Below are 64,757 nucleotides of genomic sequence, written 5' to 3'. Positions count from 1 at the left end.
TTATACTCATTATGCCACTTTGTTGTTTTGTCGGCGCCTATAAGCCTTAGGGTACCTTGTGCGCGGTATAAATCAATAAACATAAACATAAGGCTGCGAACGCCAGCTGGAAACTGTGATCACTGCCTGTGTTCTTTCTGGAACTCCAGCGCCTCTCTATCCCAGCCTCAATATTTTTTCCGCCACCACCCTCCCAATGCCAGCCCGCCACCCCTCTTCGTAGGTCCCATGCAACCCCATTTACCCCCTCTCCTCCTGGCCTCGTCATCTCCATCACCTGCCTACTGCCGTGGCAAAGGGACGTTTTCCCTTTTCTGTTTTTATGGTGGTGGCCTTTGGGAGATTTGGCACGTGCAATTGGTGCAGAGCACTTTTCCTGTGAAAAAAAATTAACTATTAGCACCCAGGAGGGAGCCCCTGCGGTTCTTATAGGGATAAAACTCTGCAATGGAAGGGGACAGGGTCAATAACAGCTGTAAACTCTCACAAGACCATCACTGCTCTCACACTTTCCTGCTCTCAGGCTGGCGGGCCATTATCGGCCCTGGCTGCCGCACCATTGCCAGGTTTGTGTAACTATATTATTTCTAATTGGCTCCACTTTGATGACTTTCATTGGGATTCTGACTTGATTATTGAGATCTTAAATAAGTGACTAGGGATCAGGTGTCCACTTATTCGCATGGATGACAACACAACCAACCTGTAATTCAAACATGAGTCATGACATCACGGATGGAGTACAGCTTATGATAGAGGTGGAACAAGGCGCTCTAGCAGCCCAAGTAGCTCGCCGTGATCGTATAGTGGTTAGTACTCTGCGTTGTGGCCGCAGCAACCTCGGTTCGAATCCGAGTCACGGCATTGCGGTGAGGCAATGTCACGGCAGTTGGGCAGATATTTTAGAATTTCCATTAATACATTGGCAATCTCTGTGGAGGACTGAAACAATTCGATATATCCTGGTACTGTACCTTTTGTTTCTTTAATGCTCTTTGCACACTTTTTCATCGGGTGACTGTAATGTATTTCAACCAAATCTAATTAAGAGCGCATTATGTGGTGACATTTGCAGTACATGAAACATTATAACACTGCCATTTACGTCAATAACCACTAGCTTGATTAAGACATATGTATTGCAGCGACAGTATTTCCCAGTTACAAATGGGAATAAAAACAACATCCGCGAGGGATTGAACCAACGACATTTAACTGATGTTGCCAATGGAGCGCGTTACAGAGAGCGCGAGGTCCCGCCTTTACAGTCACACGCTGATGATAATACAGATGTTTAAATAAACAGGCATATCTGTGGACTTGTGGTCTTTCTACATTGGGACTCATAGTCTAGTCCTAGGCTATTGTAGGCACTGGAGTATCTTTGAGTGGAATGAGAGGCGTTCTGTAGTCGCGTGAAAGGACCTTTCAAGTCAATCTGATATGTATTGTCCTGTGAAAAAAAGCGTTCTTAGACACAGTGAGGAGTTTTTGGGGATAATGGGAAAATCATTTGCAACTATATGACAGGAATTTCTTAGTCCAATCATGAGGTGTGCTAGGCTTTTTTATACTGTGGCGGAAAGAGAGAGAGTATAACAGTCATTATAAATAAAGGGCCAAGGAAGTGACAGTTTATGGAAGGAACAATTTGCACATAGTATTAGAATGTGGTCAGGAGGAGGACAATGTGCTTACACATATGAAACATTAGAAGGTAGACATTATGGAAGCACATATATTTCTTTATTTTTATTGTATTTGGGGAGAGGGGGTTAATATAGCACGTCCAATGTGGAAAAGTGCTTCCCATAGCACCTTGCAGGTGGGCGACATCTAGAGCTGTGCAGTAGCCACCCATGCCCCAGAGGTCAAAGAGAAGAAGAAGTTACACATGTTGGAGGTGAGGGTGAGACAGGGAGGAGATATGATCCTCGTATGAAGCCGAGAGAAGGAGGAGGCGTGAACGTGCATCCATGTATGCAGGCGAGAAAGGGAGGAGTCAGGGTCATGCATCCCTTCCTGAGGGTGAGACAGGGAGGAGATATGATCCCCGTATGAAGCCTAGAGAAGGAAGAGGCGTGAACGTGCATCCATGTATGCAGCCGAGAAGGGAAGGAGCATTGGTCATGCATCCCTGCATGAGGGTGAGACAGGGAGGAGATATGATCCCCGTATGAAGCCGAGAGAACGAGGAGGCGTGAACGTGCATCCATGTATGCAGGCGAGAAGGGAGGGAGCATTGGTCATGCATCCCTGCATGAGGGTGAGACAGGGAGGAGATATGATCCACGTATGAAGCTGAGAGAAGGAGGAGGCGTGAACGTGCATCCATGTATGCAGGCGAGAAGGGAAGGAGCATTGGTCATGCATCCCTTCCTGAGGGTGAGACAGGGAGGAGATAAAATCCCTTTATGAAAGCAAGAGAACGAGGTGGCATGAACATGCATCTCTGTACGCAGGTGTGACAAGGAGGAGACATTAACATGCATCCCTTTTTGAGGGAGTGATAAGGAGTCATCATGAACATGCATCCCTTTATAAGGACATAACGTGGAGGACGCATGAACATGAATGCCTGAATGAGGGCTAAACAAGGAGTCATCAGGAATATGCATGCCTGTATGACAACAATACAGGGAGGAGACATACACATTGCATCCCTGTATGAGAGTGTGACAGGAAGGAGACATTACATTGCATCCCTGAATTAGGACGTGAGAAGGAGGAGACATTAACATGCATGCCTGAATGAGGGCTAGACAAAGACTTATCATGAAGATGCATGTCTTCATGAAGACCACACAGGGAGGAGATATAAACATGCATATCTTTATGGAGGAGAGACAGGGAGCAGATATGAACATGCACCCCTGGCGAGGCAAGGAGAAGATATAAACATGCAACCCTTTATGAAGGCGAGACGGGAGGAGACATCAACATGCCTCGCTGTATGAGGGGATAAAGGAATGAGCCATGACCATGCATCCCGGAATGCGGATGAAAAAGGGAGGAGCCATGACCAGTCCTCCCTCTATGAGGTCGAAACGGTGAGGAGACATCAACATGATTTGATTTGATTTGAAGTACTTGCAACGTGGCACACCGAGCAGGGACAACTGCATCTGGGAGCAGATGTTTCCAGGTTCCATATTCCACTCCATATTCCAACACAAAATCTTAGAGAGCTCCTACCAAAAGATCTGATTCTATCATTTATTTGAATAAGAATGCCTTTAGTGATTTTCCGAACTGTATTAGCTCTGTCATGTTTCTAAGTTCCCAAGGCAAGGTTTTCCATAGCCTGGGTCCATAGACTGCAAAACGTCGGTCTCCTCTGGAGATACAGAGAGAGGGAGGAATTACTAATAGCAGCTGATCTGCCGAATGCAGTGGTCATTTAGGTTGATACCAAGTCACCTTTTCCACAAGATAAGTAGGAGCAAGATTATGTAGACATCTAAAAATCAAACACACTATTGAACCGGGACAGCCCACACAGCCCTTTAAGACGAGGTAGCAATACTTTGAGATGAATGGGGATGCAGAAGATACTCAAACATCAATAATCAAAACAACTCAGGAAGTTGTTTTAATGTCAATAATCTAAAGCAGGGAGTACAACGGACATCAACGGACGTCTCACAGCATGATCTCAACGAAATTCATAAAAAACATTCTAAAACCCATCATTGCTGACGTTAACCAACGTATTGCTAACGTCATCCTACGTGGCAAACTACAAAGACCTAGTGGCAAATGTGATAGGCTTAGAGGGAACATCTAGGCATACGTTCCATACTAGTCGAAGAAAGTGATAGGCTCTTCAACATCGGGTGGGACTACTAAGCCCACCCTTCAAACAGGTCACTATGAACGTCACTAAATACAAGACTTGCCATTGGTTACACAAACTATTGGGCACTTATTTATTTATTTATTTCTATAGCGCCGAAGCTCGCAGGCATCAGGGCGCATTACATGAAGACAAGTACAACAGAAAAGTAACCGGACAGTAGAGTAAGATTACTGGTTCTGAGTAGATTACATTACATGTACATTAGTATTTATGCAGGTCCTTTATTTGAACAACAGTGTCTTCAGTTTTTTCCTAAAGGATAGGTAATTAGATCCTAGCCTTAGGCTGTTTGGGAGCTCGTTCCACTTAGTTGCCGCTTTGGTAGGGAAGGCTCGTCCAAGTCCATTATCTTTTTCGGAGTGACTTACTTTCACAAACCCTTGCGCCTTGGATCTTAAGGTGTGGCAAGGTTCGTATGTGGTTATTTGTTTTTTTAGGTATACGGGTGCGGATCCATATATACAGTGATGGACAATGGTCATTGCTTTAAAAGTGATCCGGTCTTCCAGGGCTAACCAATGAAGGGCCTTTCTGTCTTCTGTAATATGTTCCTCCTTTTTTTCTTGGTAATTGTCCTTACTGCATTGTTCTGTAGGACCTGACATTGTTTGATGCATTTTTTATTGGCCCCCCCCTTAAGTAGTGCATTCCCGTAGTCCAGTCTAGATGAGATGGTGGCTCTGGCGATAATGGTGCTGTTTTGTTTACTCACTAATGGCCTGATGCGGCTGAGCAGTTTTTGGTGGTATCAGCAACTGTTTTTCAGGTATGTTACGTGGGCTTCCGCTTCCAAGGATGCTTGCAGGTGGACACCTAGTGTCTTGACCTTATCAGAGACCCTTACATTTGTGTCTTTGATCTTAAAGGTGGTGTATTCTGTGTCTAGTTTAGCGCTTGCCTGGTGTGATCCAAAGATCATGAGCTCAGTTTTGCTTCCGTTGAGGCAAAGCCAATTTGTCAACATCCAGGCTTCGATGGTGCTGTAATTGCAAGCAAGCTTATTATTGTCAGTGGTATGACAGCTAGATATTTTGATGACAAGTTGTGTAACATCGGCGAAATGTGTAAAGAAGACCCCTAGGTTGGTTAATAGGGTACATAGACGCTGCAGATAGAGATGGAACAAAAGGGGCAATAGGATGGCCCCCTGGGGTACTCCATGATTTATAGGTCGGGTATGGAGAAGTGGTCACCACAGTGGATCTTGGAGCTCTGCTCTTTGAGGAAGGATGTTACCCAGTCTATGGCTCCTCGAGAACGATTACCTGATTTGTCTAAAGCCTTGTGGAGTTTTTGATGGTCGAGCAAATCAAATGCTGCTGAGAGGTCTAATAATATCAGCATCCCTGTTTTTCCCTCGTCTAATATATTAAGCATTTTAGTCTGAAGGTCCAGCAGGGCCGTCGCTGTACTATGTGCTCCTCTAAAGCCCAATTGTTGGGTGTCTGTGTGTAGGAGGCTGTTCCTGTCGACATAATTTTGGAGTTGGGTGGTAGCGACTTTGTCCAAGATTTTTAGGAGAAAGTTACAGTTAGTTATTGGACGGAGATTGGAAGGGACGTGTAGGTCTAATCCAGGTTTTTGGACTAGGAGTGTACCAGTAACTGTTTTAATTGTGGTAGGGACTTTGTTGTCTCTAAACAAAGCATTCACCATTCTACGAAGATAGGGGGCAAAAGTCCTGGCATTGTCCAGTATAAGCTAGGGGGGGGGGTAGTATGTTTTCGGAGCAGGCTGTGCATCTAATGGTAGAAAGTATAGAGTTCATGTCCTCTAGAGAGATTGGGAGAACTTGAATGTACTCCTCTCGTGGGGGGTATGCTCTAAGTTATCCAGGAGAAGGTGTGGTTGGACGTCCAACTTACAGGATTTTATGACTTAGCAAGCTTTTTGAATTTTATTGTAAAAGTCTGTTTGGTCCTTCTCACAGTCTTCTTGTGATGGCTGAAATGTATTTATTCATTTGTATTTGTAGAGCACACTACAGCCCGCAGGCATCGAGGTGCTATAACAGTGCTCTAGTTGGCTTGATTAAGGGTTCACTGTGAACCCGTCCAAGTAGATAAACTTAGAGGAAGGTACAATGCATGGTACAAGGTTACACACAGACTTAGACCATGCTACATTGCATGGCATGTGGTTGCAGAATACAGAGAAGGGGGAACAACAAGTTGTTAGGTAACAGGTACAGCAGGGGTATTTAAGGCTAGGCTAGTTCATAGAAAGAGACTAGTTTTGATGGCCTTGCGGAAGGCCGCATGGGAGTCAATTGTCCTAATAGGAGGGCGTTCCAGTGGGTGGCTGACAGAGTTGGGAAACTGGCGCCGCCGGCGCGGGCTTTGCGTGTCCTGGGAACAGTAATCACGTTTGAGTAGGGAGTTCTGGAAGGTCTGGAGGCAGGGGGTTTGGAGATCCTTTGGACCAGTTAGGGGGAGCTGCCTGGCCGTGAAGACACTTGTGTGTAAGGACAAGGGTTTTAAAGATCATCCTTTCTTTGACAAGGCACATGCACAAGGCACACCTGGGAGGGAGTGCTGGTAAACCCTGAGGGCAGCTTGTGGGAGAGATACACTTGCCTGATTTTGCTAGGAGGGTGCAGCTGATATTCAGGGAGGTGGGTGACACATCAATCAGTGTCTGTCTCCTAAAGTGAGTGGACGAGAGACATGTCGTCGGATGAGAACTGTGAGCAAGACCAGGTGGAGATGGGAATCCCTGGGGACAGCTTTTGTGAGAGAGACATGCTTGCCTGGTTTCACTGAGAGGGTGCAATGGAGATTTGAGTGGCTGGTTCACAGACCAGTCAGTGTTAGTCTCGTAAAGCGAATAGACAAGAACAGTGATCTCCCAACATTGCACCGTTTGGAGTACCGCAGGGCGATTTTATCTCCATCTCTTTTTAATCTTTATATGGAGCCCTTAGGAAACATTGGGACTCATTACGAGTTTGCTGGTATGTGGTAAAAGTGCCAGTGATTCTGGTGAACAGGACTTTTTAGCGTTCTGGTCAATTACGAGTTGGCAGTAACACCGTTGCCGGTATTACCGGCCCCGGCACAACCACCTCTGTAAATACCGGAGCTGGTAATATCACAAGGGACTGATTGCAGACAGTGCGCGGCCTCGAGCAATATGGCTGCTCCCATACAGGTAATACATCAGGCTCCCCAAAGGAGGGATAATAGATTTTCAGAGGTTTTAGCCTTAAGTGCCGCGAGGAGACTGAAATTGCAGCAAGAACATCTTCTGCTCACTAATATACTACATAGCAATGAGGTTCCCAGGAGCACCGATAGCTTCACCTGCTCCCCTACGGGCTCCTCCATACAACCTCGGCCAATGGTCTATTCACCTTACAATGCACATCTGGGGGTTAAGGGGGAGTTGTTCAAAGATAGTGGAGCTACACCAGAAAGCTCGGGCCCCTTAGGACATCATTTTCCTCGAGATCAGCCGGCTGAGTTAGCAGCAGCCAGAGCTGTGAAGGAGTTGGTTGAGCCCAAAGCCATAGCCAATTGGCTATGCTTTAAGGATAACATGTTACGGGATCTAGCAATCTGTTCGAACTTTGGGGAATTTTATTCCTGGGTAGACACTGTTTCGTCAAATATGTCTGTGCCCTTATCGTCATCTCTACAGAAGTCCTCTCAGGTGAAGTTTACTAGAGAGGAAAAGGCCTCTCAAACGTCCATTCTTGAGAACAGAGGTCATACAGACTCTCAAACAGAGCCGATTGAGCTCACTCACAGAGGGACATCTGGGAAATCCAAGACAACTCTGTTCATTCCTTGTCAAATGACTACAGTATCACAAGAGAGTATACCACCTCTTCTGAAGCCCAGGCGACTCATGGCTCCCCTTCCATTTAAGGACATTCGCCAGAGAAAATCCACCATGCCCGAAATTGCGGATTCCAACATGAGGAGTTTCGCATTGGACCCAAGAAACATCGTTCTGATCAATGTGGACAAGCCGAAGCAAGTGGAATCCAGGGAGTCACTAAAAAATAAAGTTTTAGCACGGCTTAGTAATAAAGTGGGACCCAATTGTATAAGGGCGCAGGACCTCAAAGTTCTTCGGAGACTACAGATCAGCAACTGGTGCAAGACAGATAACACTGACTGTATCATTATTGGTTGTGGGCCTAGTAGTTTGCCCTCTTTTATAAACAGTCTCACCAATGTACAGGACATGTCCGCCTTCACAAAAGTGCGAATAGTGTTAAATTAACCTATCCTCTTTTCTTTACGATGTTGTTTTCCTTCTTCCATGGGAATGGCCTAGTGGCCCCCTTGTCAGTACATGTTTTCGGAGCTTAATGTTGTTTGTTCTTGTTATACTCATTATGCCACTTTGTTGTTTTGTCGGCGCCTATAAGCCTTAGGGTACCTTGTGCGCGGTATAAATCAATAAACATAAACATAAGGCTGCGAACGCCAGCTGGAAACTGTGATCACTGCCTGTGTTCTTTCTGGAACTCCAGCGCCTCTCTATCCCAGCCTCAATATTTTTTCCGCCACCACCCTCCCAATGCCAGCCCGCCACCCCTCTTCGTAGGTCCCATGCAACCCCATTTACCCCCTCTCCTCCTGGCCTCGTCATCTCCATCACCTGCCTACTGCCGTGGCAAAGGGACGTTTTCCCTTTTCTGTTTTTATGGTGGTGGCCTTTGGGAGATTTGGCACGTGCAATTGGTGCAGAGCACTTTTCCTGTGAAAAAAAATTAACTATTAGCACCCAGGAGGGAGCCCCTGCGGTTCTTATAGGGATAAAACTCTGCAATGGAAGGGGACAGGGTCAATAACAGCTGTAAACTCTCACAAGACCATCACTGCTCTCACACTTTCCTGCTCTCAGGCTGGCGGGCCATTATCGGCCCTGGCTGCCGCACCATTGCCAGGTTTGTGTAACTATATTATTTCTAATTGGCTCCACTTTGATGACTTTCATTGGGATTCTGACTTGATTATTGAGATCTTAAATAAGTGACTAGGGATCAGGTGTCCACTTATTCGCATGGATGACAACACAACCAACCTGTAATTCAAACATGAGTCATGACATCACGGATGGAGTACAGCTTATGATAGAGGTGGAACAAGGCGCTCTAGCAGCCCAAGTAGCTCGCCGTGATCGTATAGTGGTTAGTACTCTGCGTTGTGGCCGCAGCAACCTCGGTTCGAATCCGAGTCACGGCATTGCGGTGAGGCAATGTCACGGCAGTTGGGCAGATATTTTAGAATTTCCATTAATACATTGGCAATCTCTGTGGAGGACTGAAACAATTCGATATATCCTGGTACTGTACCTTTTGTTTCTTTAATGCTCTTTGCACACTTTTTCATCGGGTGACTGTAATGTATTTCAACCAAATCTAATTAAGAGCGCATTATGTGGTGACATTTGCAGTACATGAAACATTATAACACTGCCATTTACGTCAATAACCACTAGCTTGATTAAGACATATGTATTGCAGCGACAGTATTTCCCAGTTACAAATGGGAATAAAAACAACATCCGCGAGGGATTGAACCAACGACATTTAACTGATGTTGCCAATGGAGCGCGTTACAGAGAGCGCGAGGTCCCGCCTTTACAGTCACACGCTGATGATAATACAGATGTTTAAATAAACAGGCATATCTGTGGACTTGTGGTCTTTCTACATTGGGACTCATAGTCTAGTCCTAGGCTATTGTAGGCACTGGAGTATCTTTGAGTGGAATGAGAGGCGTTCTGTAGTCGCGTGAAAGGACCTTTCAAGTCAATCTGATATGTATTGTCCTGTGAAAAAAAGCGTTCTTAGACACAGTGAGGAGTTTTTGGGGATAATGGGAAAATCATTTGCAACTATATGACAGGAATTTCTTAGTCCAATCATGAGGTGTGCTAGGCTTTTTTATACTGTGGCGGAAAGAGAGAGAGTATAACAGTCATTATAAATAAAGGGCCAAGGAAGTGACAGTTTATGGAAGGAACAATTTGCACATAGTATTAGAATGTGGTCAGGAGGAGGACAATGTGCTTACACATATGAAACATTAGAAGGTAGACATTATGGAAGCACATATATTTCTTTATTTTTATTGTATTTGGGGAGAGGGGGTTAATATAGCACGTCCAATGTGGAAAAGTGCTTCCCATAGCACCTTGCAGGTGGGCGACATCTAGAGCTGTGCAGTAGCCACCCATGCCCCAGAGGTCAAAGAGAAGAAGAAGTTACACATGTTGGAGGTGAGGGTGAGACAGGGAGGAGATATGATCCTCGTATGAAGCCGAGAGAAGGAGGAGGCGTGAACGTGCATCCATGTATGCAGGCGAGAAAGGGAGGAGTCAGGGTCATGCATCCCTTCCTGAGGGTGAGACAGGGAGGAGATATGATCCCCGTATGAAGCCTAGAGAAGGAAGAGGCGTGAACGTGCATCCATGTATGCAGCCGAGAAGGGAAGGAGCATTGGTCATGCATCCCTGCATGAGGGTGAGACAGGGAGGAGATATGATCCCCGTATGAAGCCGAGAGAACGAGGAGGCGTGAACGTGCATCCATGTATGCAGGCGAGAAGGGAGGGAGCATTGGTCATGCATCCCTGCATGAGGGTGAGACAGGGAGGAGATATGATCCACGTATGAAGCTGAGAGAAGGAGGAGGCGTGAACGTGCATCCATGTATGCAGGCGAGAAGGGAAGGAGCATTGGTCATGCATCCCTTCCTGAGGGTGAGACAGGGAGGAGATAAAATCCCTTTATGAAAGCAAGAGAACGAGGTGGCATGAACATGCATCTCTGTACGCAGGTGTGACAAGGAGGAGACATTAACATGCATCCCTTTTTGAGGGAGTGATAAGGAGTCATCATGAACATGCATCCCTTTATAAGGACATAACGTGGAGGACGCATGAACATGAATGCCTGAATGAGGGCTAAACAAGGAGTCATCAGGAATATGCATGCCTGTATGACAACAATACAGGGAGGAGACATACACATTGCATCCCTGTATGAGAGTGTGACAGGAAGGAGACATTACATTGCATCCCTGAATTAGGACGTGAGAAGGAGGAGACATTAACATGCATGCCTGAATGAGGGCTAGACAAAGACTTATCATGAAGATGCATGTCTTCATGAAGACCACACAGGGAGGAGATATAAACATGCATATCTTTATGGAGGAGAGACAGGGAGCAGATATGAACATGCATCCCTGGCGAGGCAAGGAGAAGATATAAACATGCAACCCTTTATGAAGGCGAGACGGGAGGAGACATCAACATGCCTCGCTGTATGAGGGGATAAAGGAATGAGCCATGACCATGCATCCCGGAATGCGGATGAAAAAGGGAGGAGCCATGACCAGTCCTCCCTCTATGAGGTCGAAACGGTGAGGAGACATCAACATGATTTGATTTGATTTGAAGTACTTGCAACGTGGCACACCGAGCAGGGACAACTGCATCTGGGAGCAGATGTTTCCAGGTTCCATATTCCACTCCATATTCCAACACAAAATCTTAGAGAGCTCCTACCAAAAGATCTGATTCTATCATTTATTTGAATAAGAATGCCTTTAGTGATTTTCCGAACTGTATTAGCTCTGTCATGTTTCTAAGTTCCCAAGGCAAGGTTTTCCATAGCCTGGGTCCATAGACTGCAAAACGTCGGTCTCCTCTGGAGATACAGAGAGAGGGAGGAATTACTAATAGCAGCTGATCTGCCGAATGCAGTGGTCATTTAGGTTGATACCAAGTCACCTTTTCCACAAGATAAGTAGGAGCAAGATTATGTAGACATCTAAAAATCAAACACACTATTGAACCGGGACAGCCCACACAGCCCTTTAAGACGAGGTAGCAATACTTTGAGATGAATGGGGATGCAGAAGATACTCAAACATCAATAATCAAAACAACTCAGGAAGTTGTTTTAATGTCAATAATCTAAAGCAGGGAGTACAACGGACATCAACGGACGTCTCACAGCATGATCTCAACGAAATTCATAAAAAACATTCTAAAACCCATCATTGCTGACGTTAACCAACGTATTGCTAACGTCATCCTACGTGGCAAACTACAAAGACCTAGTGGCAAATGTGATAGGCTTAGAGGGAACATCTAGGCATACGTTCCATACTAGTCGAAGAAAGTGATAGGCTCTTCAACATCGGGTGGGACTACTAAGCCCACCCTTCAAACAGGTCACTATGAACGTCACTAAATACAAGACTTGCCATTGGTTACACAAACTATTGGGCACTTATTTATTTATTTATTTCTATAGCGCCGAAGCTCGCAGGCATCAGGGCGCATTACATGAAGACAAGTACAACAGAAAAGTAACCGGACAGTAGAGTAAGATTACTGGTTCTGAGTAGATTACATTACATGTACATTAGTATTTATGCAGGTCCTTTATTTGAACAACAGTGTCTTCAGTTTTTTCCTAAAGGATAGGTAATTAGATCCTAGCCTTAGGCTGTTTGGGAGCTCGTTCCACTTAGTTGCCGCTTTGGTAGGGAAGGCTCGTCCAAGTCCATTATCTTTTTCGGAGTGACTTACTTTCACAAACCCTTGCGCCTTGGATCTTAAGGTGTGGCAAGGTTCGTATGTGGTTATTTGTTTTTTTAGGTATACGGGTGCGGATCCATATATACAGTGATGGACAATGGTCATTGCTTTAAAAGTGATCCGGTCTTCCAGGGCTAACCAATGAAGGGCCTTTCTGTCTTCTGTAATATGTTCCTCCTTTTTTTCTTGGTAATTGTCCTTACTGCATTGTTCTGTAGGACCTGACATTGTTTGATGCATTTTTTATTGGCCCCCCCCTTAAGTAGTGCATTCCCGTAGTCCAGTCTAGATGAGATGGTGGCTCTGGCGATAATGGTGCTGTTTTGTTTACTCACTAATGGCCTGATGCGGCTGAGCAGTTTTTGGTGGTATCAGCAACTGTTTTTCAGGTATGTTACGTGGGCTTCCGCTTCCAAGGATGCTTGCAGGTGGACACCTAGTGTCTTGACCTTATCAGAGACCCTTACATTTGTGTCTTTGATCTTAAAGGTGGTGTATTCTGTGTCTAGTTTAGCGCTTGCCTGGTGTGATCCAAAGATCATGAGCTCAGTTTTGCTTCCGTTGAGGCAAAGCCAATTTGTCAACATCCAGGCTTCGATGGTGCTGTAATTGCAAGCAAGCTTATTATTGTCAGTGGTATGACAGCTAGATATTTTGATGACAAGTTGTGTAACATCGGCGAAATGTGTAAAGAAGACCCCTAGGTTGGTTAATAGGGTACATAGACGCTGCAGATAGAGATGGAACAAAAGGGGCAATAGGATGGCCCCCTGGGGTACTCCATGATTTATAGGTCGGGTATGGAGAAGTGGTCACCACAGTGGATCTTGGAGCTCTGCTCTTTGAGGAAGGATGTTACCCAGTCTATGGCTCCTCGAGAACGATTACCTGATTTGTCTAAAGCCTTGTGGAGTTTTTGATGGTCGAGCAAATCAAATGCTGCTGAGAGGTCTAATAATATCAGCATCCCTGTTTTTCCCTCGTCTAATATATTAAGCATTTTAGTCTGAAGGTCCAGCAGGGCCGTCGCTGTACTATGTGCTCCTCTAAAGCCCAATTGTTGGGTGTCTGTGTGTAGGAGGCTGTTCCTGTCGACATAATTTTGGAGTTGGGTGGTAGCGACTTTGTCCAAGATTTTTAGGAGAAAGTTACAGTTAGTTATTGGACGGAGATTGGAAGGGACGTGTAGGTCTAATCCAGGTTTTTGGACTAGGAGTGTACCAGTAACTGTTTTAATTGTGGTAGGGACTTTGTTGTCTCTAAACAAAGCATTCACCATTCTACGAAGATAGGGGGCAAAAGTCCTGGCATTGTCCAGCATAAGCTAGGGGGGGGGGTAGTATGTTTTCGGAGCAGGCTGTGCATCTAATGGTAGAAAGTATAGAGTTCATGTCCTCTAGAGAGATTGGGAGAACTTGAATGTACTCCTCTCGTGGGGGGTATGCTCTAAGTTATCCAGGAGAAGGTGTGGTTGGACGTCCAACTTACAGGATTTTATGACTTAGCAAGCTTTTTGAATTTTATTGTAAAAGTCTGTTTGGTCCTTCTCACAGTCTTCTTGTGATGGCTGAAATGTATTTATTCATTTGTATTTGTAGAGCACACTACAGCCCGCAGGCATCGAGGTGCTATAACAGTGCTCTAGTTGGCTTGATTAAGGGTTCACTGTGAACCCGTCCAAGTAGATAAACTTAGAGGAAGGTACAATGCATGGTACAAGGTTACACACAGACTTAGACCATGCTACATTGCATGGCATGTGGTTGCAGAATACAGAGAAGGGGGAACAACAAGTTGTTAGGTAACAGGTACAGCAGGGGTATTTAAGGCTAGGCTAGTTCATAGAAAGAGACTAGTTTTGATGGCCTTGCGGAAGGCCGCATGGGAGTCAATTGTCCTAATAGGAGGGCGTTCCAGTGGGTGGCTGACAGAGTTGGGAAACTGGCGCCGCCGGCGCGGGCTTTGCGTGTCCTGGGAACAGTAATCACGTTTGAGTAGGGAGTTCTGGAAGGTCTGGAGGCAGGGGGTTTGGAGATCCTTTGGACCAGTTAGGGGGAGCTGCCTGGCCGTGAAGACACTTGTGTGTAAGGACAAGGGTTTTAAAGATCATCCTTTCTTTGACAAGGCACATGCACAAGGCACACCTGGGAGGGAGTGCTGGTAAACCCTGAGGGCAGCTTGTGGGAGAGATACACTTGCCTGATTTTGCTAGGAGGGTGCAGCTGATATTCAGGGAGGTGGGTGACACATCAATCAGTGTCTGTCTCCTAAAGTGAGTGGACGAGAGACATGTCGTCGGATGAGAACTGTGAGCAAGACCAGGTGGAGATGGGAATCCCTGGGGACAGCTTTTGTGAGAGAGACATGCTTGCCTGGTTTCACTGAGAGGGTGCAATGGAGATTTGAGTGGCTGGTTCACAGACCAGTCAGTGTTAGTCTCGTAAAGCGAATAGACAAGAACAGTGATCTCCCAACATTGCACCGTTTGGAGTACCGCAGGGCGATTTTATCTCCATCTCTTTTTAATCTTTATATGGAGCCCTTAGGAAACATTGGGACTCATTACGAGTTTGCTGGTATGTGGTAAAAGTGCCAGTGATTCTGGTGAACAGGACTTTTTAGCGTTCTGGTCAATTACGAGTTGGCAGTAACACCGTTGCCGGTATTACCGGCCCCGGCACAACCACCTCTGTAAATACCGGAGCTGGTAATATCACAAGGGACTGATTGCAGACAGTGCGCGGCCTCGAGCAATATGGCTGCTCCCATACAGGTAATACATCAGGCTCCCCAAAGGAGGGATAATAGATTTTCAGAGGTTTTAGCCTTAAGTGCCGCGAGGAGACTGAAATTGCAGCAAGAACATCTTCTGCTCACTAATATACTACATAGCAATGAGGTTCCCAGGAGCACCGATAGCTTCACCTGCTCCCCTACGGGCTCCTCCATACAACCTCGGCCAATGGTCTATTCACCTTACAATGCACATCTGGGGGTTAAGGGGGAGTTGTTCAAAGATAGTGGAGCTACACCAGAAAGCTCGGGCCCCTTAGGACATCATTTTCCTCGAGATCAGCCGGCTGAGTTAGCAGCAGCCAGAGCTGTGAAGGAGTTGGTTGAGCCCAAAGCCATAGCCAATTGGCTATGCTTTAAGGATAACATGTTACGGGATCTAGCAATCTGTTCGAACTTTGGGGAATTTTATTCCTGGGTAGACACTGTTTCGTCAAATATGTCTGTGCCCTTATCGTCATCTCTACAGAAGTCCTCTCAGGTGAAGTTTACTAGAGAGGAAAAGGCCTCTCAAACGTCCATTCTTGAGAACAGAGGTCATACAGACTCTCAAACAGAGCCGATTGAGCTCACTCACAGAGGGACATCTGGGAAATCCAAGACAACTCTGTTCATTCCTTGTCAAATGACTACAGTATCACAAGAGAGTATACCACCTCTTCTGAAGCCCAGGCGACTCATGGCTCCCCTTCCATTTAAGGACATTCGCCAGAGAAAATCCACCATGCCCGAAATTGCGGATTCCAACATGAGGAGTTTCGCATTGGACCCAAGAAACATCGTTCTGATCAATGTGGACAAGCCGAAGCAAGTGGAATCCAGGGAGTCACTAAAAAATAAAGTTTTAGCACGGCTTAGTAATAAAGTGGGACCCAATTGTATAAGGGCGCAGGACCTCAAAGTTCTTCGGAGACTACAGATCAGCAACTGGTGCAAGACAGATAACACTGACTGTATCATTATTGGTTGTGGGCCTAGTAGTTTGCCCTCTTTTATAAACAGTCTCACCAATGTACAGGACATGTCCGCCTTCACAAAAGTGCGAATAGTGTTAAATTAACCTATCCTCTTTTCTTTACGATGTTGTTTTCCTTCTTCCATGGGAATGGCCTAGTGGCCCCCTTGTCAGTACATGTTTTCGGAGCTTAATGTTGTTTGTTCTTGTTATACTCATTATGCCACTTTGTTGTTTTGTCGGCGCCTATAAGCCTTAGGGTACCTTGTGCGCGGTATAAATCAATAAACATAAACATAAGGCTGCGAACGCCAGCTGGAAACTGTGATCACTGCCTGTGTTCTTTCTGGAACTCCAGCGCCTCTCTATCCCAGCCTCAATATTTTTTCCGCCACCACCCTCCCAATGCCAGCCCGCCACCCCTCTTCGTAGGTCCCATGCAACCCCATTTACCCCCTCTCCTCCTGGCCTCGTCATCTCCATCACCTGCCTACTGCCGTGGCAAAGGGACGTTTTCCCTTTTCTGTTTTTATGGTGGTGGCCTTTGGGAGATTTGGCACGTGCAATTGGTGCAGAGCACTTTTCCTGTGAAAAAAAATTAACTATTAGCACCCAGGAGGGAGCCCCTGCGGTTCTTATAGGGATAAAACTCTGCAATGGAAGGGGACAGGGTCAATAACAGCTGTAAACTCTCACAAGACCATCACTGCTCTCACACTTTCCTGCTCTCAGGCTGGCGGGCCATTATCGGCCCTGGCTGCCGCACCATTGCCAGGTTTGTGTAACTATATTATTTCTAATTGGCTCCACTTTGATGACTTTCATTGGGATTCTGACTTGATTATTGAGATCTTAAATAAGTGACTAGGGATCAGGTGTCCACTTATTCGCATGGATGACAACACAACCAACCTGTAATTCAAACATGAGTCATGACATCACGGATGGAGTACAGCTTATGATAGAGGTGGAACAAGGCGCTCTAGCAGCCCAAGTAGCTCGCCGTGATCGTATAGTGGTTAGTACTCTGCGTTGTGGCCGCAGCAACCTCGGTTCGAATCCGAGTCACGGCATTGCGGTGAGGCAATGTCACGGCAGTTGGGCAGATATTTTAGAATTTCCATTAATACATTGGCAATCTCTGTGGAGGACTGAAACAATTCGATATATCCTGGTACTGTACCTTTTGTTTCTTTAATGCTCTTTGCACACTTTTTCATCGGGTGACTGTAATGTATTTCAACCAAATCTAATTAAGAGCGCATTATGTGGTGACATTTGCAGTACATGAAACATTATAACACTGCCATTTACGTCAATAACCACTAGCTTGATTAAGACATATGTATTGCAGCGACAGTATTTCCCAGTTACAAATGGGAATAAAAACAACATCCGCGAGGGATTGAACCAACGACATTTAACTGATGTTGCCAATGGAGCGCGTTACAGAGAGCGCGAGGTCCCGCCTTTACAGTCACACGCTGATGATAATACAGATGTTTAAATAAACAGGCATATCTGTGGACTTGTGGTCTTTCTACATTGGGACTCATAGTCTAGTCCTAGGCTATTGTAGGCACTGGAGTATCTTTGAGTGGAATGAGAGGCGTTCTGTAGTCGCGTGAAAGGACCTTTCAAGTCAATCTGATATGTATTGTCCTGTGAAAAAAAGCGTTCTTAGACACAGTGAGGAGTTTTTGGGGATAATGGGAAAATCATTTGCAACTAAATGACAGGAATTTCTTAGTCCAATCATGAGGTGTGCTAGGCTTTTTTATACTGTGGCGGAAAGAGAGAGAGTATAACAGTCATTATAAATAAAGGGCCAAGGAAGTGACAGTTTATGGAAGGAACAATTTGCACATAGTATTAGAATGTGGTCAGGAGGAGGACAATGTGCTTACACATATGAAACATTAGAAGGTAGACATTATGGAAGCACATATATTTCTTTATTTTTATTGTATTTGGGGAGAGGGGGTTAATATAGCACGTCCAATGTGGAAAAGTGCTTCCCATAGCACCTTGCAGGTGGGCGACATCTAGAGCTGTGCAGTAGCCACCCATGCCCCAGAGGTCAAAGAGAAGAAGAAGTTACACATGTTGGAGGTGAGGGTGAGACAGGGAGGAGATATGATCCTCGTATGAAGCCGAGAGAAGGAGGAGGCGTGAACGTGCATCCATGTATGCAGGCGAGAAAGGGAGGAGTCAGGGTCATGCATCCCTTCCTGAGGGTGAGACAGGGAGGAGATATGATCCCCGTATGAAGCCTAGAGAAGGAAGAGGCGTGAACGTGCATCCATGTATGCAGCCGAGAAGGGAAGGAGCATTGGTCATGCATCCCTGCATGAGGGTGAGACAGGGAGGAGATATGATCCCCGTATGAAGCCGAGAGAACGAGGAGGCGTGAACGTGCATCCATGTATGCAGGCGAGAAGGGAGGGAGCATTGGTCATGCATCCCTGCATGAGGGTGAGACAGGGAGGAGATATGATCCACGTATGAAGCTGAGAGAAGGAGGAGGCGTGAACGTGCATCCATGTATGCAGGCGAGAAGGGAAGGAGCATTGGTCATGCATCCCTTCCTGAGGGTGAGACAGGGAGGAGATAAAATCCCTTTATGAAAGCAAGAGAACGAGGTGGCATGAACATGCATCTCTGTACGCAGGTGTGACAAGGAGGAGACATTAACATGCATCCCTTTTTGAGGGAGTGATAAGGAGTCATCATGAACATGCATCCCTTTATAAGGACATAACGTGGAGGACGCATGAACATGAATGCCTGAATGAGGGCTAAACAAGGAGTCATCAGGAATATGCATGCCTGTATGACAACAATACAGGGAGGAGACATACACATTGCATCCCTGTATGAGAGTGTGACAGGAAGGAGACATTACATTGCATCCCTGAATTAGGACGTGAGAAGGAGGAGACATTAACATGCATGCCTGAATGAGGGCTAGACAAAGACTTATCATGAAGATGCATGTCTTCATGAAGACCACACAGGGAGGAGATATAAACATGCATATCTTTATGGAGGAGAGACAGGGAGCAGATATGAACATGCATCCCTGGCGAGGCAAGGAGAAGATATAAACATGCAACCCTTTATGAAGGCGAGACGGGAGGAGACATCAACATGCCTCGCTGTATGAGGGGATAAAGGAATGAGCCATGACCATGCATCCCGGAATGCGGATGAAAAAGGGAGGAGCCATGACCAGTCCTCCCTCTATGAGGTCGAAACGGTGAGGAGACATCAACATGATTTGATTTGATTTGAAGTACTTGCAACGTGGCACACCGAGCAGGGACAACTGCATCTGGGAGCAGATGTTTCCAGGTTCCATATTCCACTCCATATTCCAACACAAAATCTTAGAGAGCTCCTACCAAAAGATCTGATTCTATCATTTATTTGAATAAGAATGCCTTTAGTGATTTTCCGAACTGTATTAGCTCTGTCATGTTTCTAAGTTCCCAAGGCAAGGTTTTCCATAGCCTGGGTCCATAGACTGCAAAACGTCGGTCTCCTCTGGAGATACAGAGAGAGGGAGGAATTACTAATAGCAGCTGATCTGCCGAATGCAGTGGTCATTTAGGTTGATACCAAGTCACCTTTTCCACAAGATAAGTAGGAGCAAGATTATGTAGACATCTAAAAATCAAACACACTATTGAACCGGGACAGCCCACACAGCCCTTTAAAACGAGGTAGCAATACTTTGAGATGAATGGGGATGCAGAAGATACTCAAACATCAATAATCAAAACAACTCAGGAAGTTGTTTTAATGTCAATAATCTAAAGCAGGGAGTACAACGGACATCAACGGACGTCTCACAGCATGATCTCAACGAAATTCATAAAAAACATTCTAAAACCCATCATTGCTGACGTTAACCAACGTATTGCTAACGTCATCCTACGTGGCAAACTACAAAGACCTAGTGGCAAATGTGATAGGCTTAGAGGGAACATCTAGGCATACGTTCCATACTAGTCGAAGAAAGTGATAGGCTCTTCAACATCGGGTGGGACTACTAAGCCCACCCTTCAAACAGGTCACTATGAACGTCACTAAATACAAGACTTGCCATTGGTTACACAAACTATTGGGCACTTATTTATTTATTTATTTCTATAGCGCCGAAGCTCGCAGGCATCAGGGCGCATTACATGAAGACAAGTACAACAGAAAAGTAACCGGACAGTAGAGTAAGATTACTGGTTCTGAGTAGATTACATTACATGTACATTAGTATTTATGCAGGTCCTTTATTTGAACAACAGTGTCTTCAGTTTTTTCCTAAAGGATAGGTAATTAGATCCTAGCCTTAGGCTGTTTGGGAGCTCGTTCCACTTAGTTGCCGCTTTGGTAGGGAAGGCTCGTCCAAGTCCATTATCTTTTTCGGAGTGACTTACTTTCACAAACCCTTGCGCCTTGGATCTTAAGGTGTGGCAAGGTTCGTATGTGGTTATTTGTTTTTTTAGGTATACGGGTGCGGATCCATATATACAGTGATGGACAATGGTCATTGCTTTAAAAGTGATCCGGTCTTCCAGGGCTAACCAATGAAGGGCCTTTCTGTCTTCTGTAATATGTTCCTCCTTTTTTTCTTGGTAATTGTCCTTACTGCATTGTTCTGTAGGACCTGACATTGTTTGATGCATTTTTTATTGGCCCCCCCCTTAAGTAGTGCATTCCCGTAGTCCAGTCTAGATGAGATGGTGGCTCTGGCGATAATGGTGCTGTTTTGTTTACTCACTAATGGCCTGATGCGGCTGAGCAGTTTTTGGTGGTATCAGCAACTGTTTTTCAGGTATGTTACGTGGGCTTCCGCTTCCAAGGATGCTTGCAGGTGGACACCTAGTGTCTTGACCTTATCAGAGACCCTTACATTTGTGTCTTTGATCTTAAAGGTGGTGTATTCTGTGTCTAGTTTAGCGCTTGCCTGGTGTGATCCAAAGATCATGAGCTCAGTTTTGCTTCCGTTGAGGCAAAGCCAATTTGTCAACATCCAGGCTTCGATGGTGCTGTAATTGCAAGCAAGCTTATTATTGTCAGTGGTATGACAGCTAGATATTTTGATGACAAGTTGTGTAACATCGGCGAAATGTGTAAAGAAGACCCCTAGGTTGGTTAATAGGGTACATAGACGCTGCAGATAGAGATGGAACAAAAGGGGCAATAGGATGGCCCCCTGGGGTACTCCATGATTTATAGGTCGGGTATGGAGAAGTGGTCACCACAGTGGATCTTGGAGCTCTGCTCTTTGAGGAAGGATGTTACCCAGTCTATGGCTCCTCGAGAACGATTACCTGATTTGTCTAAAGCCTTGTGGAGTTTTTGATGGTCGAGCAAATCAAATGCTGCTGAGAGGTCTAATAATATCAGCATCCCTGTTTTTCCCTCGTCTAATATATTAAGCATTTTAGTCTGAAGGTCCAGCAGGGCCGTCGCTGTACTATGTGCTCCTCTAAAGCCCAATTGTTGGGTGTCTGTGTGTAGGAGGCTGTTCCTGTCGACATAATTTTGGAGTTGGGTGGTAGCGACTTTGTCCAAGATTTTTAGGAGAAAGTTACAGTTAGTTATTGGACGGAGATTGGAAGGGACGTGTAGGTCTAATCCAGGTTTTTGGACTAGGAGTGTACCAGTAACTGTTTTAATTGTGGTAGGGACTTTGTTGTCTCTAAACAAAGCATTCACCATTCTACGAAGATAGGGGGCAAAAGTCCTGGCATTGTCCAGTATAAGCTAGGGGGGGGGGTAGTATGTTTTCGGAGCAGGCTGTGCATCTAATGGTAGAAAGTATAGAGTTCATGTCCTCTAGAGAGATTGGGAGAACTTGAATGTACTCCTCTCGTGGGGGGTATGCTCTAAGTTATCCAGGAGAAGGTGTGGTTGGACGTCCAACTTACAGGATTTTATGACTTAGCAAGCTTTTTGAATTTTATTGTAAAAGTCTGTTTGGTCCTTCTCACAGTCTTCTTGTGATGGCTGAAATGTATTTATTCATTTGTATTTGTAGAGCACACTACAGCCCGCAGGCATCGAGGTGCTATAACAGTGCTCTAGTTGGCTTGATTAAGGGTTCACTGTGAACCCGTCCAAGTAGATAAACTTAGAGGAAGGTACAATGCATGGTACAAGGTTACACACAGACTTAGACCATGCTACATTGCATGGCATGTGGTTGCAGAATACAGAGAAGGGGGAACAACAAGTTGTTAGGTAACAGGTACAGCAGGGGTATTTAAGGCTAGGCTAGTTCATAGAAAGAGACTAGTTTTGATGGCCTTGCGGAAGGCCGCATGGGAGTCAATTGTCCTAATAGGAGGGCGTTCCAGTGGGTGGCTGACAGAGTTGGGAAACTGGCGCCGCCGGCGCGGGCTTTGCGTGTCCTGGGAACAGTAATCACGTTTGAGTAGGGAGTTCTGGAAGGTCTGGAGGCAGGGGGTTTGGAGATCCTTTGGACCAGTTAGGGGGAGCTGCCTGGCCGTGAAGACACTTGTGTGTAAGGACAAGGGTTTTAAAGATCATCCTTTCTTTGACAAGGCACATGCACAAGGCACACCTGGGAGGGAGTGCTGGTAAACCCTGAGGGCAGCTTGTGGGAGAGATACACTTGCCTGATTTTGCTAGGAGGGTGCAGCTGATATTCAGGGAGGTGGGTGACACATCAATCAGTGTCTGTCTCCTAAAGTGAGTGGACGAGAGACATGTCGTCGGATGAGAACTGTGAGCAAGACCAGGTGGAGATGGGAATCCCTGGGGACAGCTTTTGTGAGAGAGACATGCTTGCCTGGTTTCACTGAGAGGGTGCAATGGAGATTTGAGTGGCTGGTTCACAGACCAGTCAGTGTTAGTCTCGTAAAGCGAATAGACAAGAACAGTGATCTCCCAACATTGCACCGTTTGGAGTACCGCAGGGCGATTTTATCTCCATCTCTTTTTAATCTTTATATGGAGCCCTTAGGAAACATTGGGACTCATTACGAGTTTGCTGGTATGTGGTAAAAGTGCCAGTGATTCTGGTGAACAGGACTTTTTAGCGTTCTGGTCAATTACGAGTTGGCAGTAACACCGTTGCCGGTATTACCGGCCCCGGCACAACCACCTCTGTAAATACCGGAGCTGGTAATATCACAAGGGACTGATTGCAGACAGTGCGCGGCCTCGAGCAATATGGCTGCTCCCATACAGGTAATACATCAGGCTCCCCAAAGGAGGGATAATAGATTTTCAGAGGTTTTAGCCTTAAGTGCCGCGAGGAGACTGAAATTGCAGCAAGAACATCTTCTGCTCACTAATATACTACATAGCAATGAGGTTCCCAGGAGCACCGATAGCTTCACCTGCTCCCCTACGGGCTCCTCCATACAACCTCGGCCAATGGTCTATTCACCTTACAATGCACATCTGGGGGTTAAGGGGGAGTTGTTCAAAGATAGTGGAGCTACACCAGAAAGCTCGGGCCCCTTAGGACATCATTTTCCTCGAGATCAGCCGGCTGAGTTAGCAGCAGCCAGAGCTGTGAAGGAGTTGGTTGAGCCCAAAGCCATAGCCAATTGGCTATGCTTTAAGGATAACATGTTACGGGATCTAGCAATCTGTTCGAACTTTGGGGAATTTTATTCCTGGGTAGACACTGTTTCGTCAAATATGTCTGTGCCCTTATCGTCATCTCTACAGAAGTCCTCTCAGGTGAAGTTTACTAGAGAGGAAAAGGCCTCTCAAACGTCCATTCTTGAGAACAGAGGTCATACAGACTCTCAAACAGAGCCGATTGAGCTCACTCACAGAGGGACATCTGGGAAATCCAAGACAACTCTGTTCATTCCTTGTCAAATGACTACAGTATCACAAGAGAGTATACCACCTCTTCTGAAGCCCAGGCGACTCATGGCTCCCCTTCCATTTAAGGACATTCGCCAGAGAAAATCCACCATGCCCGAAATTGCGGATTCCAACATGAGGAGTTTCGCATTGGACCCAAGAAACATCGTTCTGATCAATGTGGACAAGCCGAAGCAAGTGGAATCCAGGGAGTCACTAAAAAATAAAGTTTTAGCACGGCTTAGTAATAAAGTGGGACCCAATTGTATAAGGGCGCAGGACCTCAAAGTTCTTCGGAGACTACAGATCAGCAACTGGTGCAAGACAGATAACACTGACTGTATCATTATTGGTTGTGGGCCTAGTAGTTTGCCCTCTTTTATAAACAGTCTCACCAATGTACAGGACATGTCCGCCTTCACAAAAGTGCGAATAGTGTTAAATTAACCTATCCTCTTTTCTTTACGATGTTGTTTTCCTTCTTCCATGGGAATGGCCTAGTGGCCCCCTTGTCAGTACATGTTTTCGGAGCTTAATGTTGTTTGTTCTTGTTATACTCATTATGCCACTTTGTTGTTTTGTCGGCGCCTATAAGCCTTAGGGTACCTTGTGCGCGGTATAAATCAATAAACATAAACATAAGGCTGCGAACGCCAGCTGGAAACTGTGATCACTGCCTGTGTTCTTTCTGGAACTCCAGCGCCTCTCTATCCCAGCCTCAATATTTTTTCCGCCACCACCCTCCCAATGCCAGCCCGCCACCCCTCTTCGTAGGTCCCATGCAACCCCATTTACCCCCTCTCCTCCTGGCCTCGTCATCTCCATCACCTGCCTACTGCCGTGGCAAAGGGACGTTTTCCCTTTTCTGTTTTTATGGTGGTGGCCTTTGGGAGATTTGGCACGTGCAATTGGTGCAGAGCACTTTTCCTGTGAAAAAAAATTAACTATTAGCACCCAGGAGGGAGCCCCTGCGGTTCTTATAGGGATAAAACTCTGCAATGGAAGGGGACAGGGTCAATAACAGCTGTAAACTCTCACAAGACCATCACTGCTCTCACACTTTCCTGCTCTCAGGCTGGCGGGCCATTATCGGCCCTGGCTGCCGCACCATTGCCAGGTTTGTGTAACTATATTATTTCTAATTGGCTCCACTTTGATGACTTTCATTGGGATTCTGACTTGATTATTGAGATCTTAAATAAGTGACTAGGGATCAGGTGTCCACTTATTCGCATGGATGACAACACAACCAACCTGTAATTCAAACATGAGTCATGACATCACGGATGGAGTACAGCTTATGATAGAGGTGGAACAAGGCGCTCTAGCAGCCCAAGTAGCTCGCCGTGATCGTATAGTGGTTAGTACTCTGCGTTGTGGCCGCAGCAACCTCGGTTCGAATCCGAGTCACGGCATTGCGGTGAGGCAATGTCACGGCAGTTGGGCAGATATTTTAGAATTTCCATTAATACATTGGCAATCTCTGTGGAGGACTGAAACAATTCGATATATCCTGGTACTGTACCTTTTGTTTCTTTAATGCTCTTTGCACACTTTTTCATCGGGTGACTGTAATGTATTTCAACCAAATCTAATTAAGAGCGCATTATGTGGTGACATTTGCAGTACATGAAACATTATAACACTGCCATTTACGTCAATAACCACTAGCTTGATTAAGACATATGTATTGCAGCGACAGTATTTCCCAGTTACAAATGGGAATAAAAACAACATCCGCGAGGGATTGAACCAACGACATTTAACTGATGTTGCCAATGGAGCGCGTTACAGAGAGCGCGAGGTCCCGCCTTTACAGTCACACGCTGATGATAATACAGATGTTTAAATAAACAGGCATATCTGTGGACTTGTGGTCTTTCTACATTGGGACTCATAGTCTAGTCCTAGGCTATTGTAGGCACTGGAGTATCTTTGAGTGGAATGAGAGGCGTTCTGTAGTCGCGTGAAAGGACCTTTCAAGTCAATCTGATATGTATTGTCCTGTGAAAAAAAGCGTTCTTAGACACAGTGAGGAGTTTTTGGGGATAATGGGAAAATCATTTGCAACTAAATGACAGGAATTTCTTAGTCCAATCATGAGGTGTGCTAGGCTTTTTTATACTGTGGCGGAAAGAGAGAGAGTATAACAGTCATTATAAATAAAGGGCCAAGGAAGTGACAGTTTATGGAAGGAACAATTTGCACATAGTATTAGAATGTGGTCAGGAGGAGGACAATGTGCTTACACATATGAAACATTAGAAGGTAGACATTATGGAAGCACATATATTTCTTTATTTTTATTGTATTTGGGGAGAGGGGGTTAATATAGCACGTCCAATGTGGAAAAGTGCTTCCCATAGCACCTTGCAGGTGGGCGACATCTAGAGCTGTGCAGTAGCCACCCATGCCCCAGAGGTCAAAGAGAAGAAGAAGTTACACATGTTGGAGGTGAGGGTGAGACAGGGAGGAGATATGATCCTCGTATGAAGCCGAGAGAAGGAGGAGGCGTGAACGTGCATCCATGTATGCAGGCGAGAAAGGGAGGAGTCAGGGTCATGCATCCCTTCCTGAGGGTGAGACAGGGAGGAGATATGATCCCCGTATGAAGCCTAGAGAAGGAAGAGGCGTGAACGTGCATCCATGTATGCAGCCGAGAAGGGAAGGAGCATTGGTCATGCATCCCTGCATGAGGGTGAGACAGGGAGGAGATATGATCCCCGTATGAAGCCGAGAGAACGAGGAGGCGTGAACGTGCATCCATGTATGCAGGCGAGAAGGGAGGGAGCATTGGTCATGCATCCCTGCATGAGGGTGAGACAGGGAGGAGATATGATCCACGTATGAAGCTGAGAGAAGGAGGAGGCGTGAACGTGCATCCATGTATGCAGGCGAGAAGGGAAGGAGCATTGGTCATGCATCCCTTCCTGAGGGTGAGACAGGGAGGAGATAAAATCCCTTTATGAAAGCAAGAGAACGAGGTGGCATGAACATGCATCTCTGTACGCAGGTGTGACAAGGAGGAGACATTAACATGCATCCCTTTTTGAGGGAGTGATAAGGAGTCATCATGAACATGCATCCCTTTATAAGGACATAACGTGGAGGACGCATGAACATGAATGCCTGAATGAGGGCTAAACAAGGAGTCATCAGGAATATGCATGCCTGTATGACAACAATACAGGGAGGAGACATACACATTGCATCCCTGTATGAGAGTGTGACAGGAAGGAGACATTACATTGCATCCCTGAATTAGGACGTGAGAAGGAGGAGACATTAACATGCATGCCTGAATGAGGGCTAGACAAAGACTTATCATGAAGATGCATGTCTTCATGAAGACCACACAGGGAGGAGATATAAACATGCATATCTTTATGGAGGAGAGACAGGGAGCAGATATGAACATGCATCCCTGGCGAGGCAAGGAGAAGATATAAACATGCAACCCTTTATGAAGGCGAGACGGGAGGAGACATCAACATGCCTCGCTGTATGAGGGGATAAAGGAATGAGCCATGACCATGCATCCCGGAATGCGGATGAAAAAGGGAGGAGCCATGACCAGTCCTCCCTCTATGAGGTCGAAACGGTGAGGAGACATCAACATGATTTGATTTGATTTGAAGTACTTGCAACGTGGCACACCGAGCAGGGACAACTGCATCTGGGAGCAGATGTTTCCAGGTTCCATATTCCACTCCATATTCCAACACAAAATCTTAGAGAGCTCCTACCAAAAGATCTGATTCTATCATTTATTTGAATAAGAATGCCTTTAGTGATTTTCCGAACTGTATTAGCTCTGTCATGTTTCTAAGTTCCCAAGGCAAGGTTTTCCATAGCCTGGGTCCATAGACTGCAAAACGTCGGTCTCCTCTGGAGATACAGAGAGAGGGAGGAATTACTAATAGCAGCTGATCTGCCGAATGCAGTGGTCATTTAGGTTGATACCAAGTCACCTTTTCCACAAGATAAGTAGGAGCAAGATTATGTAGACATCTAAAAATCAAACACACTATTGAACCGGGACAGCCCACACAGCCCTTTAAAACGAGGTAGCAATACTTTGAGATGAATGGGGATGCAGAAGATACTCAAACATCAATAATCAAAACAACTCAGGAAGTTGTTTTAATGTCAATAATCTAAAGCAGGGAGTACAACGGACATCAACGGACGTCTCACAGCATGATCTCAACGAAATTCATAAAAAACATTCTAAAACCCATCATTGCTGACGTTAACCAACGTATTGCTAACGTCATCCTACGTGGCAAACTACAAAGACCTAGTGGCAAATGTGATAGGCTTAGAGGGAACATCTAGGCATACGTTCCATACTAGTCGAAGAAAGTGATAGGCTCTTCAACATCGGGTGGGACTACTAAGCCCACCCTTCAAACAGGTCACTATGAACGTCACTAAATACAAGACTTGCCATTGGTTACACAAACTATTGGGCACTTATTTATTTATTTATTTCTATAGCGCCGAAGCTCGCAGGCATCAGGGCGCATTACATGAAGACAAGTACAACAGAAAAGTAACCGGACAGTAGAGTAAGATTACTGGTTCTGAGTAGATTACATTACATGTACATTAGTATTTATGCAGGTCCTTTATTTGAACAACAGTGTCTTCAGTTTTTTCCTAAAGGATAGGTAATTAGATCCTAGCCTTAGGCTGTTTGGGAGCTCGTTCCACTTAGTTGCCGCTTTGGTAGGGAAGGCTCGTCCAAGTCCATTATCTTTTTCGGAGTGACTTACTTTCACAAACCCTTGCGCCTTGGATCTTAAGGTGTGGCAAGGTTCGTATGTGGTTATTTGTTTTTTTAGGTATACGGGTGCGGATCCATATATACAGTGATGGACAATGGTCATTGCTTTAAAAGTGATCCGGTCTTCCAGGGCTAACCAATGAAGGGCCTTTCTGTCTTCTGTAATATGTTCCTCCTTTTTTTCTTGGTAATTGTCCTTACTGCATTGTTCTGTAGGACCTGACATTGTTTGATGCATTTTTTATTGGCCCCCCCCTTAAGTAGTGCATTCCCGTAGTCCAGTCTGGATGAGATGGTGGCTCTGGCGATAATGGTGCTGTTTTGTTTACTCACTAATGGCCTGATGCGGCTGAGCAGTTTTTGGTGGTATCAGCAACTGTTTTTCAGGTATGTTACGTGGGCTTCCGCTTCCAAGGATGCTTGCAGGTGGACACCTAGTGTCTTGACCTTATCAGAGACCCTTACATTTGTGTCTTTGATCTTAAAGGTGGTGTATTCTGTGTCTAGTTTAGCGCTTGCCTGGTGTGATCCAAAGATCATGAGCTCAGTTTTGCTTCCGTTGAGGCAAAGCCAATTTGTCAACATCCAGGCTTCGATGGTGCTGTAATTGCAAGCAAGCTTATTATTGTCAGTGGTATGACAGCTAGATATTTTGATGACAAGTTGTGTAACATCGGCGAAATGTGTAAAGAAGACCCCTAGGTTGGTTAATAGGGTACATAGACGCTGCAGATAGAGATGGAACAAAAGGGGCAATAGGATGGCCCCCTGGGGTACTCCATGATTTATAGGTCGGGTATGGAGAAGTGGTCACCACAGTGGATCTTGGAGCTCTGCTCTTTGAGGAAGGATGTTACCCAGTCTATGGCTCCTCGAGAACGATTACCTGATTTGTCTAAAGCCTTGTGGAGTTTTTGATGGTCGAGCAAATCAAATGCTGCTGAGAGGTCTAATAATATCAGCATCCCTGTTTTTCCCTCGTCTAATATATTAAGCATTTTAGTCTGAAGGTCCAGCAGGGCCGTCGCTGTACTATGTGCTCCTCTAAAGCCCAATTGTTGGGTGTCTGTGTGTAGGAGGCTGTTCCTGTCGACATAATTTTGGAGTTGGGTGGTAGCGACTTTGTCCAAGATTTTTAGGAGAAAGTTACAGTTAGTTATTGGACGGAGATTGGAAGGGACGTGTAGGTCTAATCCAGGTTTTTGGACTAGGAGTGTACCAGTAACTGTTTTAATTGTGGTAGGGACTTTGTTGTCTCTAAACAAAGCATTCACCATTCTACGAAGATAGGGGGCAAAAGTCCTGGCATTGTCCAGTATAAGCTAGGGGGGGGGGTAGTATGTTTTCGGAGCAGGCTGTGCATCTAATGGTAGAAAGTATAGAGTTCATGTCCTCTAGAGAGATTGGGAGAACTTGAATGTACTCCTCTCGTGGGGGGTATGCTCTAAGTTATCCAGGAGAAGGTGTGGTTGGACGTCCAACTTACAGGATTTTATGACTTAGCAAGCTTTTTGAATTTTATTGTAAAAGTCTGTTTGGTCCTTCTCACAGTCTTCTTGTGATGGCTGAAATGTATTTATTCATTTGTATTTGTAGAGCACACTACAGCCCGCAGGCATCGAGGTGCTATAACAGTGCTCTAGTTGGCTTGATTAAGGGTTCACTGTGAACCCGTCCAAGTAGATAAACTTAGAGGAAGGTACAATGCATGGTACAAGGTTACACACAGACTTAGACCATGCTACATTGCATGGCATGTGGTTGCAGAATACAGAGAAGGGGGAACAACAAGTTGTTAGGTAACAGGTACAGCAGGGGTATTTAAGGCTAGGCTAGTTCATAGAAAGAGACTAGTTTTGATGGCCTTGCGGAAGGCCGCATGGGAGTCAATTGTCCTAATAGGAGGGCGTTCCAGTGGGTGGCTGACAGAGTTGGGAAACTGGCGCCGCCGGCGCGGGCTTTGCGTGTCCTGGGAACAGTAATCACGTTTGAGTAGGGAGTTCTGGAAGGTCTGGAGGCAGGGGGTTTGGAGATCCTTTGGACCAGTTAGGGGGAGCTGCCTGGCCGTGAAGACACTTGTGTGTAAGGACAAGGGTTTTAAAGATCATCCTTTCTTTGACAAGGCACATGCACAAGGCACACCTGGGAGGGAGTGCTGGTAAACCCTGAGGGCAGCTTGTGGGAGAGATACACTTGCCTGATTTTGCTAGGAGGGTGCAGCTGATATTCAGGGAGGTGGGTGACACATCAATCAGTGTCTGTCTCCTAAAGTGAGTGGACGAGAGACATGTCGTCGGATGAGAACTGTGAGCAAGACCAGGTGGAGATGGGAATCCCTGGGGACAGCTTTTGTGAGAGAGACATGCTTGCCTGGTTTCACTGAGAGGGTGCAATGGAGATTTGAGTGGCTGGTTCACAGACCAGTCAGTGTTAGTCTCGTAAAGCGAATAGACAAGAACAGTGATCTCCCAACATTGCACCGTTTGGAGTACCGCAGGGCGATTTTATCTCCATCTCTTTTTAATCTTTATATGGAGCCCTTAGGAAACATTGGGACTCATTACGAGTTTGCTGGTATGTGGTAAAAGTGCCAGTGATTCTGGTGAACAGGACTTTTTAGCGTTCTGGTCAATTACGAGTTGGCAGTAACACCGTTGCCGGTATTACCGGCCCCGGCACAACCACCTCTGTAAATACCGGAGCTGGTAATATCACAAGGGACTGATTGCAGACAGTGCGCGGCCTCGAGCAATATGGCTGCTCCCATACAGGTAATACATCAGGCTCCCCAAAGGAGGGATAATAGATTTTCAGAGGTTTTAGCCTTAAGTGCCGCGAGGAGACTGAAATTGCAGCAAGAACATCTTCTGCTCACTAATATACTACATAGCAATGAGGTTCCCAGGAGCACCGATAGCTTCACCTGCTCCCCTACGGGCTCCTCCATACAACCTCGGCCAATGGTCTATTCACCTTACAATGCACATCTGGGGGTTAAGGGGGAGTTGTTCAAAGATAGTGGAGCTACACCAGAAAGCTCGGGCCCCTTAGGACATCATTTTCCTCGAGATCAGCCGGCTGAGTTAGCAGCAGCCAGAGCTGTGAAGGAGTTGGTTGAGCCCAAAGCCATAGCCAATTGGCTATGCTTTAAGGATAACATGTTACGGGATCTAGCAATCTGTTCGAACTTTGGGGAATTTTATTCCTGGGTAGACACTGTTTCGTCAAATATGTCTGTGCCCTTATCGTCATCTCTACAGAAGTCCTCTCAGGTGAAGTTTACTAGAGAGGAAAAGGCCTCTCAAACGTCCATTCTTGAGAACAGAGGTCATACAGACTCTCAAACAGAGCCGATTGAGCTCACTCACAGAGGGACATCTGGGAAATCCAAGACAACTCTGTTCATTCCTTGTCAAATGACTACAGTATCACAAGAGAGTATACCACCTCTTCTGAAGCCCAGGCGACTCATGGCTCCCCTTCCATTTAAGGACATTCGCCAGAGAAAATCCACCATGCCCGAAATTGCGGATTCCAACATGAGGAGTTTCGCATTGGACCCAAGAAACATCGTTCTGATCAATGTGGAAAAGCCGAAGCAAGTGGAATCCAGGGAGTCACTAAAAAATAAAGTTTTAGCACGGCTTAGTAATAAAGTGGGACCCAATTGTATAAGGGCGCAGGACCTCAAAGTTCTTCGGAGACTACAGATCAGCAACTGGTGCAAGACAGATAACACTGACTGTATCATTATTGGTTGTGGGCCTAGTAGTTTGCCCTCTTTTATAAACAGTCTCACCAATGTACAGGACATGTCCGCCTTCACAAAAGTGCGAATAGTGTTAAATTAACCTATCCTCTTTTCTTTACGATGTTGTTTTCCTTCTTCCATGGGAATGGCCTAGTGGCCCCCTTGTCAGTACATGTTTTCGGAGCTTAATGTTGTTTGTTCTTGTTATACTCATTATGCCACTTTGTTGTTTTGTCGGCGCCTATAAGCCTTAGGGTACCTTGTGCGCGGTATAAATCAATAAACATAAACATAAGGCTGCGAACGCCAGCTGGAAACTGTGATCACTGCCTGTGTTCTTTCTGGAACTCCAGCGCCTCTCTATCCCAGCCTCAATATTTTTTCCGCCACCACCCTCCCAATGCCAGCCCGCCACCCCTCTTCGTAGGTCCCATGCAACCCCATTTACCCCCTCTCCTCCTGGCCTCGTCATCTCCATCACCTGCCTACTGCCGTGGCAAAGGGACGTTTTCCCTTTTCTGTTTTTATGGTGGTGGCCTTTGGGAGATTTGGCACGTGCAATTGGTGCAGAGCACTTTTCCTGTGAAAAAAAATTAACTATTAGCACCCAGGAGGGAGCCCCTGCGGTTCTTATAGGGATAAAACTCTGCAATGGAAGGGGACAGGGTCAATAACAGCTGTAAACTCTCACAAGACCATCACTGCTCTCACACTTTCCTGCTCTCAGGCTGGCGGGCCATTATCGGCCCTGGCTGCCGCACCATTGCCAGGTTTGTGTAACTATATTATTTCTAATTGGCTCCACTTTGATGACTTTCATTGGGATTCTGACTTGATTATTGAGATCTTAAATAAGTGACTAGGGATCAGGTGTCCACTTATTCGCATGGATGACAACACAACCAACCTGTAATTCAAACATGAGTCATGACATCACGGATGGAGTACAGCTTATGATAGAGGTGGAACAAGGCGCTCTAGCAGCCCAAGTAGCTCGCCGTGATCGTATAGTGGTTAGTACTCTGCGTTGTGGCCGCAGCAACCTCGGTTCGAATCCGAGTCACGGCATTGCGGTGAGGCAATGTCACGGCAGTTGGGCAGATATTTTAGAATTTCCATTAATACATTGGCAATCTCTGTGGAGGACTGAAACAATTCGATATATCCTGGTACTGTACCTTTTGTTTCTTTAATGCTCTTTGCACACTTTTTCATCGGGTGACTGTAATGTATTTCAACCAAATCTAATTAAGAGCGCATTATGTGGTGACATTTGCAGTACATGAAACATTATAACACTGCCATTTACGTCAATAACCACTAGCTTGATTAAGACATATGTATTGCAGCGACAGTATTTCCCAGTTACAAATGGGAATAAAAACAACATCCGCGAGGGATTGAACCAACGACATTTAACTGATGTTGCCAATGGAGCGCGTTACAGAGAGCGCGAGGTCCCGCCTTTACAGTCACACGCTGATGATAATACAGATGTTTAAATAAACAGGCATATCTGTGGACTTGTGGTCTTTCTACATTGGGACTCATAGTCTAGTCCTAGGCTATTGTAGGCACTGGAGTATCTTTGAGTGGAATGAGAGGCGTTCTGTAGTCGCGTGAAAGGACCTTTCAAGTCAATCTGATATGTATTGTCCTGTGAAAAAAAGCGTTCTTAGACACAGTGAGGAGTTTTTGGGGATAATGGGAAAATCATTTGCAACTAAATGACAGGAATTTCTTAGTCCAATCATGAGGTGTGCTAGGCTTTTTTATACTGTGGCGGAAAGAGAGAGAGTATAACAGTCATTATAAATAAAGGGCCAAGGAAGTGACAGTTTATGGAAGGAACAATTTGCACATAGTATTAGAATGTGGTCAGGAGGAGGACAATGTGCTTACACATATGAAACATTAGAAGGTAGACATTATGGAAGCACATATATTTCTTTATTTTTATTGTATTTGGGGAGAGGGGGTTAATATAGCACGTCCAATGTGGAAAAGTGCTTCCCATAGCACCTTGCAGGTGGGCGACATCTAGAGCTGTGCAGTAGCCACCCATGCCCCAGAGGTCAAAGAGAAGAAGAAGTTACACATGTTGGAGGTGAGGGTGAGACAGGGAGGATATATGATCCTCGTATGAAGCCGAGAGAAGGAGGAGGCGTGAACGTGCATCCATGTATGCAGGCGAGAAAGGGAGGAGTCAGGGTCATGCATCCCTTCCTGAGGGTGAGACAGGGAGGAGATATGATCCCCGTATGAAGCCTAGAGAAGGAAGAGGCGTGAACGTGCATCCATGTATGCAGCCGAGAAGGGAAGGAGCATTGGTCATGCATCCCTGCATGAGGGTGAGACAGGGAGGAGATATGATCCCCGTATGAAGCCGAGAGAACGAGGAGGCGTGAACGTGCATCCATGTATGCAGGCGAGAAGGGAGGGAGCATTGGTCATGCATCCCTGCATGAGGGTGAGACAGGGAGGAGATATGATCCACGTATGAAGCTGAGAGAAGGAGGAGGCGTGAACGTGCATCCATGTATGCAGGCGAGAAGGGAAGGAGCATTGGTCATGCATCCCTTCCTGAGGGTGAGACAGGGAGGAGATAAAATCCCTTTATGAAAGCAAGAGAACGAGGTGGCATGAACATGCATCTCTGTACGCAGGTGTGACAAGGAGGAGACATTAACATGCATCCCTTTTTGAGGGAGTGATAAGGAGTCATCATGAACATGCATCCCTTTATAAGGACATAACGTGGAGGACGCATGAACATGAATGCCTGAATGAGGGCTAAACAAGGAGTCATCAGGAATATGCATGCCTGTATGACAACAATACAGGGAGGAGACATACACATTGCATCCCTGTATGAGAGTGTGACAGGAAGGAGACATTACATTGCATCCCTGAATTAGGACGTGAGAAGGAGGAGACATTAACATGCATGCCTGAATGAGGGCTAGACAAAGACTTATCATGAAGATGCATGTCTTCATGAAGACCACACAGGGAGGAGATATAAACATGCATATCTTTATGGAGGAGAGACAGGGAGCAGATATGAACATGCATCCCTGGCGAGGCAAGGAGAAGATATAAACATGCAACCCTTTATGAAGGCGAGACGGGAGGAGACATCAACATGCCTCGCTGTATGAGGGGATAAAGGAATGAGCCATGACCATGCATCCCGGAATGCGGATGAAAAAGGGAGGAGCCATGACCAGTCCTCCCTCTATGAGGTCGAAACGGTGAGGAGACATCAACATGATTTGATTTGATTTGAAGTACTTGCAACGTGGCACACCGAGCAGGGACAACTGCATCTGGGAGCAGATGTTTCCAGGTTCCATATTCCACTCCATATTCCAACACAAAATCTTAGAGAGCTCCTACCAAAAGATCTGATTCTATCATTTATTTGAATAAGAATGCCTTTAGTGATTTTCCGAACTGTATTAGCTCTGTCATGTTTCTAAGTTCCCAAGGCAAGGTTTTCCATAGCCTGGGTCCATAGACTGCAAAACGTCGGTCTCCTCTGGAGATACAGAGAGAGGGAGGAATTACTAATAGCAGCTGATCTGCCGAATGCAGTGGTCATTTAGGTTGATACCAAGTCACCTTTTCCACAAGATAAGTAGGAGCAAGATTATGTAGACATCTAAAAATCAAACACACTATTGAACCGGGACAGCCCACACAGCCCTTTAAAACGAGGTAGCAATACTTTGAGATGAATGGGGATGCAGAAGATACTCAAACATCAATAATCAAAACAACTCAGGAAGTTGTTTTAATGTCAATAATCTAAAGCAGGGAGTACAACGGACATCAACGGACGTCTCACAGCATGATCTCAACGAAATTCATAAAAAACATTCTAAAACCCATCATTGCTGACGTTAACCAACGTATTGCTAACGTCATCCTACGTGGCAAACTACAAAGACCTAGTGGCAAATGTGATAGGCTTAGAGGGAACATCTAGGCATACGTTCCATACTAGTCGAAGAAAGTGATAGGCTCTTCAACATCGGGTGGGACTACTAAGCCCACCCTTCAAACAGGTCACTATGAACGTCACTAAATACAAGACTTGCCATTGGTTACACAAACTATTGGGCACTTATTTATTTATTTATTTCTATAGCGCCGAAGCTCGCAGGCATCAGGGCGCATTACATGAAGACAAGTACAACAGAAAAGTAACCGGACAGTAGAGTAAGATTACTGGTTCTGAGTAGATTACATTACATGTACATTAGTATTTATGCAGGTCCTTTATTTGAACAACAGTGTCTTCAGTTTTTTCCTAAAGGATAGGTAATTAGATCCTAGCCTTAGGCTGTTTGGGAGCTCGTTCCACTTAGTTGCCGCTTTGGTAGGGAAGGCTCGTCCAAGTCCATTATCTTTTTCGGAGTGACTTACTTTCACAAACCCTTGCGCCTTGGATCTTAAGGTGTGGCAAGGTTCGTATGTGGTTATTTGTTTTTTTAGGTATACGGGTGCGGATCCATATATACAGTGATGGACAATGGTCATTGCTTTAAAAGTGATCCGGTCTTCCAGGGCTAACCAATGAAGGGCCTTTCTGTCTTCTGTAATATGTTCCTCCTTTTTTTCTTGGTAATTGTCCTTACTGCATTGTTCTGTAGGACCTGACATTGTTTGATGCATTTTTTATTGGCCCCCCCCTTAAGTAGTGCATTCCCGTAGTCCAGTCTGGATGAGATGGTGGCTCTGGCGATAATGGTGCTGTTTTGTTTACTCACTAATGGCCTGATGCGGCTGAGCAGTTTTTGGTGGTATCAGCAACTGTTTTTCAGGTATGTTACGTGGGCTTCCGCTTCCAAGGATGCTTGCAGGTGGACACCTAGTGTCTTGACCTTATCAGAGACCCTTACATTTGTGTCTTTGATCTTAAAGGTGGTGTATTCTGTGTCTAGTTTAGCGCTTGCCTGGTGTGATCCAAAGATCATGAGCTCAGTTTTGCTTCCGTTGAGGCAAAGCCAATTTGTCAACATCCAGGCTTCGATGGTGCTGTAATTGCAAGCAAGCTTATTATTGTCAGTGGTATGACAGCTAGATATTTTGATGACAAGTTGTGTAACATCGGCGAAATGTGTAAAGAAGACCCCTAGGTTGGTTAATAGGGTACATAGACGCTGCAGATAGAGATGGAACAAAAGGGGCAATAGGATGGCCCCCTGGGGTACTCCATGATTTATAGGTCGGGTATGGAGAAGTGGTCACCACAGTGGATCTTGGAGCTCTGCTCTTTGAGGAAGGATGTTACCCAGTCTATGGCTCCTCGAGAACGATTACCTGATTTGTCTAAAGCCTTGTGGAGTTTTTGATGGTCGAGCAAATCAAATGCTGCTGAGAGGTCTAATAATATCAGCATCCCTGTTTTTCCCTCGTCTAATATATTAAGCATTTTAGTCTGAAGGTCCAGCAGGGCCGTCGCTGTACTATGTGCTCCTCTAAAGCCCAATTGTTGGGTGTCTGTGTGTAGGAGGCTGTTCCTGTCGACATAATTTTGGAGTTGGGTGGTAGCGACTTTGTCCAAGATTTTTAGGAGAAAGTTACAGTTAGTTATTGGACGGAGATTGGAAGGGACGTGTAGGTCTAATCCAGGTTTTTGGACTAGGAGTGTACCAGTAACTGTTTTAATTGTGGTAGGGACTTTGTTGTCTCTAAACAAAGCATTCACCATTCTACGAAGATAGGGGGCAAAAGTCCTGGCATTGTCCAGTATAAGCTAGGGGGGGGGGTAGTATGTTTTCGGAGCAGGCTGTGCATCTAATGGTAGAAAGTATAGAGTTCATGTCCTCTAGAGAGATTGGGAGAACTTGAATGTACTCCTCTCGTGGGGGGTATGCTCTAAGTTATCCAGGAGAAGGTGTGGTTGGACGTCCAACTTACAGGATTTTATGACTTAGCAAGCTTTTTGAATTTTATTGTAAAAGTCTGTTTGGTCCTTCTCACAGTCTTCTTGTGATGGCTGAAATGTATTTATTCATTTGTATTTGTAGAGCACACTACAGCCCGCAGGCATCGAGGTGCTATAACAGTGCTCTAGTTGGCTTGATTAAGGGTTCACTGTGAACCCGTCCAAGTAGATAAACTTAGAGGAAGGTACAATGCATGGTACAAGGTTACACACAGACTTAGACCATGCTACATTGCATGGCATGTGGTTGCAGAATACAGAGAAGGGGGAACAACAAGTTGTTAGGTAACAGGTACAGCAGGGGTATTTAAGGCTAGGCTAGTTCATAGAAAGAGACTAGTTTTGATGGCCTTGCGGAAGGCCGCATGGGAGTCAATTGTCCTAATAGGAGGGCGTTCCAGTGGGTGGCTGACAGAGTTGGGAAACTGGCGCCGCCGGCGCGGGCTTTGCGTGTCCTGGGAACAGTAATCACGTTTGAGTAGGGAGTTCTGGAAGGTCTGGAGGCAGGGGGTTTGGAGATCCTTTGGACCAGTTAGGGGGAGCTGCCTGGCCGTGAAGACACTTGTGTGTAAGGACAAGGGTTTTAAAGATCATCCTTTCTTTGACAAGGCACATGCACAAGGCACACCTGGGAGGGAGTGCTGGTAAACCCTGAGGGCAGCTTGTGGGAGAGATACACTTGCCTGATTTTGCTAGGAGGGTGCAGCTGATATTCAGGGAGGTGGGTGACACATCAATCAGTGTCTGTCTCCTAAAGTGAGTGGACGAGAGACATGTCGTCGGATGAGAACTGTGAGCAAGACCAGGTGGAGATGGGAATCCCTGGGGACAGCTTTTGTGAGAGAGACATGCTTGCCTGGTTTCACTGAGAGGGTGCAATGGAGATTTGAGTGGCTGGTTCACAGACCAGTCAGTGTTAGTCTCGTAAAGCGAATAGACAAGAACAGTGATCTCCCAACATTGCACCGTTTGGAGTACCGCAGGGCGATTTTATCTCCATCTCTTTTTAATCTTTATATGGAGCCCTTAGGAAACATTGGGACTCATTACGAGTTTGCTGGTATGTGGTAAAAGTGCCAGTGATTCTGGTGAACAGGACTTTTTAGCGTTCTGGTCAATTACGAGTTGGCAGTAACACCGTTGCCGGTATTACCGGCCCCGGCACAACCACCTCTGTAAATACCGGAGCTGGTAATATCACAAGGGACTGATTGCAGACAGTGCGCGGCCTCGAGCAATATGGCTGCTCCCATACAGGTAATACATCAGGCTCCCCAAAGGAGGGATAATAGATTTTCAGAGGTTTTAGCCTTAAGTGCCGCGAGGAGACTGAAATTGCAGCAAGAACATCTTCTGCTCACTAATATACTACATAGCAATGAGGTTCCCAGGAGCACCGATAGCTTCACCTGCTCCCCTACGGGCTCCTCCATACAACCTCGGCCAATGGTCTATTCACCTTACAATGCACATCTGGGGGTTAAGGGGGAGTTGTTCAAAGATAGTGGAGCTACACCAGAAAGCTCGGGCCCCTTAGGACATCATTTTCCTCGAGATCAGCCGGCTGAGTTAGCAGCAGCCAGAGCTGTGAAGGAGTTGGTTGAGCCCAAAGCCATAGCCAATTGGCTATGCTTTAAGGATAACATGTTACGGGATCTAGCAATCTGTTCGAACTTTGGGGAATTTTATTCCTGGGTAGACACTGTTTCGTCAAATATGTCTGTGCCCTTATCGTCATCTCTACAGAAGTCCTCTCAGGTGAAGTTTACTAGAGAGGAAAAGGCCTCTCAAACGTCCATTCTTGAGAACAGAGGTCATACAGACTCTCAAACAGAGCCGATTGAGCTCACTCACAGAGGGACATCTGGGAAATCCAAGACAACTCTGTTCATTCCTTGTCAAATGACTACAGTATCACAAGAGAGTATACCACCTCTTCTGAAGCCCAGGCGACTCATGGCTCCCCTTCCATTTAAGGACATTCGCCAGAGAAAATCCACCATGCCCGAAATTGCGGATTCCAACATGAGGAGTTTCGCATTGGACCCAAGAAACATCGTTCTGATCAATGTGGACAAGCCGAAGCAAGTGGAATCCAGGGAGTCACTAAAAAATAAAGTTTTAGCACGGCTTAGTAATAAAGTGGGACCCAATTGTATAAGGGCGCAGGACCTCAAAGTTCTTCGGAGACTACAGATCAGCAACTGGTGCAAGACAGATAACACTGACTGTATCATTATTGGTTGTGGGCCTAGTAGTTTGCCCTCTTTTATAAACAGTCTCACCAATGTACAGGACATGTCCGCCTTCACAAAAGTGCGAATAGTGTTAAATTAACCTATCCTCTTTTCTTTACGATGTTGTTTTCCTTCTTCCATGGGAATGGCCTAGTGGCCCCCTTGTCAGTACATGTTTTCGGAGCTTAATGTTGTTTGTTCTTGTTATACTCATTATGCCACTTTGTTGTTTTGTCGGCGCCTATAAGCCTTAGGGTACCTTGTGCGCGGTATAAATCAATAAACATAAACATAAGGCTGCGAACGCCAGCTGGAAACTGTGATCACTGCCTGTGTTCTTTCTGGAACTCCAGCGCCTCTCTATCCCAGCCTCAATATTTTTTCCGCCACCACCCTCCCAATGCCAGCCCGCCACCCCTCTTCGTAGGTCCCATGCAACCCCATTTACCCCCTCTCCTCCTGGCCTCGTCATCTCCATCACCTGCCTACTGCCGTGGCAAAGGGACGTTTTCCCTTTTCTGTTTTTATGGTGGTGGCCTTTGGGAGATTTGGCACGTGCAATTGGTGCAGAGCACTTTTCCTGTGAAAAAAAATTAACTATTAGCACCCAGGAGGGAGCCCCTGCGGTTCTTATAGGGATAAAACTCTGCAATGGAAGGGGACAGGGTCAATAACAGCTGTAAACTCTCACAAGACCATCACTGCTCTCACACTTTCCTGCTCTCAGGCTGGCGGGCCATTATCGGCCCTGGCTGCCGCCCCATTGCCAGGTTTGTGTAACTATATTATTTCTAATTGGCTCCACTTTGATGACTTTCATTGGGATTCTGACTTGATTATTGAGATCTTAAATAAGTGACTAGGGATCAGGTGTCCACTTATTCGCATGGATGACAACACAACCAACCTGTAATTCAAACATGAGTCATGACATCACGGATGGAGTACAGCTTATGATAGAGGTGGAACAAGGCGCTCTAGCAGCCCAAGTAGCTCGCCGTGATCGTATAGTGGTTAGTACTCTGCGTTGTGGCCGCAGCAACCTCGGTTCGAATCCGAGTCACGGCATTGCGGTGAGGCAATGTCACGGCAGTTGGGCAGATATTTTAGAATTTCCATTAATACATTGGCAATCTCTGTGGAGGACTGAAACAATTCGATATATCCTGGTACTGTACCTTTTGTTTCTTTAATGCTCTTTGCACACTTTTTCATCGGGTGACTGTAATGTATTTCAACCAAATCTAATTAAGAGCGCATTATGTGGTGACATTTGCAGTACATGAAACATTATAACACTGCCATTTACGTCAATAACCACTAGCTTGATTAAGACATATGTATTGCAGCGACAGTATTTCCCAGTTACAAATGGGAATAAAAACAACATCCGCGAGGGATTGAACCAACGACATTTAACTGATGTTGCCAATGGAGCGCGTTACAGAGAGCGCGAGGTCCCGCCTTTACAGTCACACGCTGATGATAATACAGATGTTTAAATAAACAGGCATATCTGTGGACTTGTGGTCTTTCTACATTGGGACTCATAGTCTAGTCCTAGGCTATTGTAGGCACTGGAGTATCTTTGAGTGGAATGAGAGGCGTTCTGTAGTCGCGTGAAAGGACCTTTCAAGTCAATCTGATATGTATTGTCCTGTGAAAAAAAGCGTTCTTAGACACAGTGAGGAGTTTTTGGGGATAATGGGAAAATCATTTGCAACTAAATGACAGGAATTTCTTAGTCCAATCATGAGGTGTGCTAGGCTTTTTTATACTGTGGCGGAAAGAGAGAGAGTATAACAGTCATTATAAATAAAGGGCCAAGGAAGTGACAGTTTATGGAAGGAACAATTTGCACATAGTATTAGAATGTGGTCAGGAGGAGGACAATGTGCTTACACATATGAAACATTAGAAGGTAGACATTATGGAAGCACATATATTTCTTTATTTTTATTGTATTTGGGGAGAGGGGGTTAATATAGCACGTCCAATGTGGAAAAGTGCTTCCCATAGCACCTTGCAGGTGGGCGACATCTAGAGCTGTGCAGTAGCCACCCATGCCCCAGAGGTCAAAGAGAAGAAGAAGTTACACATGTTGGAGGTGAGGGTGAGACAGGGAGGAGATATGATCCTCGTATGAAGCCGAGAGAAGGAGGAGGCGTGAACGTGCATCCATGTATGCAGGCGAGAAAGGGAGGAGTCAGGGTCATGCATCCCTTCCTGAGGGTGAGACAGGGAGGAGATATGATCCCCGTATGAAGCCTAGAGAAGGAAGAGGCGTGAACGTGCATCCATGTATGCAGCCGAGAAGGGAAGGAGCATTGGTCATGCATCCCTGCATGAGGGTGAGACAGGGAGGAGATATGATCCCCGTATGAAGCCGAGAGAACGAGGAGGCGTGAACGTGCATCCATGTATGCAGGCGAGAAGGGAGGGAGCATTGGTCATGCATCCCTGCATGAGGGTGAGACAGGGAGGAGATATGATCCACGTATGAAGCTGAGAGAAGGAGGAGGCGTGAACGTGCATCCATGTATGCAGGCGAGAAGGGAAGGAGCATTGGTCATGCATCCCTTCCTGAGGGTGAGACAGGGAGGAGATAAAATCCCTTTATGAAAGCAAGAGAACGAGGTGGCATGAACATGCATCTCTGTACGCAGGTGTGACAAGGAGGAGACATTAACATGCATCCCTTTTTGAGGGAGTGATAAGGAGTCATCATGAACATGCATCCCTTTATAAGGACATAACGTGGAGGACGCATGAACATGAATGCCTGAATGAGGGCTAAACAAGGAGTCATCAGGAATATGCATGCCTGTATGACAACAATACAGGGAGGAGACATACACATTGCATCCCTGTATGAGAGTGTGACAGGAAGGAGACATTACATTGCATCCCTGAATTAGGACGTGAGAAGGAGGAGACATTAACATGCATGCCTGAATGAGGGCTAGACAAAGACTTATCATGAAGATGCATGTCTTCATGAAGACCACACAGGGAGGAGATATAAACATGCATATCTTTATGGAGGAGAGACAGGGAGCAGATATGAACATGCATCCCTGGCGAGGCAAGGAGAAGATATAAACATGCAACCCTTTATGAAGGCGAGACGGGAGGAGACATCAACATGCCTCGCTGTATGAGGGGATAAAGGAATGAGCCATGACCATGCATCCCGGAATGCGGATGAAAAAGGGAGGAGCCATGACCAGTCCTCCCTCTATGAGGTCGAAACGGTGAGGAGACATCAACATGATTTGATTTGATTTGAAGTACTTGCAACGTGGCACACCGAGCAGGGACAACTGCATCTGGGAGCAGATGTTTCCAGGTTCCATATTCCACTCCATATTCCAACACAAAATCTTAGAGAGCTCCTACCAAAAGATCTGATTCTATCATTTATTTGAATAAGAATGCCTTTAGTGATTTTCCGAACTGTATTAGCTCTGTCATGTTTCTAAGTTCCCAAGGCAAGGTTTTCCATAGCCTGGGTCCATAGACTGCAAAACGTCGGTCTCCTCTGGAGATACAGAGAGAGGGAGGAATTACTAATAGCAGCTGATCTGCCGAATGCAGTGGTCATTTAGGTTGATACCAAGTCACCTTTTCCACAAGATAAGTAGGAGCAAGATTATGTAGACATCTAAAAATCAAACACACTATTGAACCGGGACAGCCCACACAGCCCTTTAAGACGAGGTAGCAATACTTTGAGATGAATGGGGATGCAGAAGATACTCAAACATCAATAATCAAAACAACTCAGGAAGTTGTTTTAATGTCAATAATCTAAAGCAGGGAGTACAACGGACATCAACGGACGTCTCACAGCATGATCTCAACGAAATTCATAAAAAACATTCTAAAACCCATCATTGCTGACGTTAACCAACGTATTGCTAACGTCATCCTACGTGGCAAACTACAAAGACCTAGTGGCAAATGTGATAGGCTTAGAGGGAACATCTAGGCATACGTTCCATACTAGTCGAAGAAAGTGATAGGCTCTTCAACATCGGGTGGGACTACTAAGCCCACCCTTCAAACAGGTCACTATGAACGTCACTAAATACAAGACTTGCCATTGGTTACACAAACTATTGGGCACTTATTTATTTATTTATTTCTATAGCGCCGAAGCTCGCAGGCATCAGGGCGCATTACATGAAGACAAGTACAACAGAAAAGTAACCGGACAGTAGAGTAAGATTACTGGTTCTGAGTAGATTACATTACATGTACATTAGTATTTATGCAGGTCCTTTATTTGAACAACAGTGTCTTCAGTTTTTTCCTAAAGGATAGGTAATTAGATCCTAGCCTTAGGCTGTTTGGGAGCTCGTTCCACTTAGTTGCCGCTTTGGTAGGGAAGGCTCGTCCAAGTCCATTATCTTTTTCGGAGTGACTTACTTTCACAAACCCTTGCGCCTTGGATCTTAAGGTGTGGCAAGGTTCGTATGTGGTTATTTGTTTTTTTAGGTATACGGGTGCGGATCCATATATACAGTGATGGACAATGGTCATTGCTTTAAAAGTGATCCGGTCTTCCAGGGCTAACCAATGAAGGGCCTTTCTGTCTTCTGTAATATGTTCCTCCTTTTTTTCTTGGTAATTGTCCTTACTGCATTGTTCTGTAGGACCTGACATTGTTTGATGCATTTTTTATTGGCCCCCCCCTTAAGTAGTGCATTCCCGTAGTCCAGTCTAGATGAGATGGTGGCTCTGGCGATAATGGTGCTGTTTTGTTTACTCACTAATGGCCTGATGCGGCTGAGCAGTTTTTGGTGGTATCAGCAACTGTTTTTCAGGTATGTTACGTGGGCTTCCGCTTCCAAGGATGCTTGCAGGTGGACACCTAGTGTCTTGACCTTATCAGAGACCCTTACATTTGTGTCTTTGATCTTAAAGGTGGTGTATTCTGTGTCTAGTTTAGCGCTTGCCTGGTGTGATCCAAAGATCATGAGCTCAGTTTTGCTTCCGTTGAGGCAAAGCCAATTTGTCAACATCCAGGCTTCGATGGTGCTGTAATTGCAAGCAAGCTTATTATTGTCAGTGGTATGACAGCTAGATATTTTGATGACAAGTTGTGTAACATCGGCGAAATGTGTAAAGAAGACCCCTAGGTTGGTTAATAGGGTACATAGACGCTGCAGATAGAGATGGAACAAAAGGGGCAATAGGATGGCCCCCTGGGGTACTCCATGATTTATAGGTCGGGTATGGAGAAGTGGTCACCACAGTGGATCTTGGAGCTCTGCTCTTTGAGGAAGGATGTTACCCAGTCTATGGCTCCTCGAGAACGATTACCTGATTTGTCTAAAGCCTTGTGGAGTTTTTGATGGTCGAGCAAATCAAATGCTGCTGAGAGGTCTAATAATATCAGCATCCCTGTTTTTCCCTCGTCTAATATATTAAGCATTTTAGTCTGAAGGTCCAGCAGGGCCGTCGCTGTACTATGTGCTCCTCTAAAGCCCAATTGTTGGGTGTCTGTGTGTAGGAGGCTGTTCCTGTCGACATAATTTTGGAGTTGGGTGGTAGCGACTTTGTCCAAGATTTTTAGGAGAAAGTTACAGTTAGTTATTGGACGGAGATTGGAAGGGACGTGTAGGTCTAATCCAGGTTTTTGGACTAGGAGTGTACCAGTAACTGTTTTAATTGTGGTAGGGACTTTGTTGTCTCTAAACAAAGCATTCACCATTCTACGAAGATAGGGGGCAAAAGTCCTGGCATTGTCCAGTATAAGCTAGGGGGGGGGTAGTATGTTTTCGGAGCAGGCTGTGCATCTAATGGTAGAAAGTATAGAGTTCATGTCCTCTAGAGAGATTGGGAGAACTTGAATGTACTCCTCTCGTGGGGGGTATGCTCTAAGTTATCCAGGAGAAGGTGTGGTTGGACGTCCAACTTACAGGATTTTATGACTTAGCAAGCTTTTTGAATTTTATTGTAAAAGTCTGTTTGGTCCTTCTCACAGTCTTCTTGTGATGGCTGAAATGTATTTATTCATTTGTATTTGTAGAGCACACTACAGCCCGCAGGCATCGAGGTGCTATAACAGTGCTCTAGTTGGCTTGATTAAGGGTTCACTGTGAACCCGTCCAAGTAGATAAACTTAGAGGAAGGTACAATGCATGGTACAAGGTTACACACAGACTTAGACCATGCTACATTGCATGGCATGTGGTTGCAGAATACAGAGAAGGGGGAACAACAAGTTGTTAGGTAACAGGTACAGCAGGGGTATTTAAGGCTAGGCTAGTTCATAGAAAGAGACTAGTTTTGATGGCCTTGCGGAAGGCCGCATGGGAGTCAATTGTCCTAATAGGAGGGCGTTCCAGTGGGTGGCTGACAGAGTTGGGAAACTGGCGCCGCCGGCGCGGGCTTTGCGTGTCCTGGGAACAGTAATCACGTTTGAGTAGGGAGTTCTGGAAGGTCTGGAGGCAGGGGGTTTGGAGATCCTTTGGACCAGTTAGGGGGAGCTGCCTGGCCGTGAAGACACTTGTGTGTAAGGACAAGGGTTTTAAAGATCATCCTTTCTTTGACAAGGCACATGCACAAGGCACACCTGGGAGGGAGTGCTGGTAAACCCTGAGGGCAGCTTGTGGGAGAGATACACTTGCCTGATTTTGCTAGGAGGGTGCAGCTGATATTCAGGGAGGTGGGTGACACATCAATCAGTGTCTGTCTCCTAAAGTGAGTGGACGAGAGACATGTCGTCGGATGAGAACTGTGAGCAAGACCAGGTGGAGATGGGAATCCCTGGGGACAGCTTTTGTGAGAGAGACATGCTTGCCTGGTTTCACTGAGAGGGTGCAATGGAGATTTGAGTGGCTGGTTCACAGACCAGTCAGTGTTAGTCTCGTAAAGCGAATAGACAAGAACAGTGATCTCCCAACATTGCACCGTTTGGAGTACCGCAGGGCGATTTTATCTCCATCTCTTTTTAATCTTTATATGGAGCCCTTAGGAAACATTGGGACTCATTACGAGTTTGCTGGTATGTGGTAAAAGTGCCAGTGATTCTGGTGAACAGGACTTTTTAGCGTTCTGGTCAATTACGAGTTGGCAGTAACACCGTTGCCGGTATTACCGGCCCCGGCACAACCACCTCTGTAAATACCGGAGCTGGTAATATCACAAGGGACTGATTGCAGACAGTGCGCGGCCTCGAGCAATATGGCTGCTCCCATACAGGTAATACATCAGGCTCCCCAAAGGAGGGATAATAGATTTTCAGAGGTTTTAGCCTTAAGTGCCGCGAGGAGACTGAAATTGCAGCAAGAACATCTTCTGCTCACTAATATACTACATAGCAATGAGGTTCCCAGGAGCACCGATAGCTTCACCTGCTCCCCTACGGGCTCCTCCATACAACCTCGGCCAATGGTCTATTCACCTTACAATGCACATCTGGGGGTTAAGGGGGAGTTGTTCAAAGATAGTGGAGCTACACCAGAAAGCTCGGGCCCCTTAGGACATCATTTTCCTCGAGATCAGCCGGCTGAGTTAGCAGCAGCCAGAGCTGTGAAGGAGTTGGTTGAGCCCAAAGCCATAGCCAATTGGCTATGCTTTAAGGATAACATGTTACGGGATCTAGCAATCTGTTCGAACTTTGGGGAATTTTATTCCTGGGTAGACACTGTTTCGTCAAATATGTCTGTGCCCTTATCGTCATCTCTACAGAAGTCCTCTCAGGTGAAGTTTACTAGAGAGGAAAAGGCCTCTCAAACGTCCATTCTTGAGAACAGAGGTCATACAGACTCTCAAACAGAGCCGATTGAGCTCACTCACAGAGGGACATCTGGGAAATCCAAGACAACTCTGTTCATTCCTTGTCAAATGACTACAGTATCACAAGAGAGTATACCACCTCTTCTGAAGCCCAGGCGACTCATGGCTCCCCTTCCATTTAAGGACATTCGCCAGAGAAAATCCACCATGCCCGAAATTGCGGATTCCAACATGAGGAGTTTCGCATTGGACCCAAGAAACATCGTTCTGATCAATGTGGACAAGCCGAAGCAAGTGGAATCCAGGGAGTCACTAAAAAATAAAGTTTTAGCACGGCTTAGTAATAAAGTGGGACCCAATTGTATAAGGGCGCAGGACCTCAAAGTTCTTCGGAGACTACAGATCAGCAACTGGTGCAAGACAGATAACACTGACTGTATCATTATTGGTTGTGGGCCTAGTAGTTTGCCCTCTTTTATAAACAGTCTCACCAATGTACAGGACATGTCCGCCTTCACAAAAGTGCGAATAGTGTTAAATTAACCTATCCTCTTTTCTTTACGATGTTGTTTTCCTTCTTCCATGGGAATGGCCTAGTGGCCCCCTTGTCAGTACATGTTTTCGGAGCTTAATGTTGTTTGTTCTTGTTATACTCATTATGCCACTTTGTTGTTTTGTCGGCGCCTATAAGCCTTAGGGTACCTTGTGCGCGGTATAAATCAATAAACATAAACATAAGGCTGCGAACGCCAGCTGGAAACTGTGATCACTGCCTGTGTTCTTTCTGGAACTCCAGCGCCTCTCTATCCCAGCCTCAATATTTTTTCCGCCACCACCCTCCCAATGCCAGCCCGCCACCCCTCTTCGTAGGTCCCATGCAACCCCATTTACCCCCTCTCCTCCTGGCCTCGTCATCTCCATCACCTGCCTACTGCCGTGGCAAAGGGACGTTTTCCCTTTTCTGTTTTTATGGTGGTGGCCTTTGGGAGATTTGGCACGTGCAATTGGTGCAGAGCACTTTTCCTGTGAAAAAAAATTAACTATTAGCACCCAGGAGGGAGCCCCTGCGGTTCTTATAGGGATAAAACTCTGCAATGGAAGGGGACAGGGTCAATAACAGCTGTAAACTCTCACAAGACCATCACTGCTCTCACACTTTCCTGCTCTCAGGCTGGCGGGCCATTATCGGCCCTGGCTGCCGCCCCATTGCCAGGTTTGTGTAACTATATTATTTCTAATTGGCTCCACTTTGATGACTTTCATTGGGATTCTGACTTGATTATTGAGATCTTAAATAAGTGACTAGGGATCAGGTGTCCACTTATTCGCATGGATGACAACACAACCAACCTGTAATTCAAACATGAGTCATGACATCACGGATGGAGTACAGCTTATGATAGAGGTGGAACAAGGCGCTCTAGCAGCCCAAGTAGCTCGCCGTGATCGTATAGTGGTTAGTACTCTGCGTTGTGGCCGCAGCAACCTCGGTTCGAATCCGAGTCACGGCATTGCGGTGAGGCAATGTCACGGCAGTTGGGCAGATATTTTAGAATTTCCATTAATACATTGGCAATCTCTGTGGAGGACTGAAACAATTCGATATATCCTGGTACTGTACCTTTTGTTTCTTTAATGCTCTTTGCACACTTTTTCATCGGGTGACTGTAATGTATTTCAACCAAATCTAATTAAGAGCGCATTATGTGGTGACATTTGCAGTACATGAAACATTATAACACTGCCATTTACGTCAATAACCACTAGCTTGATTAAGACATATGTATTGCAGCGACAGTATTTCCCAGTTACAAATGGGAATAAAAACAACATCCGCGAGGGATTGAACCAACGACATTTAACTGATGTTGCCAATGGAGCGCGTTACAGAGAGCGCGAGGTCCCGCCTTTACAGTCACACGCTGATGATAATACAGATGTTTAAATAAACAGGCATATCTGTGGACTTGTGGTCTTTCTACATTGGGACTCATAGTCTAGTCCTAGGCTATTGTAGGCACTGGAGTATCTTTGAGTGGAATGAGAGGCGTTCTGTAGTCGCGTGAAAGGACCTTTCAAGTCAATCTGATATGTATTGTCCTGTGAAAAAAAGCGTTCTTAGACACAGTGAGGAGTTTTTGGGGATAATGGGAAAATCATTTGCAACTAAATGACAGGAATTTCTTAGTCCAATCATGAGGTGTGCTAGGCTTTTTTATACTGTGGCGGAAAGAGAGAGAGTATAACAGTCATTATAAATAAAGGGCCAAGGAAGTGACAGTTTATGGAAGGAACAATTTGCACATAGTATTAGAATGTGGTCAGGAGGAGGACAATGTGCTTACACATATGAAACATTAGAAGGTAGACATTATGGAAGCACATATATTTCTTTATTTTTATTGTATTTGGGGAGAGGGGGTTAATATAGCACGTCCAATGTGGAAAAGTGCTTCCCATAGCACCTTGCAGGTGGGCGACATCTAGAGCTGTGCAGTAGCCACCCATGCCCCAGAGGTCAAAGAGAAGAAGAAGTTACACATGTTGGAGGTGAGGGTGAGACAGGGAGGAGATATGATCCTCGTATGAAGCCGAGAGAAGGAGGAGGCGTGAACGTGCATCCATGTATGCAGGCGAGAAAGGGAGGAGTCAGGGTCATGCATCCCTTCCTGAGGGTGAGACAGGGAGGAGATATGATCCCCGTATGAAGCCTAGAGAAGGAAGAGGCGTGAACGTGCATCCATGTATGCAGCCGAGAAGGGAAGGAGCATTGGTCATGCATCCCTGCATGAGGGTGAGACAGGGAGGAGATATGATCCCCGTATGAAGCCGAGAGAACGAGGAGGCGTGAACGTGCATCCATGTATGCAGGCGAGAAGGGAGGGAGCATTGGTCATGCATCCCTGCATGAGGGTGAGACAGGGAGGAGATATGATCCACGTATGAAGCTGAGAGAAGGAGGAGGCGTGAACGTGCATCCATGTATGCAGGCGAGAAGGGAAGGAGCATTGGTCATGCATCCCTTCCTGAGGGTGAGACAGGGAGGAGATAAAATCCCTTTATGAAAGCAAGAGAACGAGGTGGCATGAACATGCATCTCTGTACGCAGGTGTGACAAGGAGGAGACATTAACATGCATCCCTTTTTGAGGGAGTGATAAGGAGTCATCATGAACATGCATCCCTTTATAAGGACATAACGTGGAGGACGCATGAACATGAATGCCTGAATGAGGGCTAAACAAGGAGTCATCAGGAATATGCATGCCTGTATGACAACAATACAGGGAGGAGACATACACATTGCATCCCTGTATGAGAGTGTGACAGGAAGGAGACATTACATTGCATCCCTGAATTAGGACGTGAGAAGGAGGAGACATTAACATGCATGCCTGAATGAGGGCTAGACAAAGACTTATCATGAAGATGCATGTCTTCATGAAGACCACACAGGGAGGAGATATAAACATGCATATCTTTATGGAGGAGAGACAGGGAGCAGATATGAACATGCATCCCTGGCGAGGCAAGGAGAAGATATAAACATGCAACCCTTTATGAAGGCGAGACGGGAGGAGACATCAACATGCCTCGCTGTATGAGGGGATAAAGGAATGAGCCATGACCATGCATCCCGGAATGCGGATGAAAAAGGGAGGAGCCATGACCAGTCCTCCCTCTATGAGGTCGAAACGGTGAGGAGACATCAACATGATTTGATTTGATTTGAAGTACTTGCAACGTGGCACACCGAGCAGGGACAACTGCATCTGGGAGCAGATGTTTCCAGGTTCCATATTCCACTCCATATTCCAACACAAAATCTTAGAGAGCTCCTACCAAAAGATCTGATTCTATCATTTATTTGAATAAGAATGCCTTTAGTGATTTTCCGAACTGTATTAGCTCTGTCATGTTTCTAAGTTCCCAAGGCAAGGTTTTCCATAGCCTGGGTCCATAGACTGCAAAACGTCGGTCTCCTCTGGAGATACAGAGAGAGGGAGGAATTACTAATAGCAGCTGATCTGCCGAATGCAGTGGTCATTTAGGTTGATACCAAGTCACCTTTTCCACAAGATAAGTAGGAGCAAGATTATGTAGACATCTAAAAATCAAACACACTATTGAACCGGGACAGCCCACACAGCCCTTTAAGACGAGGTAGCAATACTTTGAGATGAATGGGGATGCAGAAGATACTCAAACATCAATAATCAAAACAACTCAGGAAGTTGTTTTAATGTCAATAATCTAAAGCAGGGAGTACAACGGACATCAACGGACGTCTCACAGCATGATCTCAACGAAATTCATAAAAAACATTCTAAAACCCATCATTGCTGACGTTAACCAACGTATTGCTAACGTCATCCTACGTGGCAAACTACAAAGACCTAGTGGCAAATGTGATAGGCTTAGAGGGAACATCTAGGCATACGTTCCATACTAGTCGAAGAAAGTGATAGGCTCTTCAACATCGGGTGGGACTACTAAGCCCACCCTTCAAACAGGTCACTATGAACGTCACTAAATACAAGACTTGCCATTGGTTACACAAACTATTGGGCACTTATTTATTTATTTATTTCTATAGCGCCGAAGCTCGCAGGCATCAGGGCGCATTACATGAAGACAAGTACAACAGAAAAGTAACCGGACAGTAGAGTAAGATTACTGGTTCTGAGTAGATTACATTACATGTACATTAGTATTTATGCAGGTCCTTTATTTGAACAACAGTGTCTTCAGTTTTTTCCTAAAGGATAGGTAATTAGATCCTAGCCTTAGGCTGTTTGGGAGCTCGTTCCACTTAGTTGCCGCTTTGGTAGGGAAGGCTCGTCCAAGTCCATTATCTTTTTCGGAGTGACTTACTTTCACAAACCCTTGCGCCTTGGATCTTAAGGTGTGGCAAGGTTCGTATGTGGTTATTTGTTTTTTTAGGTATACGGGTGCGGATCCATATATACAGTGATGGACAATGGTCATTGCTTTAAAAGTGATCCGGTCTTCCAGGGCTAACCAATGAAGGGCCTTTCTGTCTTCTGTAATATGTTCCTCCTTTTTTTCTTGGTAATTGTCCTTACTGCATTGTTCTGTAGGACCTGACATTGTTTGATGCATTTTTTATTGGCCCCCCCCTTAAGTAGTGCATTCCCGTAGTCCAGTCTAGATGAGATGGTGGCTCTGGCGATAATGGTGCTGTTTTGTTTACTCACTAATGGCCTGATGCGGCTGAGCAGTTTTTGGTGGTATCAGCAACTGTTTTTCAGGTATGTTACGTGGGCTTCCGCTTCCAAGGATGCTTGCAGGTGGACACCTAGTGTCTTGACCTTATCAGAGACCCTTACATTTGTGTCTTTGATCTTAAAGGTGGTGTATTCTGTGTCTAGTTTAGCGCTTGCCTGGTGTGATCCAAAGATCATGAGCTCAGTTTTGCTTCCGTTGAGGCAAAGCCAATTTGTCAACATCCAGGCTTCGATGGTGCTGTAATTGCAAGCAAGCTTATTATTGTCAGTGGTATGACAGCTAGATATTTTGATGACAAGTTGTGTAACATCGGCGAAATGTGTAAAGAAGACCCCTAGGTTGGTTAATAGGGTACATAGACGCTGCAGATAGAGATGGAACAAAAGGGGCAATAGGATGGCCCCCTGGGGTACTCCATGATTTATAGGTCGGGTATGGAGAAGTGGTCACCACAGTGGATCTTGGAGCTCTGCTCTTTGAGGAAGGATGTTACCCAGTCTATGGCTCCTCGAGAACGATTACCTGATTTGTCTAAAGCCTTGTGGAGTTTTTGATGGTCGAGCAAATCAAATGCTGCTGAGAGGTCTAATAATATCAGCATCCCTGTTTTTCCCTCGTCTAATATATTAAGCATTTTAGTCTGAAGGTCCAGCAGGGCCGTCGCTGTACTATGTGCTCCTCTAAAGCCCAATTGTTGGGTGTCTGTGTGTAGGAGGCTGTTCCTGTCGACATAATTTTGGAGTTGGGTGGTAGCGACTTTGTCCAAGATTTTTAGGAGAAAGTTACAGTTAGTTATTGGACGGAGATTGGAAGGGACGTGTAGGTCTAATCCAGGTTTTTGGACTAGGAGTGTACCAGTAACTGTTTTAATTGTGGTAGGGACTTTGTTGTCTCTAAACAAAGCATTCACCATTCTACGAAGATAGGGGGCAAAAGTCCTGGCATTGTCCAGTATAAGCTAGGGGGGGGGGTAGTATGTTTTCGGAGCAGGCTGTGCATCTAATGGTAGAAAGTATAGAGTTCATGTCCTCTAGAGAGATTGGGAGAACTTGAATGTACTCCTCTCGTGGGGGGTATGCTCTAAGTTATCCAGGAGAAGGTGTGGTTGGACGTCCAACTTACAGGATTTTATGACTTAGCAAGCTTTTTGAATTTTATTGTAAAAGTCTGTTTGGTCCTTCTCACAGTCTTCTTGTGATGGCTGAAATGTATTTATTCATTTGTATTTGTAGAGCACACTACAGCCCGCAGGCATCGAGGTGCTATAACAGTGCTCTAGTTGGCTTGATTAAGGGTTCACTGTGAACCCGTCCAAGTAGATAAACTTAGAGGAAGGTACAATGCATGGTACAAGGTTACACACAGACTTAGACCATGCTACATTGCATGGCATGTGGTTGCAGAATACAGAGAAGGGGGAACAACAAGTTGTTAGGTAACAGGTACAGCAGGGGTATTTAAGGCTAGGCTAGTTCATAGAAAGAGACTAGTTTTGATGGCCTTGCGGAAGGCCGCATGGGAGTCAATTGTCCTAATAGGAGGGCGTTCCAGTGGGTGGCTGACAGAGTTGGGAAACTGGCGCCGCCGGCGCGGGCTTTGCGTGTCCTGGGAACAGTAATCACGTTTGAGTAGGGAGTTCTGGAAGGTCTGGAGGCAGGGGGTTTGGAGATCCTTTGGACCAGTTAGGGGGAGCTGCCTGGCCGTGAAGACACTTGTGTGTAAGGACAAGGGTTTTAAAGATCATCCTTTCTTTGACAAGGCACATGCACAAGGCACACCTGGGAGGGAGTGCTGGTAAACCCTGAGGGCAGCTTGTGGGAGAGATACACTTGCCTGATTTTGCTAGGAGGGTGCAGCTGATATTCAGGGAGGTGGGTGACACATCAATCAGTGTCTGTCTCCTAAAGTGAGTGGACGAGAGACATGTCGTCGGATGAGAACTGTGAGCAAGACCAGGTGGAGATGGGAATCCCTGGGGACAGCTTTTGTGAGAGAGACATGCTTGCCTGGTTTCACTGAGAGGGTGCAATGGAGATTTGAGTGGCTGGTTCACAGACCAGTCAGTGTTAGTCTCGTAAAGCGAATAGACAAGAACAGTGATCTCCCAACATTGCACCGTTTGGAGTACCGCAGGGCGATTTTATCTCCATCTCTTTTTAATCTTTATATGGAGCCCTTAGGAAACATTGGGACTCATTACGAGTTTGCTGGTATGTGGTAAAAGTGCCAGTGATTCTGGTGAACAGGACTTTTTAGCGTTCTGGTCAATTACGAGTTGGCAGTAACACCGTTGCCGGTATTACCGGCCCCGGCACAACCACCTCTGTAAATACCGGAGCTGGTAATATCACAAGGGACTGATTGCAGACAGTGCGCGGCCTCGAGCAATATGGCTGCTCCCATACAGGTAATACATCAGGCTCCCCAAAGGAGGGATAATAGATTTTCAGAGGTTTTAGCCTTAAGTGCCGCGAGGAGACTGAAATTGCAGCAAGAACATCTTCTGCTCACTAATATACTACATAGCAATGAGGTTCCCAGGAGCACCGATAGCTTCACCTGCTCCCCTACGGGCTCCTCCATACAACCTCGGCCAATGGTCTATTCACCTTACAATGCACATCTGGGGGTTAAGGGGGAGTTGTTCAAAGATAGTGGAGCTACACCAGAAAGCTCGGGCCCCTTAGGACATCATTTTCCTCGAGATCAGCCGGCTGAGTTAGCAGCAGCCAGAGCTGTGAAGGAGTTGGTTGAGCCCAAAGCCATAGCCAATTGGCTATGCTTTAAGGATAACATGTTACGGGATCTAGCAATCTGTTCGAACTTTGGGGAATTTTATTCCTGGGTAGACACTGTTTCGTCAAATATGTCTGTGCCCTTATCGTCATCTCTACAGAAGTCCTCTCAGGTGAAGTTTACTAGAGAGGAAAAGGCCTCTCAAACGTCCATTCTTGAGAACAGAGGTCATACAGACTCTCAAACAGAGCCGATTGAGCTCACTCACAGAGGGACATCTGGGAAATCCAAGACAACTCTGTTCATTCCTTGTCAAATGACTACAGTATCACAAGAGAGTATACCACCTCTTCTGAAGCCCAGGCGACTCATGGCTCCCCTTCCATTTAAGGACATTCGCCAGAGAAAATCCACCATGCCCGAAATTGCGGATTCCAACATGAGGAGTTTCGCATTGGACCCAAGAAACATCGTTCTGATCAATGTGGACAAGCCGAAGCAAGTGGAATCCAGGGAGTCACTAAAAAATAAAGTTTTAGCACGGCTTAGTAATAAAGTGGGACCCAATTGTATAAGGGCGCAGGACCTCAAAGTTCTTCGGAGACTACAGATCAGCAACTGGTGCAAGACAGATAACACTGACTGTATCATTATTGGTTGTGGGCCTAGTAGTTTGCCCTCTTTTATAAACAGTCTCACCAATGTACAGGACATGTCCGCCTTCACAAAAGTGCGAATAGTGTTAAATTAACCTATCCTCTTTTCTTTACGATGTTGTTTTCCTTCTTCCATGGGAATGGCCTAGTGGCCCCCTTGTCAGTACATGTTTTCGGAGCTTAATGTTGTTTGTTCTTGTTATACTCATTATGCCACTTTGTTGTTTTGTCGGCGCCTATAAGCCTTAGGGTACCTTGTGCGCGGTATAAATCAATAAACATAAACATAAGGCTGCGAACGCCAGCTGGAAACTGTGATCACTGCCTGTGTTCTTTCTGGAACTCCAGCGCCTCTCTATCCCAGCCTCAATATTTTTTCCGCCACCACCCTCCCAATGCCAGCCCGCCACCCCTCTTCGTAGGTCCCATGCAACCCCATTTACCCCCTCTCCTCCTGGCCTCGTCATCTCCATCACCTGCCTACTGCCGTGGCAAAGGGACGTTTTCCCTTTTCTGTTTTTATGGTGGTGGCCTTTGGGAGATTTGGCACGTGCAATTGGTGCAGAGCACTTTTCCTGTGAAAAAAAATTAACTATTAGCACCCAGGAGGGAGCCCCTGCGGTTCTTATAGGGATAAAACTCTGCAATGGAAGGGGACAGGGTCAATAACAGCTGTAAACTCTCACAAGACCATCACTGCTCTCACACTTTCCTGCTCTCAGGCTGGCGGGCCATTATCGGCCCTGGCTGCCGCCCCATTGCCAGGTTTGTGTAACTATATTATTTCTAATTGGCTCCACTTTGATGACTTTCATTGGGATTCTGACTTGATTATTGAGATCTTAAATAAGTGACTAGGGATCAGGTGTCCACTTATTCGCATGGATGACAACACAACCAACCTGTAATTCAAACATGAGTCATGACATCACGGATGGAGTACAGCTTATGATAGAGGTGGAACAAGGCGCTCTAGCAGCCCAAGTAGCTCGCCGTGATCGTATAGTGGTTAGTACTCTGCGTTGTGGCCGCAGCAACCTCGGTTCGAATCCGAGTCACGGCATTGCGGTGAGGCAATGTCACGGCAGTTGGGCAGATATTTTAGAATTTCCATTAATACATTGGCAATCTCTGTGGAGGACTGAAACAATTCGATATATCCTGGTACTGTACCTTTTGTTTCTTTAATGCTCTTTGCACACTTTTTCATCGGGTGACTGTAATGTATTTCAACCAAATCTAATTAAGAGCGCATTATGTGGTGACATTTGCAGTACATGAAACATTATAACACTGCCATTTACGTCAATAACCACTAGCTTGATTAAGACATATGTATTGCAGCGACAGTATTTCCCAGTTACAAATGGGAATAAAAACAACATCCGCGAGGGATTGAACCAACGACATTTAACTGATGTTGCCAATGGAGCGCGTTACAGAGAGCGCGAGGTCCCGCCTTTACAGTCACACGCTGATGATAATACAGATGTTTAAATAAACAGGCATATCTGTGGACTTGTGGTCTTTCTACATTGGGACTCATAGTCTAGTCCTAGGCTATTGTAGGCACTGGAGTATCTTTGAGTGGAATGAGAGGCGTTCTGTAGTCGCGTGAAAGGACCTTTCAAGTCAATCTGATATGTATTGTCCTGTGAAAAAAAGCGTTCTTAGACACAGTGAGGAGTTTTTGGGGATAATGGGAAAATCATTTGCAACTAAATGACAGGAATTTCTTAGTCCAATCATGAGGTGTGCTAGGCTTTTTTATACTGTGGCGGAAAGAGAGAGAGTATAACAGTCATTATAAATAAAGGGCCAAGGAAGTGACAGTTTATGGAAGGAACAATTTGCACATAGTATTAGAATGTGGTCAGGAGGAGGACAATGTGCTTACACATATGAAACATTAGAAGGTAGACATTATGGAAGCACATATATTTCTTTATTTTTATTGTATTTGGGGAGAGGGGGTTAATATAGCACGTCCAATGTGGAAAAGTGCTTCCCATAGCACCTTGCAGGTGGGCGACATCTAGAGCTGTGCAGTAGCCACCCATGCCCCAGAGGTCAAAGAGAAGAAGAAGTTACACATGTTGGAGGTGAGGGTGAGACAGGGAGGAGATATGATCCTCGTATGAAGCCGAGAGAAGGAGGAGGCGTGAACGTGCATCCATGTATGCAGGCGAGAAAGGGAGGAGTCAGGGTCATGCATCCCTTCCTGAGGGTGAGACAGGGAGGAGATATGATCCCCGTATGAAGCCTAGAGAAGGAAGAGGCGTGAACGTGCATCCATGTATGCAGCCGAGAAGGGAAGGAGCATTGGTCATGCATCCCTGCATGAGGGTGAGACAGGGAGGAGATATGATCCCCGTATGAAGCCGAGAGAACGAGGAGGCGTGAACGTGCATCCATGTATGCAGGCGAGAAGGGAGGGAGCATTGGTCATGCATCCCTGCATGAGGGTGAGACAGGGAGGAGATATGATCCACGTATGAAGCTGAGAGAAGGAGGAGGCGTGAACGTGCATCCATGTATGCAGGCGAGAAGGGAAGGAGCATTGGTCATGCATCCCTTCCTGAGGGTGAGACAGGGAGGAGATAAAATCCCTTTATGAAAGCAAGAGAACGAGGTGGCATGAACATGCATCTCTGTACGCAGGTGTGACAAGGAGGAGACATTAACATGCATCCCTTTTTGAGGGAGTGATAAGGAGTCATCATGAACATGCATCCCTTTATAAGGACATAACGTGGAGGACGCATGAACATGAATGCCTGAATGAGGGCTAAACAAGGAGTCATCAGGAATATGCATGCCTGTATGACAACAATACAGGGAGGAGACATACACATTGCATCCCTGTATGAGAGTGTGACAGGAAGGAGACATTACATTGCATCCCTGAATTAGGACGTGAGAAGGAGGAGACATTAACATGCATGCCTGAATGAGGGCTAGACAAAGACTTATCATGAAGATGCATGTCTTCATGAAGACCACACAGGGAGGAGATATAAACATGCATATCTTTATGGAGGAGAGACAGGGAGCAGATATGAACATGCATCCCTGGCGAGGCAAGGAGAAGATATAAACATGCAACCCTTTATGAAGGCGAGACGGGAGGAGACATCAACATGCCTCGCTGTATGAGGGGATAAAGGAATGAGCCATGACCATGCATCCCGGAATGCGGATGAAAAAGGGAGGAGCCATGACCAGTCCTCCCTCTATGAGGTCGAAACGGTGAGGAGACATCAACATGATTTGATTTGATTTGAAGTACTTGCAACGTGGCACACCGAGCAGGGACAACTGCATCTGGGAGCAGATGTTTCCAGGTTCCATATTCCACTCCATATTCCAACACAAAATCTTAGAGAGCTCCTACCAAAAGATCTGATTCTATCATTTATTTGAATAAGAATGCCTTTAGTGATTTTCCGAACTGTATTAGCTCTGTCATGTTTCTAAGTTCCCAAGGCAAGGTTTTCCATAGCCTGGGTCCATAGACTGCAAAACGTCGGTCTCCTCTGGAGATACAGAGAGAGGGAGGAATTACTAATAGCAGCTGATCTGCCGAATGCAGTGGTCATTTAGGTTGATACCAAGTCACCTTTTCCACAAGATAAGTAGGAGCAAGATTATGTAGACATCTAAAAATCAAACACACTATTGAACCGGGACAGCCCACACAGCCCTTTAAGACGAGGTAGCAATACTTTGAGATGAATGGGGATGCAGAAGATACTCAAACATCAATAATCAAAACAACTCAGGAAGTTGTTTTAATGTCAATAATCTAAAGCAGGGAGTACAACGGACATCAACGGACGTCTCACAGCATGATCTCAACGAAATTCATAAAAAACATTCTAAAACCCATCATTGCTGACGTTAACCAACGTATTGCTAACGTCATCCTACGTGGCAAACTACAAAGACCTAGTGGCAAATGTGATAGGCTTAGAGGGAACATCTAGGCATACGTTCCATACTAGTCGAAGAAAGTGATAGGCTCTTCAACATCGGGTGGGACTACTAAGCCCACCCTTCAAACAGGTCACTATGAACGTCACTAAATACAAGACTTGCCATTGGTTACACAAACTATTGGGCACTTATTTATTTATTTATTTCTATAGCGCCGAAGCTCGCAGGCATCAGGGCGCATTACATGAAGACAAGTACAACAGAAAAGTAACCGGACAGTAGAGTAAGATTACTGGTTCTGAGTAGATTACATTACATGTACATTAGTATTTATGCAGGTCCTTTATTTGAACAACAGTGTCTTCAGTTTTTTCCTAAAGGATAGGTAATTAGATCCTAGCCTTAGGCTGTTTGGGAGCTCGTTCCACTTAGTTGCCGCTTTGGTAGGGAAGGCTCGTCCAAGTCCATTATCTTTTTCGGAGTGACTTACTTTCACAAACCCTTGCGCCTTGGATCTTAAGGTGTGGCAAGGTTCGTATGTGGTTATTTGTTTTTTTAGGTATACGGGTGCGGATCCATATATACAGTGATGGACAATGGTCATTGCTTTAAAAGTGATCCGGTCTTCCAGGGCTAACCAATGAAGGGCCTTTCTGTCTTCTGTAATATGTTCCTCCTTTTTTTCTTGGTAATTGTCCTTACTGCATTGTTCTGTAGGACCTGACATTGTTTGATGCATTTTTTATTGGCCCCCCCCTTAAGTAGTGCATTCCCGTAGTCCAGTCTAGATGAGATGGTGGCTCTGGCGATAATGGTGCTGTTTTGTTTACTCACTAATGGCCTGATGCGGCTGAGCAGTTTTTGGTGGTATCAGCAACTGTTTTTCAGGTATGTTACGTGGGCTTCCGCTTCCAAGGATGCTTGCAGGTGGACACCTAGTGTCTTGACCTTATCAGAGACCCTTACATTTGTGTCTTTGATCTTAAAGGTGGTGTATTCTGTGTCTAGTTTAGCGCTTGCCTGGTGTGATCCAAAGATCATGAGCTCAGTTTTGCTTCCGTTGAGGCAAAGCCAATTTGTCAACATCCAGGCTTCGATGGTGCTGTAATTGCATGCAAGCTTATTATTGTCAGTGGTATGACAGCTAGATATTTTGATGACAAGTTGTGTAACATCGGCGAAATGTGTAAAGAAGACCCCTAGGTTGGTTAATAGGGTACATAGACGCTGCAGATAGAGATGGAACAAAAGGGGCAATAGGATGGCCCCCTGGGGTACTCCATGATTTATAGGTCGGGTATGGAGAAGTGGTCACCACAGTGGATCTTGGAGCTCTGCTCTTTGAGGAAGGATGTTACCCAGTCTATGGCTCCTCGAGAACGATTACCTGATTTGTCTAAAGCCTTGTGGAGTTTTTGATGGTCGAGCAAATCAAATGCTGCTGAGAGGTCTAATAATATCAGCATCCCTGTTTTTCCCTCGTCTAATATATTAAGCATTTTAGTCTGAAGGTCCAGCAGGGCCGTCGCTGTACTATGTGCTCCTCTAAAGCCCAATTGTTGGGTGTCTGTGTGTAGGAGGCTGTTCCTGTCGACATAATTTTGGAGTTGGGTGGTAGCGACTTTGTCCAAGATTTTTAGGAGAAAGTTACAGTTAGTTATTGGACGGAGATTGGAAGGGACGTGTAGGTCTAATCCAGGTTTTTGGACTAGGAGTGTACCAGTAACTGTTTTAATTGTGGTAGGGACTTTGTTGTCTCTAAACAAAGCATTCACCATTCTACGAAGATAGGGGGCAAAAGTCCTGGCATTGTCCAGTATAAGCTAGGGGGGGGGGTAGTATGTTTTCGGAGCAGGCTGTGCATCTAATGGTAGAAAGTATAGAGTTCATGTCCTCTAGAGAGATTGGGAGAACTTGAATGTACTCCTCTCGTGGGGGGTATGCTCTAAGTTATCCAGGAGAAGGTGTGGTTGGACGTCCAACTTACAGGATTTTATGACTTAGCAAGCTTTTTGAATTTTATTGTAAAAGTCTGTTTGGTCCTTCTCACAGTCTTCTTGTGATGGCTGAAATGTATTTATTCATTTGTATTTGTAGAGCACACTACAGCCCGCAGGCATCGAGGTGCTATAACAGTGCTCTAGTTGGCTTGATTAAGGGTTCACTGTGAACCCGTCCAAGTAGATAAACTTAGAGGAAGGTACAATGCATGGTACAAGGTTACACACAGACTTAGACCATGCTACATTGCATGGCATGTGGTTGCAGAATACAGAGAAGGGGGAACAACAAGTTGTTAGGTAACAGGTACAGCAGGGGTATTTAAGGCTAGGCTAGTTCTGAAACAGTTTTGATGGCCCTGCGGAAGGCGGGGTCAATTGTCCTAATAGGGCTTTGCGTGCCTGGGATGGGGGTTGGAGCTGCCTGGGTGGACCATGAGGGAGCCTGGCCTGAAACTCACCTTCTATGACAAAGCACAGCGGCACACTGGAGGGAGTGCTGGTAAACCCTGAGGGCAGCTTGTGGGAGAGATACACTTGCCTGATTTTGCTAGGAGGGTGCAGCTGATATTCAGGGAGGTGGGTGACACATCAATCAGTGTCTGTCTCCTAAAGTGAGTGGACGAGAGACATGTCGTCGGATGAGAACTGTGAGCAAGACCAGGTGGAGATGGGAATCCCTGGGGACAGCTTTTGTGAGAGAGACATGCTTGCCTGGTTTCACTGAGAGGGTGCAATGGAGATTTGAGTGGCTGGTTCACAGACCAGTCAGTGTTAGTCTCGTAAAGCGAATAGACAAGAACAGTGATCTCCCAACATTGCACCGTTTGGAGTACCGCAGGGCGATTTTATCTCCATCTCTTTTTAATCTTTATATGGAGCCCTTAGGAAACATTGGGACTCATTACGAGTTTGCTGGTATGTGGTAAAAGTGCCAGTGATTCTGGTGAACAGGACTTTTTAGCGTTCTGGTCAATTACGAGTTGGCAGTAACACCGTTGCCGGTATTACCGGCCCCGGCACAACCACCTCTGTAAATACCGGAGCTGGTAATATCACAAGGGACTGATTGCAGACAGTGCGCGGCCTCGAGCAATATGGCTGCTCCCATACAGGTAATACATCAGGCTCCCCAAAGGAGGGAGAATAGATTTTCAGAGGTTTTAGCCTTAAGTGCCGCGAGGAGACTGAAATTGCAGCAAGAACATCTTCTGCTCACTAATATACTACATAGCAATGAGGTTCCCAGGAGCACCGATAGCTTCACCTGCTCCCCTACGGGCTCCTCCATACAACCTCGGCCAATGGTCTATTCACCTTACAATGCACATCTGGGGGTTAAGGGGGAGTTGTTCAAAGATAGTGGAGCTACACCAGAAAGCTCGGGCCCCTTAGGACATCATTTTCCTCGAGATCAGCCGGCTGAGTTAGCAGCAGCCAGAGCTGTGAAGGAGTTGGTTGAGCCCAAAGCCATAGCCAATTGGCTATGCTTTAAGGATAACATGTTACGGGATCTAGCAATCTGTTCGAACTTTGGGGAATTTTATTCCTGGGTAGACACTGTTTCGTCAAATATGTCTGTGCCCTTATCGTCATCTCTACAGAAGTCCTCTCAGGTGAAGTTTACTAGAGAGGAAAAGGCCTCTCAAACGTCCATTCTTGAGAACAGA

At 45.7% G+C, this 64,757-nt stretch overlaps 8 non-coding genes across 8 annotated transcripts; all 8 read left to right on the top strand.

The window, feature by feature from the left end:
• Positions 1–792: 792 nt before the first annotated feature.
• TRNAH-GUG (transfer RNA histidin (anticodon GUG)) lies at positions 793–864 on the top strand. The gene has a single exon. It is a non-coding gene; the product is annotated as a tRNA-His (tRNA).
• An 8,121-nt stretch (positions 865–8,985) lies between these two features.
• On the top strand, positions 8,986–9,057 carry TRNAH-GUG (transfer RNA histidin (anticodon GUG)). The gene has a single exon. It is a non-coding gene; the product is annotated as a tRNA-His (tRNA).
• An 8,121-nt stretch (positions 9,058–17,178) lies between these two features.
• On the top strand, positions 17,179–17,250 carry TRNAH-GUG (transfer RNA histidin (anticodon GUG)). The gene has a single exon. It is a non-coding gene; the product is annotated as a tRNA-His (tRNA).
• Positions 17,251–25,371: 8,121 nt separating this feature from the next.
• Positions 25,372–25,443, top strand: TRNAH-GUG (transfer RNA histidin (anticodon GUG)). Its single transcript has one exon. It is a non-coding gene; the product is annotated as a tRNA-His (tRNA).
• Positions 25,444–33,564: 8,121 nt separating this feature from the next.
• On the top strand, positions 33,565–33,636 carry TRNAH-GUG (transfer RNA histidin (anticodon GUG)). The gene has a single exon. It is a non-coding gene; the product is annotated as a tRNA-His (tRNA).
• An 8,121-nt stretch (positions 33,637–41,757) lies between these two features.
• On the top strand, positions 41,758–41,829 carry TRNAH-GUG (transfer RNA histidin (anticodon GUG)). The gene has a single exon. It is a non-coding gene; the product is annotated as a tRNA-His (tRNA).
• Positions 41,830–49,949: 8,120 nt separating this feature from the next.
• TRNAH-GUG (transfer RNA histidin (anticodon GUG)) lies at positions 49,950–50,021 on the top strand. The gene has a single exon. It is a non-coding gene; the product is annotated as a tRNA-His (tRNA).
• An 8,121-nt stretch (positions 50,022–58,142) lies between these two features.
• TRNAH-GUG (transfer RNA histidin (anticodon GUG)) lies at positions 58,143–58,214 on the top strand. Its single transcript has one exon. It is a non-coding gene; the product is annotated as a tRNA-His (tRNA).
• Positions 58,215–64,757: the final 6,543 nt, after the last annotated feature.

Source organism: Ambystoma mexicanum (assembly GCF_040938575.1).
Source record: "Ambystoma mexicanum isolate Mex_15411 chromosome 12 unlocalized genomic scaffold, UKY_AmexF1_1 Mex_chr12_unloc.2, whole genome shotgun sequence".
NCBI lineage: Eukaryota > Metazoa > Chordata > Amphibia > Caudata > Ambystomatidae > Ambystoma > Ambystoma mexicanum.
Note: the sequence above shows the minus strand (reverse complement) of the source record. Positions and strands in the feature narration are given on the sequence as shown.